The following is a 72,089-nucleotide window of genomic DNA, read 5'->3' on the forward strand; positions in this document are numbered from 1 at the left end:
TTTGTATCCATAAATCTCTAAGTACAACCCCAAAATTTATATCATAACTTACACTTAGGCATCCACATAGAAGTAGACAAATTCGCTTCATTCATTTCTTACTTCATCATATTGAGATTTATTGTAATATTAATTATTGTTTGATGCTGCAAATTGAAATATAAAAAGTATAATGTTAATAACTTGGATTGAGATTTTGCTTCAACCAAACAACAGTAAATAAACCAGAATTTATTTAGATTTATGACCTTATAAATAGAAGTTCTGCAAACATTAACATAAGTATGAAAATAAAGGTTTTAGATAAATCACGAATGAACCATCATGCATAGTTATGAATTCAAGGTCGGGATCCGTGAGAAGAGAGCATATCGATAATAGAGCCTAAAATTTGAATTCAGATTGCCAGTTAACTTCTCTTTATTTGGTAGCATTAGAGTAATATAGCCTAATCATCTTCTATGAATTTCTGATGACACTATTAAAAATTGGAGGTACTTTACCAATAAGTTATATGCCTCTTGATTACCAATAAGTTTATACAACTGAACCCCCATTGAAATTGAAGTGAAACTCACATGAAAGCATACAGTGAGAAGAGGTCATTTCCCTAATGTTTCTATAACTTTAGAATGATTCTATGGTGACCTCTTTCTCGCACCTATAGTTAAAATTTGAAAAGAACGAGCTAAAATCATCAATCCCCAACCTACAAATCTGAGTACTTGAATGTCATATAGGTATTTCTTGACATGCATAAATAACATTTGGTTCGATATACATGCTTAGTTGTAATAATAGAATGTCAAAGCAGATGTTGATTGTCGATGCTATTAATAGAATGTCATTGACTAGATAGTTTAGCAGTGCACTATCAAAGTCTTCACCACCAAGGAATGTGTCCCCATTGGTAGCCTTAACTTGAAGATGGAAAATAACAAAAACAATGAAACAAAGAACATAATAGAAACCAGAGAAACATGTTGAGAACAAACCTTAAATACTCCATTAGAAATTTCCAAGATGGATACATCAAAAGTTCCACCACCCAGATCAAAGACAACAATCAAATTAACCTTCCTTGTTGTTCATTCCATATGAAAATGCAACTATAGTCAGTTCATTGATAATTCTTAGAACTTTAAGGCATGCAATTCTCCCTGCATCCTTTGTGTCATGGCGTTGTGCATCATTGAAATAAGCACCAATAAGCACCAATATGGTGTCATGACTGCCTTTGAGATAGCTTTACCCAGATAAGCCTATGTTGTTTCCTTCATCTTGGTGAGGACAAATGCACCAATATGGTTAGACGAATATTGCTGGCCATTCATCTCCACCCACGCATCTCCACTAGGTGCCTTGAGAATTTATAGGGAACCATCTTTAGTTCTTTTTGAGTATGGGGGACTCATCAAACCTTCTCCCAATCAGTCATTTAGTGCCAAATAAGGTGTTTGTTGGATTCATCACGGCTTGTTGCTTCGTGGGAATACCCACCAAAAGCTCATCCTTCTGATTAAAGGAAACAACAGATGAAGTAGTCCTCGCACCTTCTGCATTCTCAATCACCTTTGGTGTCTGATTCAACCAACCAGGATAGAAACATTAGAAAAGATAGTACCACACAAAGACCCAGACCTAAACAAATCAAAAAGTCTTTGTAAACAATAGGAAGCATAATGTACCTTCCCCTCCATGACAGACACACATGAGTTTGTGTTGCCTAAATCAATCCCAATAACATTAGCACTTGCAGGCTTTGAGCTGCTTACAATCAAACATTTCAAAACTTCCATCGGAAAATATTACTTGAATGCTCTTGCAACATTTAGATACTAAATAGATAAATTGAGAGCTGATATCAAAATATTACCAGAAAACTCTTGCAGTAGTGGCCTATCCTTGAGACAAAGAAGACATGCCATAGGATGTTTTTAGAAAATTTGAAGCATGGATATACAGAAAACAAAAAATAATATACATATACATTGAGCTAAATCCGTACTATCATAAATAGGTTGAAAACCAAATTCATATACTAAAGATTTCATGCTGAAGCAAGATATAATTAATCAAATACCATAAAGATGGACTAGTTTAATCTGTCAGTACAAAACCTTCATCATCTACATCCAGACCATCAACCATGCTTGTAGATAATCAAAAAAAGAAGGAAAAATTCTAATAGTTTTAGATCTATGACAAAATTGGGCACTTGCCGCATGAAAATCCAGTCTTATACACAATAATTAATATGACTATACCAGATAAACAAACACACTGGTACTTTTTTTTGATAGAATGCCAAACAAGATGATTAATCATGCTTTAAAATGTTCAAGGTGAAAGAACCATCTTCTGCAAACATTCATGACGCGTCATAATATGAAATCAACCACCAAAATACTCATCTTAATAGATTTTTTTTGTTGGTAAAATAGACATGTTAGGAAACTCCACCAAACAAAGTCGTATAAATATCTAATTGAGTGAAAAGCAAGCTTATTATAAGATCTAGCAATTGAAGATAAGTAGAGCATAAGACGTAATTAGCCATATGATGAAGTAGCAAGGAAAATAAACTCAATAGAAGTAAAATCCAGAGTTAGCAAAGAGAGAAATTGATTTCATACCCAAAAACACTAACCCATGTGTCACCTCCAGGCTACCATTTAGCACCGCAGGTCCTTGCATCTCAGACCTAGAAAATCCCTAGGCAGCGGTGATAGAAGCACAATCAACGCTCCCGACTCAACCACCCCATCTACAGGCGAGCCGCAGTCCGCGGTCCGCATCTAATTCCCCACTCTTGTTGGCAGGCGAAATCATCCAACTCGAGCCTTCGGGGTTCTTCCCACGTCGGTCGAAAGGACCAGCACCATTCATCTCCGTTGCTCGGGCCGGGAGGAAGCATGAAGAGGATGAATAGGAAGGAGAAGGGGAGAGTGATCCCTTCTGGCCCCAGCTCCTAGCACCGATGGGAGACAATTGTGAGGACGACAGGAGGTCGACCTTGAGTATAAAGTCCGCGCGATCGTCGAGCATGAAGACTTGGAGTGGATGGAGGTCAGAGGCAGTGATGGCGCTATGACGGGGCATAGAGAATTGATCGATGGATCAGCAGTGGGGGGAGATGGGCAAGGCAAGGTGAGGCATGGATAAGCACGTCGGCTTGGTGGAGATCTATGGCAAGGGGAAGCTCATTGTCGCAGATGGGTCGTTGATCCCCTTTCTTACGAAACTTCAAACCCTAGAAAATGGAAAAATGTTGTGTGGAAAAAAAGATTTTAACCGGTTAAAATTTTTTTACTTGGGAGATATCAATTTTATTTTGTGCCTTATTACTCCATTAAATATATAATACAAAGTAAAATGTCAAATAAAATTAGAAGTGAGTTCTTTATTTTTTTAATCTATGAAGTTTAAAATAGTATTTACTACATCGACTTTATTACCGAAGTTAATTATCATATATTACTTCGTAATTAATAATTATCAATGTAAACAGTGGCGAAGTATATCAACAAAATTCACATAGTGTCCCTCCAAACTGGTGTTTAAAATGTATTTACTAATGTTTTATTACTTTCAATATTTATTTTACTTAACTTACTTTGAATCATCTATCTACATATTTTTTGATGAATGCCAAAGGGGGAGAGTTAGAGTTTAAGTTAGAAATCCAAGAAAATCAGAAGAACTTAACCCTAAAAATGATTAAGAGAACAAAACTAACTGTCTTACCTTAGACTTCTCTTAAATCATTTTATATATATTTTTGCATATTTTTCCTAACTTTAATACAGGTTGTCACTTCATCAAAAAAGGAGAGATTGTTGGTGCAATTTGTACTAATGGTCTAACTCAGGTTTTGATGATTGACAAGTGAGTTAAGTTAGGTATTGTTGTGATCTAATTACTTAACCAAGTGTACAAGAGTTAATGGTTTGGAGGACCTGACACTAGGCTAAAATCCAGCTAGGTTCGTGGGATTGGGTAACTGATGCAAAGTCCAGATAGGTCAATAGACCGACCTAATATCTGGCGAGAAGTCCAGTCGAGTCTACGGGACCTAACAACCGGTAGAAGTCCAGTTAGGTCTGCGAACCTGACAATTGGCATAAAGACCTGGTGGGTCAAGAGGCTAGTCAACCGACGACAAATAGGTAAGTGAAGGTAAGTCACTGAGGAGAATGACTCGGTGAGGACTCATCTCGGTTAAGGGACAATAGGTGTTAGTCCAGTGTAGGTCCATTTCGGACCCCTAAACTGAGACATTGACTAGATCCTGATCTCAGGAAGCCAGGGTCTAATTACTATTCAATATTATTATGCTAACACTTGTCTTTCAGGTTATTATTTAGTTTATTGGATAACCCACTTTACAAGGCAAGAAGAGAACAAAAAACCTCGGCTGAACAATATCCAAGGCACCTTCCAGGGGATGGAAGGGGCATTCTGTAGGACCGTTGCGGACAGCTAGAAGGGGAGTTGAATAGCCCTGTAAAATAAAATAAAAACACCCTTCTCGAACTTTTAAAGTAACACTTGTAAATTAAAGTAAGCAGAAAGTAAATCAAAAAACACGAGGCACCGGATTTGACTTGGTTACAACGTAACCAAGGAGGTTGTTAATCCAAGGAATGTCACACTAGTATCTCCTTCGGGCGGAGAAGCCTCCTACAGCAGTGAAAGTGCAAAATAAAGAAGCTAATCTAAAACTGAAGCGTACAAGCGTTGGAAATAAATTGTTCTGAGTTGTGTTAAAGCTTCTGGACCAAGGCTATATTTATAGCCTTAGTCGGGGCGCCCTAAGGGTTCCAGGCGCCCTGGGGGGGATAAAATTTTATCCCCCAATGTTCAAATCGAGTTTTGACTCGATCTGTGAAAAAGTTAACTCCGGGCACCCCGAGCGCCCCGGACCCAAAAGTCAACTCCGGTTGACTTATTCGGTCCGGGTCCTCTGCTCCGGCTCTGGTCGCCTCGGTCTAGGTCTTCAACTCCGGATCCGCTCGCTTGGGTGATCTCGGACATCCGGAAAAGGGCTCACCCGAACCCAACTTCCGGTCTTCTCGAGTGGGCTTCCGCTTCGGCTTCTCATCCCTTGGAATTGCCGCGTGTTTCCTTCTCATCCGTCGGCGTACTCATCCGCAGTCTTCGTCCCTCGGACGCACCACGCGCTGTCCTTCTCGCTAGTTGTGTCTCTTGCTCCTCGAGCAGTCTTCCGCTCCGGCTTTCATCCCTCGGAACCACCGCACGCTTCCTTCTCATCTGCCGGTGTACTCTTCCGCAGCGCCTCGTCCCTCGGACGCACCGCGTGCCGTCCTTCTCGCTAGCTGCATCTTCCACTCGACTACCTATGCTGCTAAGCTCCTGTACACTTAAACACAAGGTTAGAAACACGCAAGACCTAACTTAACTTGTTGATCACACCAAAATAACCTTGGGGTTCCAACAATCTCCTCCTTTTTGGTGTGAGCAACCCAAGTTAAGCTAGGGTAAAAATTGACATAAAATAAACTTAACTAAATTTGCAATTAAGTGCAAAAATAAAACAAGTTAAATTTTGGTCTACCTTACCTCCCCCTAGACTTATACTTTTCCTTCTCCCCCTTTGATCACATAAAAAAATGGGATTGAAAAAAATCTAAGGGTAAAAATGTAGAAAATTTTGAGATCTTTAAAAAAATTTTGCAATATTAAACAGCCTTTGAAGAAAAATTTTTAAGTAAAATTTTAAGAAAATTTTCTAAGTGAAATTATAAGAAAAAAAATTCTAACTTAGACAGCTTTTGTAAAAAAACTTAAGCAGAATTTTTCAATTTCAGAATAACTTTTAACTTAGGCAAAAAAATCTCTTCTGAATTTTTTTTTAAGTGTAAAGGAGAATTTTTCTAAGAGAAAAATACTCAAAAAAAATTTCTAAAAAAAATATTTTTGAAAACAAATTTAAGTCTTTGCAAAAAAAAATTATTTTTGAAAAAAAAAATCCTAACTTAAGATTTTTCTAAGTATAAAAATATTTTGAAAAAAATGTTTGAAAAACTTTAAAAGTATTAACTAATTCTAATTTTAATGTTTTGACCGAAAGTTAATAAAACATTTATTTCAATATTTTGGCGTCTAGGTCGTGGCGAGGCGCTAGACCTTCTTGGTTATTGGAGTAACAACCATTTCCTTAGATAAAGCCTTATAGAGAAATTCACTGTTTAATTTTCTCACTGAAAGCATTAATTTCGTTTAAGATTTAGACTAAGCAAGATTTAGGAACTCAATATAGGTTCCAGCCTACTGGATTAACTAAATATTTCTTAGGTACATATTTTCTTGAAATATTCCTAATTTTTCCCTGGTGATATCTATAATACCAATTTAAAATTTTAAATTTTCTAAAATTAGATGGGCATGCATAGTTCTTCAAATTATCTACTTGAATTTTCAGATCTTTATTTTCTGATTTCAATTTCTTATTTCCTAATTTTGATTTGTCTAATTCTTCTAAGGGACAAGATTTAGCCAAAATTATTCTTAAGTTTTTAATCTCCTTTTCTAATTTACAACAGTCTTTTGTTAATAGTTTAACAAACTTAAAGAGTTTATCAGGAGGAAGTGATCGTACCTCACTTACCTTGTCGATCTCGTTGTCCGTTTCTCCCCCTGAACTGCTGCTTTCTTCCAACATGGCTCCCCCTTCATCGATGCTCTCGATGCTTATTTCAGAAGAGCTTGACTCGCAGTCGTCATCTTGATGATTTGCCATTAGAGCAAGTCCGGAGAATGCCTCAACTTCTGACTCCGACGACGTATCATCCCACGTTGTCTTTAGGGTGTTTCGCTTTTGGATAGACTTCTTACCCTTCTCCTTGTCCTTATTCTTCAGCTTGGGACAGTTGTCCTTGACGTGCCCTTTTTCATCGCAGTGGTAGCAGCGGATCGTCCTTGCCTTTCTACCCTATGGATGGTTAGTTTTTCTAGAATTACATAACTTCTTAAATCACCTTACCATCATTACCATTTCCTCGTTGTCGAGAGAAGACTCCGACTCAGGTTCGTCTCTCGATGCTTTGAGGGCGACGTTGTTCTGGGCTCCTTCATTCCTGCACATCTTGACTCATGCACTTCAAATGTAGAAAAGAATTCTTCTAACGAAATCTTTTCTAAATCTTTAGAAATGTAAAATGCATCTACTAATGATGCACATTTGGTATTTCTAGGAAAGGAATTTAAAGCGTACCTTAGTGAATCTCGGTTACTTACCTTTTCTCCGAGATTTGAGAGTCTGGTGATGATCTCCTTGATTCTTGAGTGCAGGTGCGCAACTGTCTCATCTTCCCTAAATCGCATGCTGGTGAGCTGATTGTGAAGTAGATCTCTTCTGGCGAGCTTGGCTTCGGACGTCCCTTCGTGTAGATCAAGGAACTTCTTCCAAAGTCCCTTTGCCGAGTCATAGTTCCCAATCCTGTTGACTTCTTGAGGTGGAAGAACGCTTAGAAGATGGTATTATGCTTTGTCGTTCGCCACGAAGTTAGCCTGCTCCTTTTTCGTCCAATTGGATTTCTCCTTACCTTCCAGTGCCGTAAAACCAAATTCCATTGTAAGCATTAATTCAAAATCGGTGGTAAATAATACATGCATCAGCTTTTTCCAAGAGGCGAAATCCCCTTCGAATTTCGGTGGGTGGATGCTTGGTCTGGCCATCTCGTTGCTTCGTTCGGCGGTTAGTCCTCCTGAAGTGCCTCGGCTTTGATACCACTTGTAGGACCGTTGCGGCCGGCTAGAAGGGGGGTTGAATAGCCCTGTAAAACAAAACAAAAATACCCTTCTAGAACTCTTAAACTAACACTTGTAAATTAAAATAATCAGAAAGTAAATCAGAAAACACGAGGCACCGGATTTGACTTGGTTACAACCAAGGAGGTTGTTAATCCAAGGAATATCGCACTAGTATCTCCTTCGGGCGGAGAAGCCTCTTACAGCAGTGAAAGCGCAAAATAAAGAAGCTAATCTAAAACTGAAGCGTACAAGCATTGGAAATGAATTGCTCTGAGTTGTGTTAAAGCTTCTGGACAAGGCTATATTTATAGCCTTTGTCGGGGCGCCCTGAGGGTTCCAGGTGCCTTGGGGGGGGGGGGGATAAAATTTTATCCCCCAATGTTCAGATCGAGTTTTGACTCGATCTGTGAAAAAGTCAACTCCGGGCGCCCCGGTACGTTCCGGGCACCCCAGAGGGGTCCGAGCGCCGCAGTACATTCCGGGCACCCCGGACCCAAAAGTCAACTCCAGTTAACTTATTCGGTCCGGGTCCTCTGCTCCGGCTCTGGTCGCCTCGATCCGGGTCTTCAACTCCGGATCCGCTCGCTTGGGTGATCTCGGACATCCGGAAAAGGGCTCACCCGAACCTAACTTCTGGTCTTCTCAAGTGGGCTTCCGCTCCGGCTTCTCGTCCCTCGGAATTGCCGCATGTTTCCTTCTCGTCCGCCAGTTTACTCATCCGCAGTCTTCGTCCCTCGGACGCATCGCGTGCCATTCTTCTCGCTAGCTGCGTCTCTTGCTCCTCGAGCAGTCTTCCGCTCCGGCTTTCGTCCCTCGGAACCACCGCACACTTCCTTCTCGTCCTCCGGTGTACTCTTCCGCAGCGCCTCGTCCCTCGGACGCACCGTGTGTCATCCTTCTCACTAGCTGTGTTTCCACTCGACTACCTGTGCTCCTAAGCTCCTGCATACTTAGACACAAGGTTAGAAACACACAGGACCTAACTTAACTTGTTGATCACACCAAAACAACCTTGGGGTTCCAACACATTCAAGCGCTGAAGGCGCCTTGGTACTATTTATAGAAGGTGTCTTCAGTGCATGGAAGGCGCCTTCTGTAGGATAAAGTTTAGAATTCATCAAAGATAAGGACCGGGGTGTTCAGGATTAGAATTATCACATTGGAGGCACTTTCAAGGCCTATAAAGGCACCTTCTATACTCAATAAAGGGAGTGCTTGCCCAAGCCATCAAATAATACACTCATATGAACATCCGTGCTTCCTATCGGACTTCCAAACTCTCCAGCTTCCTACTACGACTCTGCTGCGACGTTTCTACACTCATCTACTACTAAGAAGTCACCCAAACACCAAGCTCAAGTCAACCATATATATTGAAAGAGTGTTTGGTAATCTTTTCATTTATGTACTTAATTACTGCAAAAGGACAACTACAGTGTGTTACACTTGTTCCGAATTCTTTTGTACTTGATTTCTCCGGAAGAGGTATTTTAGTGGATTACCCATCGATAGATTCGCGAGACCTGGGTATTGGAGTATGAGTCACCAAAGTCTCCGAACCAAGTAAAACTGAATGTGTGCTCTTTTACTTGCTTTTCTATTTCACTTTCTTACTTAGTTTTCCGCTGCGCACTTTGTTTTCAAAATCTAAAAGAATAAGTTTTTTAAAATCACGTGATTCACCCCTCCCCCCTTTCACGTTCGACTCGATCCAATAGAATCAAATACAACTACATTTGTTTATTGACCACCTTTTGCCTTTTTTCCATTGATCATTTATATGACCTTTAAAGCATACAAATATTTTCAACACAACTTCATTTGTCATTTTTGATAACCATCATTTTGTATTGATATTTTGATTCATATAAGCATGTCATTTGATCTTCTCATGTGTTAATTCCACATTTATATCATATTTCATGAATTACATTCATCTGTGGACTTAATTACAAATTATCTTATATTTACAATATTTGATGCTAATATTCGAATATGATCTTTTAGGCATCAAAGGGGCATTGTCTTGATCATATCAGACCAAATTTGGGATCAAATCGAAGGCTAATTAAGGAGATCAAGCTTTGGAGCCATCTGAACCGTTCATCAAGATCAATAGCAATCTTAACTATCTATTGAATATCTAGTCCATCCGAGCTAGGAAAATATAGATCAGGTCCCTTGATGAAGATTTGAGCCTTTGGATCAGATTTAGATCAAATCTCTCAGTTGGATCAGATGCGAAAGAATCATAGCCGTCCATCATAGATTTCAGATATGATTTAAATGGGAAATGTGAATTGCTACAGGACGCACGCCAAGAAACAAGGGAACGATCTACTTCAGCGATCTCGATTCCGATCTTCCATCGCCGGCGAGCAAACGAGGTCAAGGACGACCCTTCCTCCGAATGAAATCCATCCATCAGCAACCAGCAACGCCACGTCATCTTTTTATTTCAGATCTGACTATAATTGTTGTCACGACTTTGTGTGAGGAAGAAGAAGTAGAGAAGGTGGAAAATCTGGTGGTTTCAGCCGATTCCTTTGTCTTCTGGCCGGTGATCTTCCATTCCTGAAGCTCCACATCCATTTGAATGATCAGAAGTGTTTGTTTCTGCCTTCCCTCTGATCTTGCTCCATTTCCAGCCGAGTTTATCTCCTCTGTTACCTTCATCACTGAGTTCTTTCTCCGATACACATCAGATCCAAGCTAGGGTTTCCTAGTTTGATTAGTGAGAATCTTTTGGATGCTAGCTTCCTCATTTTTGTTTGAATTATCATTTTGTTGTAGTTTATTATGGCATAGTTGATTCGAATTCCCGTGCTATTATTTTGGAACCTTTGATTAATACCACTGTTCTTGATTCTTGATGTCTACACAATTTAGATTTGCTTAGTCGTTGCATTAGGTTATTCTTGTTTGCCATTTCTTTCAATGCAGTAGTTTAGATTAGTTAGCTTCTTTGTTTGTTAATTTCCATGAGTTGAATTTGCAAATGCAGCATAGCTTTAGGTCCTTACTTCTTCTCTTTGTTCAAAAGTCAATTCTGAAATCCCCAATTTATACAGAAAACCCCAAGCCAACAATAATTAATCCTAAGACTATAATTTTACCGTTTACATTAGTTAGGAGACGACCCGAGACATCTCTATGCTACATTAGTGTAAAATGAATTTGGTCACTTAATTCTTTTAATACCCATTTCGCAACAAAATTAGGGTGTATTAAAATTGGCGCCGTTGACGGGGAATGTAACGGTGTTTGATACCTTAGGATTGTTTCTTTTTCTTTTTACATAAAAATTTGAAAAAAATTGTTTCAATTGCTTTCATGTTCATATATCCATGTGTTTGATATTATATGCTCATGTGTCTTCTGATTTTATTTGCTAATGTTTCAGTGTAAGTGTAGGAAACTTCTTTAACCATGGATCCATATTATCAGTACTATCAGCCTCAGACTTGGTTCTATCAGCCTGAACATCAGTACTACCCACCTATGGATCAATCAAATTTTAGGTCTGAGGTTGCACATAGTCAGTTTACTGACTCATATCCAGCATATCGAAGCCCACAGGGAGTTCAGAATGATTATATAGCTATGCAAAAAAGGATTCACGGTATTCAACAATTCAAGGAGGAGACATTGAGTGAATATTGGAAGAGATTCAAGGAAATTTACTCTAGTTGCCTTCAACATCAAATCAGTGATCAGTTGCTTGTCCTACATTTTTATGATGAGTTATCGTCGTTTGATTTGTACATGGTGGATAAAGCTAGTGGGGGGCCCTTGATTGACAAAACTCCTGATGAAGCTGTGAAACTTTTGAAAACCATGGCAGCCAATCCTCAGCAATTTAGAAATGGACAACCGGTTACCTTAAGAGTTGATGAGACCATTCCTACGAATATTGAGGTGCTTAAGAAGAGGGATTGTAGTGTCTTTGACATACCTGATCTTGATTTTATTACTTCACATGACTCCTCTAGTATTTCTTGTTATGATTCTGTAATTGTAAGAATTTCTGACTCTACTGATACTGTTGTTGTAGATGTTACTGATAATGCAGGTACTGATGTGGATGATGATGTAAGTGTAGGGGATTGCACAGTGGAAGCAATACCCCAAGAATCACCTGAACTAGATGTGGATGATGAAAGTGTAGGGGCTTGTACCATGGAGGCAAGGACCCAAGAATCACTATCTGTGGTTGTACATTCACCTGAGCTAGAACCAGAGCCTGAGCTATTACTTGATGATGAGGAGGTCACAGTCACCATTCTAGAACCTCCAGGTACCTTTCAACATGACAATGTCAGTATTTCTTGTGATTTATTAGAAAATTTCATAGAGGTACTGTTAATTGACTTTATTGGGTGTGATGCATTTCTTGACACATGCTTTATAGGGACTAATATTGTTACATCTTTTTCTTACCTTATATGCATGCGAGGGATGTCTACCTTCCATCTTTATAGGCTACCGGAGTGGATACTTAAATTAAATCGTCTTCAACCGTCGGGGCAAATTTTCAAGGAGCATATGGTGGGAGGAGAGGTCTTGACCTCAATGCACAATATTCCACTTCCAAAGTGGATTTTGCACCTTAACCGACTCCAACCACGGGGAAGAACCATTCCAATGTCAACGCGGATTTTAATTCTAAATCGTTTGCAACCAGTTGGAATAAAGGGGAGTTCATTCCTTATTTTTCTTTTTGCTTTATACATTTTTTTGCTTTACATACTTTACATTTGCATTTTGCTTAATACTTTGTACTTTGTTTAGTATACATAGCATCTCATTTTGAATAGAATTCTCCATGAAATTGTTCTAGTAATACTTTTTAAATGGTAAAAGTTCTTTAAGTTTGACCATCAATTTTAGGTCATCTTACATGATTGAAGTCTCTATTTGTATGATATTGGTTAGTGTGGTGGTGGATTTTATTTTGATTTATTGAGCTTGATTGCAATAAAATGCCTAGTGAGGACCACCATAAGCATAAACTCTATTATTTTCTTTGTGTGTCATGCACTCATAGCAATTGAACTCTAGAACTTGCTTAGTTTCTTTTCAAAATCACAATAGCATATGTATGCGTAGAAATAAAGGATATTTGCCATTCTTGTTCTCTCACAATTTCCAATCCCTTTCTCCACAATTTTCTTGAAACATTCTCATCTAACATTCTAATCCTTGATCATTTATTGCCACTCTTTTATTGAGAGTTTTGGTTGAATACATGATGAGTTAGATTAACTTGGATGGATGCGAAGTTTTAAGTGTGGGGGAAGGGTTGCAATGTTGGAGGTTGAAGGATGTTGGAATTTCAGCCAAAAATAGTGTTAGAGGTAGATGCTAGCATTTGGTATGCTAATTAACAATTCCTAAGGCAGAAACAAGGAAGCTGGAATAGTAAAAGGATGAAATGTGAATTTGTATCAAGTTAGTATCAAAATCTATGGAAGAACTTCAAAATGGTTATGAACTCAATTGAAACTCTTAAATTTCAGTAACAAATGGTGTCCTTGTGCTTCTATGTCTTATATAAATGGAATAGACAGATTCATCAAAATCTGTTGCTGAAAAGTATAAACAGTGAGCTGTATATGCTGAAATGGAATCTGGAAAATTGAGTTGCAAAGGCTGTTGTTGGAGTTCACTGGTGTGTTAAACTTTGAAATGTAAGAAAATAGAGTTCTGATACTAACCTGGAACCTGGAGTCTGGATTCTGGAAAACACCCTGCTGGAATCATATTTATGGAGCTGAATGCAATATATTTGTAATTTTATGAGAGTTTATTCTAGATTGAAACAAATGCAAGGGACTACTATTATCGTTTGAATACTTGTTCAGTCAGCAGTATGCTATTCAGTAGCAATATTTTGATACCTGACAATTATGTTTGAACCCTGAAAACTGATTGCTTAAAGGATAGAAAGAATTGCTGAATTGCTGGAATTCATGGCCATTAGTGAAGAAGATCATTGAAGTTGAATCTGAAGTGTAGGAATTATCTTTAAGAATCTAAAGGTTGATACCATGAACTTTCGGCAGCTGCAAGCCTTTGATTTCTTGCTGAATATGAATTTAGAATCTCTGAAATTTTGAGATTTATATGGAACAAGTGAAGTGGTGGAGACTCCGCTATGAACACAATTAAACAGAACCATGTTTAGTGCCGAGGCCATGAGCTATACTTGGACAACGACAACTTGAATTTAACCCTTGTTAATTCAGTGCTCAGTGAGAATTTTAGTTAGTAGAGTTCTCAATATCAGTAATGAGATTAACTTTTCTTTCCAACGAAGCATACAAGATAATCAAAAGGAATTAATAGCTTCATTTCTAGAAATTAGAAGACTAAGAACTGAATTATGGAACCTGTTAAAATGTGCAACAGAGAATTCTACAGCAACAAGAAGCCTGGAAATTTTGTATCACTGCCAATGTGTGTTGATTATTTTCAGTAGCAATTGAAATTCAATTTCTTACTCATTCTATGCTAAATGGAAATATTTGATGAACTGAAATCTTGATTACACAAGTTGGAATTACCTCAACTCGCAGTTTCTGAAACCTAAATCCATGGAGTTATAATTGTTAGGCTGAAAAGTGTGAACTGTGATAATGAGTTAAGTTGTTTTGTACCAATGCTTGTAAATCAAATTTCTAGAAGCATGTTTGTTGAATCTGAATTCTGAATCTGAAGCAACAAAAGTTTAGAAATTGATTTCTTCAACATTTGAATTACAGAGAGGAAACTAATGTATCAGCAACATCAAAATCTGATGATGTGTTTCTGATTAGCAATGTTTTGAATTAAAGCTCCAATCACTCTAATGCTAAATGAGACCACTGTTTGAGCTGGAATTTTCTTACTTCAAGATGGAATTGACTCAACTCTTGAATCCTGAAACTTAAGTCCTAAGTTCAGAATGTAAAGGCTGATAAGAATTGAATTTTATATTGAATTGGAATTGTTGAAGTTAGAATTCATGGTGTAGAGCTTGCATTTCCAATGATGCAAAACCTGGAATTATCCAACTGCATTTCAGTTTTGAATTAGAAATGACACAGCAGGACTACTGATCGTTATATGTTATTACTGATTAAGTAGTGAAATGTCAGTTGAGTGCTAAGTATATGTGATAATAGTACCCAATTGTGAGACTTAGTAGTTGTTGCTGAATTCCATAAGTTCTTGGTTTCTGAAGTCTGTCCAAACAACTGAAATCTGCTGCTAAATTAGAAATCAGAAGCTAAAATTCAAATATGAAATCCTTAATTCTGGAAATGCTGAATTTCAAGCATATGGTGTAGAATCTTCAATGGGAAAGTGAACCAATAAGGAATCTAAAAGGAACAAAGTGTTGAATCCGAAATCTGAATCCACCTAGTAAATTGGAAAGCATGATATGTTTCATTGTCCGAGACAGACAATATTTTAAGTGTGGGGGAGGGAACTCTTCTCCATGAAGTGATTTGGGATTATTTTAGCTTCCAAATGCTAAAATTGAAGCGTGAAAAAAAAAATAGCAATGAAGAGTATCAAATAGAGAGGATAGTGTGCCAAGATTTTATGGTAGTGATCAAAATGAAAAAGCGTTTGGCTCGATCTTTTATTTTGGCATCGAAAAATGGCGTTCTTTATTCCCCATGATAAATTCTTTGATACATATCAAATTAGTCAACTCATCAAGTGTATTCCATCAATACTCTCATTTCTTCATTGGTTCCTTTTCTTTTGCATATTTCATTCATTTCACTTAGTTTCTTCTTGATACCATTTCAAGTCTTAATAAATCCTTTTGATTCATGTATGCTATGTTTTATAGTGGTGGAGAATTAGAAAATAAGCAAGCTTATGGTAGTGAAATGTTGTGAGTGACATTGAGTGAGCTCCACTTATACACATATTTGAGTGTGAGAGTTAGAATAGGTAAGTACCTTGTGAGATTGCATCTTACTTAGTTTTTCAATTGGATTGAAACCACCATACCTACTGATTATTGTTTGGATTGAATTCATGATTGTTTGTGATCTTTAAGTGGTCTTAATTAATTACCTTTTACTATCTTCTAGGTATTGCTAGAAAAATATTAGGGAGATGAATTCTAGTTGTTTCTTTGTTTTGGTTGCTTGCTCGAGACGTGCAAGAATAAGTGTGGGGGAATTTGATAACCATTATTTTGTATTAATATTTTGATTCATATAAGCATGTCATTTGATCTTCTCATGTGTTAATTCCACATTTATATCATATTTCATGAATTGCATTCATTTGTGGACTTAATTACAAATTATCTTATATTTACAGTATTTGATGCTAATATTCGAATATGATCTTTTAGGCATCAAAAGGGCATTGACTTGATCAGATCAGACCAAATTTGGGATCAAACCGAAGGCTAATTAAGGAGATCAAGCTCTAAAGCCATCTGAATCGTTCATCAAGATCAATAGCAATCTTAACTATCTATTGAATATCTAGTCCATCCGAGCTAGGAAAAGATAGATCAGGTCCCTTGATGAAAATTTGAGCCAACATCAACCTTGGTGCTGGTTTGTAGCCAACATCAACCTTGGTGCTGGTTTGTAGCCAACACCACCGTATAAACCAACACCAAGACAGTGTTGGGTGATGGTTTTTAAATACAAGAAACATCAAGGTGATGTTGGTGGTGCTAGCACCACCTTGGTGCTAGTATGTAAAAAAACTAGCACCAAGGTGCCAACACTCCCTTGTTAATGATTTTTACAATCCAGTACCACCTTGGTATTGATTTCTACAAATTAGCACTACATTGGTGTTGATTTTTCATCACCAAGGTGCCAACACCACAACACTACCTTGGTGCTAGTTTTCCATCACCGACCATGGCAGTGTTGGATGTTGGTTTTTAAATACGAGTAATACTTAGATACTGATTTTTAAAAATCAGCACCACCTTGATGTTAAAAAAGTGAAAAAAAAATCATAAGAGCCTTCTTATTTTTTAAATCATCACGTTTCTTTTTTTTTTTTATCAAAGAAACATTCCATTTTATCCCACCAGTCCTCTTATAAAATAACACAATTGTCTTCAACTATATTGTTCAATATTATTATCTTCTGTTATACACAGTAAATCCTTGATCGATTGAGTAGTTAAATAAATAAGATAAGTTCGAGTTATAGTAACTATAATTTTATAACTGCTAGAATGTGAATGTTATTAAACATGATAAATTTGAGTTATAGTAACTATAAATCATAGCTATTATAATTTGAATATTGTTGAACAAAATAAATTTGAGTTATAGTAATTTTGATTTCATAGTCGCTATAATATGAAGTCCATCTGAACGACTTAGAATTTAAATTTAAAATTAGATTCTTAAAAATTTAACATTGATCTCTCTATATATATTTTTTACATGTCTTGTGTATATCTAAAATTTTTTTATGTTTAAGTCTATAGTCCAATTCTTAAATTTTAAAGATAAAATTTTATTAGCATAGAAACTTAAAAATAAAAAAATAAAAAAATTGTTCGAGGCATTTAGATCATTCGGAATGCCTGGAATATGTCAGAGGCGCCTACACCTAGAGCTCATGCAGATATGCATGATAAAATCTGCATACAATAATAACTAGTGGATGCGATTTTTTTTTTTAAAAAAAATGTCTTACGATTCGATTAAAAAGTAATTGGAGGTAAGGGTTTTAAAATAATAATACTAGTATAAAAGAGAAGAAGTGGCCATTAGGGTAGAGAGAATTTTGATTAAATAGGAGTGCTTGACGAGGCTAGGGAGGCTGGTCCGGACCCACGTGGTCCGGTTTACGTCGATGGACCAAATAGACCGCTGTGAGACAAACAAAACCCGACAAGCCCACGCGTCCAATCACGGCTTCGCATTATGACGCCGCGCTCACATGCAGCACGTCGCCAAAATTTCGCATTTGTCGTTTTTAATAAAAATAAAAAAAAAACTTATTTACTGCACTGTTTCAAAATCTCGACATCGATCACATTTATTGAGTCATAATTACGTAAGCAATCCCTGCTATGGGGGTGAAATATCTTCAAATTTTCAGAGAAAATTAAGGAGAGTTTGGATTCAAAAGTCCCGTATAAAGATTTAAAGGAGATCATAAATTAAAATTATATAAAATATTTTCAATAGTATGAGTTTTTAAAGTAGCGTATAAGAGGAAGGTAATGAGAATCGAGGATATTGGTCTAAAATAGATAATATTATATTATTATAAAGATATTTGAAATCTTTCGATCATAATAATTGATATCAGAGTGATGATTCAAATCAGATACAATATGAGATGATCTTGAACGAAGTTGATGTAGGTTCGAAGCAAGTCAAGTTAACCAGATGTTCATGAAGAGGCCTGGGAATGGGTAAGGATGACAGGATACTTGTAGAAAGGTCCGGAACAGGTGAAGAATGATTGGATGCAGATGCTCGCAGGGGAGCATGGAGTAGGTCAGAATGACTGAATGTTTACGGAGAATGTCCGGAATAGGTCAGAGTGATTGGATGTTCTCGTGGAAGCGCTAATTATGTTAGAATGATCGGATGTTTACGGTGAGACCTGGACCATAAGAGTAATGTGGTCCTTCGTTTGAGGGGAGGATGATTGAGATTCAATCAAAGCCTCGTATTAAAAAGATTGGAACAAATCATACATTTAAAAGGATGTAAGATATCTCTATTGACATGAGATTTTTTGAAGAGAATATAAGAATAAAGCTATGATGACTTAAGTCCAAAATGGACAATTTGCACAATGAATTAAGGTGGTGGTTTGGAGTTTAATTAATTAACGTGATGATTTTGTTTTTCTTTCAGAAATGGAACGCTCGATGTTGACCGGTAGGTCATGAAAGTCTAGAACGGCGAGGTCGTTGAGATCTGAGAAGCCATCGATTTAGTTTTCGATATCTGCAACACAAAACTTTAAACTGATTAACCTCTCCCCAGTTAACAGCGAGAGCAGAGAGTACATCGACCTACAGTCGATTGACAAGAATGAGGCGAAGCTTTTACCAGTGCAGCAACACGAACAAGGCCCCTAAATTTCATTATTATGCCTATGACAAACGATTCGGAGTTGTACTAAGCCCCAGGTGAGTGCAGACTTGCAGCAAAGGGAAAACACAAGCCACCCACAAAGCCAAGTGAACATACGCACTCTACAGAGTGTTTACTGGCTCACTCACATACGAACGATGACTCGAAGGTGGTGCAGCTGTAGAATCTCTGTCTCTGGACCCAATGGCGTAGCCAGAGACTTTAAATATCCTGGGCTAAATTACGACAATAATAAAATATACATGTATACTAAACATTTAACAAACACATAATATTTATATCCCAATATCTTTTTACATAGTTCAAATTTCATACAAAATACTTCATCTACTTAAGCTGTGCTCGACGAGATTTTAGTGTATAAAACTCATCTATTACTGATTCCAAGTCTATTTTCTCAGACAATTGTCGTTCTATGTAGAGAATCATGCAATCAGAAAGTAAATCATCATCCATCTTGTTGCGACGTGCCGTTTTGAGAAATTTCATGGATGAAAAGGCTCTCTCTGCAGTTGCAGTTGATACAGGAAGAGTTAAGACAAGACGAATCAATCTCTGAATCATAACATAACTCTCAGCCTTTTTAGTCACAATCATTTCTCTATATAATGCAGAAAGAGTAGAAATTTGTTGAAACTCATGATCACAAACTATGTCAAGTTGATAGTGTTCCAATTCAACTCTCAAAGCATGAATTTCTTGTTGACTAAAATCAGCCGGATAAAATTTTGATGCAAGCTTGCAAATATCGCCCATATTAAATTTTTTAAATGAATCAGTAGGATCCAAAGCTGAACAAAGAGCAAGAAGTTCCATTGTTGCCTCACTGAATCTACAATTTAGTTCCATCACTTGAAAATCTATTGCAGCATTAAAAATATCATAGTGATAGTGATGCTCAACTGTAACATGATCCCGTTGTTGACAATAACGATTAACTTTATAACCACAGCTCATATCAGGCATCTCAATATTATGTCGTTCACAAAAAACCTTTACTTTCACAAAAAATTCATCCCAACCATCTTCTCTAAATTTTAGAAGGATGACTTTTGTGGTTGAGACAAATTTTAAAGCATTCACAATGTCTTGTGATTTATTTTGTAGAGCTTGACAAAGAATGTCAGTGGTTTCTAAGATCTTTTCCATCAAAAACAACACAAATACAAACTCAAAACTCGTAATCATGTTGCATAAACCACAAGCTTCACCACGTATTGTACCATTTGGCCCATTTTCACTGAGATTTCCAAGGATCTTACAAGTTGCTGCATACATGTCTATCAAGTTCCTAACAGAATCATAATGAGAGCTCCAACGAGTAGCACCAGGTCTATGCAATGTACCAATTTGATTAGCTCCTGTACCAGATTCACACTCACCAATAGCCAACATATATGCAATCTCTTCTTGTTGAGCAGATTGTAAATCACTAAGACGTTTAGGAGACGAGGTGACAAAGTTTACAATGGAAGTCAAATAAGAAAAGAATTGCCAAATAGAAGGCACATCCTTAGCAGCTGCAACCAATGTTAACTGTAAACGATGAGCAAAACAATGTACATAATAGGCATATGGACAGTCTCTAAGAAATAATGCTTGAAGTCCATTCCATTCACCACGCATATTACTTGCACCATCATACCCTTGTCCTCTCATGTTGTGGATTTGAATATTGTGTTGAACAAAGATGTCAGAAATTGATTTCTTAAGGTTTGCTGATGTTGTGTCCTCAACACTCACAATCTCAAAGAAACGTTCCACCAAAAATCCAGAATTATTAACAAATCTGAAAATAAGAGACATTTGCTCTTTTTTAGATTCATCTTGAGCTTCATCAACAAGAATACAAAACTTGGCATCTCCCAATTCATCTCGAATCATTGTTCTCACTTTATTAGCAAGAATATGCAATATTTCCTTTTGAATTTGCGGAGAAGTGTATTTAGCATTTTGTGGGGCATTATGTAACACAACTTTTGCAATTTCATCATTTAAATGTGCTTGAAATTTCAACAATTCAATAAAATTTCCACGATTTAAGGAATTCTCTGATTCATCATGACCTCTAAAAGAACATCCTTGAGTTGCAAGCCATAATAAACCTTCAATTGTTGCCTTTAGGCGTAACCTATTCTTTATAATTTCTTCCGTAGATTGAGCATTCAACACTTTGTCAATATTTTGCTTTGGTTTCATCAAATCCTGAACACATTTCACACATCTATTATGTGATGAAGACAATGAACCAACATGAATAAGAAATGCACATTTTTCTCCATCATTAACTCTCTTCCAACTGTTAAACCCTTCAGAAACAAGTGCAGAACGAGCCATTGGATTACTTGTATTCTCAAAAAGAAAGCATGGAAAACAATATGCTTTGTCCTTTGAAGGTGAATATTCTAGCCAAGGAAATTGTTTGAACCAAACATATTGAAATCGCCGATTTTGCTTTCCAATTTTTGTTCTTGGATACTCATTAAGTTTGGGTTGATAAGGACCTGCTTTGATATATGCTCTTCTAATCTCATCCCGCTCATTAACAAAGTATTCACAAATCAATTTTCGTAATCCTGGATCTCGTTCAATAGAAGAAATATCAAATTCTTCTTCTCTTTGTTCTATTGGCCTAGATACAAAATGAGGCTGTAAATCGGAAGTAGAGGATCCAACTGTTGATCTAAGAGGTATATCACATTGCAATTGATTATCAGATTCATACTGATCATCTCTTTTCCTAAAAAATGACAATAATGTTTTTGGCTTTTTATTTGAAGGTTGTTGGTGTTCCATTTATAACCTAAGGAAAAAAAATAACTATAAATTAATTATTTATAACTTAAGAACAAAAAAATAACTACCAATCAATTATAACAAACTCAATCATATTATTCATTTTATGATAAACTCAAACACAATAATAAATCAATTTATAATATCACAACTTTCCCTAGTATTAGAATCATAATTTTCAGATAATTTAAAATTTTAAATAATTTTAAAAAAATCACAACTACAAATCTAAAATTACCTGTGAGGCTATGATTTGTCACTTTAAGATAAAGAGAAGTCCACTGCCTACCCGTAAAATCCGGTGCTATGCTAAAACTTGAAATGCCTGAAATCAAAAATAAAAATAAAGGACTTAAAAAGGGAACAAATGTGAGAATTTAGAAGTAAACTTAGGACCTTTTACTCTTTTTTTTCAACCACAACAATCACAAATAATAATGAGTATCACATTTAGATTGACAGAATGTTTAAATTTCTCAAAAATTTAACCTAGGTTGGAAAAAACTTTCCTAAAAAAAATTAGGGCAAATTAAAGCAACTATGATTCTATGAAGAACAATCTCTACTGTTATTCTGGTAAATCCATCATACATGACGATCCCCAGATCGTCAAGACTAAACTCACACAAAACATTCTAAGAGCCACGAAATTCCCATAAGGGTGAAGCAACTAGCAAGGAAGACGAAGCAATGGCGTAGTCAGTACTGGGCAATTGAACAATGACAAGGAATAAAACATATGTATGAGCAATTGAACCAGTATCAGAACAATGACAAGGGATGCCACAAGGAAAGAAACATAAACTTCAAAAATGCTTTTGAACTAAAATCCCATCAAAGCTGGAAAATAAATAAAAATTAAAATCAAGAACATGATAAAGATACTTTTGTAGATGTTCTTACTTCTTGAGTCAAATCAGTTGCTGTTTTTTTTTTTTTTCATTTTTGAAACATACTTGGGACCTTTTCGTATTTTGTAACTCCTCCAAGTCCAGTAAGACGAATAAAAATCAAATGCAAAACAATATAATTGCACAGATGGCAGAATGAAATATGCCAAAGAAAAAATATATGACAGCAGAAGTATTGAGACGAAGGAACCAAATTACCAAAGAATTCACAAATCATTAAAAAAAAAAAAGAAGTGGAAATTGCTGTTATAGAACAGGAGAGCATTTGAGATTTGGAGATCTGGAGAGGTTGGATTTTGAGTCTTTGACGAAGGACGAAGAAGATGTAGATGGAGATTAGTAGATTACCACTTAGCAGTGCAGCAGTGCTTGAAAAGGTATTGCAAGAGGAAGAGGCTGAGCGAGGACTGAGGAGAATCGGCGCCTCGGCAGCTCAAGATTTGCAAGAGGCTAAGCGAGGAGAACCGACGGCTGAAGAGTGAAGAAGGAGATGATGTGCTGACGGCTGAAGATTGAAGAAGGACAGAAGGTGGCAACGATTACTGCCTCGATGTGTTCGTCGTGCTAGAGGAGGAGGGCGGCGAAAAATTGCTAGGTTACCACTGTGCAGTGGGCTCGATGTGTTTACTGCACTGGGCGGTGAAAAAAAAAACCCAGGAATTAGGGAGTTAGGTGTTAAAAATTGCTGGGCTGCACTGGGCTTCGTCTGGACCTCCTGTTCCTTTCTCAACCTCACATTTGTTGTACTGTTTCCACAGCAAAAATATGTTTTTTTTTTTCTCACGTGGCGAGTTTTGCAATAGGTCTTTAAATCGAAACCACAAAGCTCTGCTTCATGTCTGCGGTTGAGGTTGTGGTTGGTTCGTGTTGTTGTGGAGGGGAAGATATGGCTCTGGAGGCGGTGGTTTTCCCTCAAGGTAATTTCTTGGGTTGTGGTTGGGGAGGCGGCGCGGCTTGGGTGAGTGACTTCGGAGAGCTACTGGAGGCGGAGGAGGAGACTGGCGGCGGCGGTGGCGGAGGGGATGGCATTGTGAATGCCTCTTGCTCTTCCTTGGTGCAGAATCACGTGCAGGAACGGGATGTGAACTGCTTGCCGTCGCAGACGCCGACACCGGAGGCAGCAGGGGGGCGAAGGAAGAGGCAGCGAACTAGGAGCGTGAAGAACAAGGAGGAGGTGGAGAGCCAGAGGATGACTCACATTGCGGTGGAGCGCAACCGCCGGCGGCAGATGAATGAGTACCTCTCCTCGCTGCGCTCCCTCATGCCTGCTAACTACGCGCAAAGGGTAATTTACTCGTGAATCGTTCAAATTTGCTCGTGAAGTTGGGATTTTGACGACGAAATCGAGATGATCAGGGCGATCAAGCTTCCATCGTGGCCGGCGCGATCAATTACGTGAAGGAGTTGGAGCAGCTGCTGCAGTCGCTGGAAATCCAGAAGCGGTTGAAGCAGCGAGCGGATGCGGCCGGCATCGCCACCGCCTTCGATGGCTTCTTCAGCTTCCCGCAGTACTCGACTTACGACGCGAAGGAGGTAGAGACCGGAGCAGGATCGGCGAACATCGAGGTGACGGTGGCGGAGACCCACGCGAGCCTGAAGGTGCTCTCCCGGCGGCGGCCAAGGCAGCTGCTCCAACTGGTGATCGGCCTCCAGAACCTGCGTCTCCTGCCGCTGCACCTCAACGTTACCTCCGTCCACCACATGGCCATGTACACCTTCAGCCTCAAGGTTCGTCACCACAACTAACACACTCCATCCGCTTGATTCGTGCAACAATTCATCAACTTAATGTCGATCTGCTCTTCCTGCCAATGTGGCGAAGGTGGAAGACGACTGCCCGTACACATCAGCGGACGAGATCGCAGCGGCGGTGCGTCAAATACTGGCCACGACTCAACAGGAGGCAAATCTTTAGACCGCTTCGTACTGCGTGAGATGGAATCCTGCTCTTGCAGCTCGAGAAGAGCAGTTCAATTGTCAGAAGAGTTGTTCTGCTGTAGTTCATGAACATTAATATAGCAATAAATGGAAACATTTTTCGAATTCTTGCATCAAAATTTCTGCCTCAAGCATTAAGAAATAAAAAGACGAACTAGTGAAAACAAACAATTAAAAGGAAGTAGAATTTTTTCCTTTTCCCTAGTTTGATGGAGATCACTCTTGAAAGTACCAGATGCAATGATAGCAAAAGGTAAGGGAAAAATATAACAAGACATTTTTATCATGAGATTCTTTAAAGCAAGGTGGAGTACAAGTAAATCATAATTTTGCTGAGTACTACTAACCAGAAAGGATCAGCAGGAGGAACCAATTTGGAGATTGATTTGGCTGGGGATGGATGTTTGAGCTGACCATGTTGGGCAAAATGGCCGCTGATTACTTGTTCACGTGTTGGCGATCTGCTCTCTGTCTGATTCTGTACTCCTGCAATTCCACATATCAAGATTTTAATAGTACTGTTGCAAATCTAGTTTGCACTGTGCAAGGAATAAAACTGTCTTGCTCATAGTGCCAGGCTTGTATCAATGTCGGATTGGCATTTTTCCTGCTTTCTGGTGTGTGATTAGAAATCAAAATCTAGTGCTTCATTTGACATAACAGATCAATGATTTTGAAATTGTTCCTGTGATTGTGTGGCTGATCCCACATGCTATAAATATGAACTGAAATTGATGGCCAACAAGTTCAGGAGATTAATCATAATGAACAAGCAAAAGAATAACTGCATATGGAGTTTCACTGCTTCAGATCAAAGATTTTGTTGGTGATGGATTAGTTCGTCGGCAAAGTGGGCATAGACAAAGCACACTTGCAGAGGACCAGCTAAAGCACCAGGAATATTTCTGTTTATAGATTAAAAATACTTCCACAAGAACACAAACAACACATAATGGAATAATTTAGACTTGGAAACTCGTGGAAACTTGGAAGTAACTGATGAATACATTTCAAAGATAAGTCTTTCGAGCACCAACTTCAAAATTAGAGTTTTGTTTTTTGATTGACGGTGTGCCGTTCCCAGAAGTGAAGAAAACTGCATCAAACCCACAAAGGTAAACAACTAAATTACAGACACAAAAGTGTATTGTATTAGAAGTCGGCAAAACTAATTGCAGAATTACAGAGCTAAATAAGAAATCTGAAGTTCAAAACCAAAGAAAGCACCAGAAGCCTTCATGAATTGTCGGCTAAGATAATTCAATACAGAAACACACTGAAATATTCCACACACACACACACACACTAAAAAAAAAAAAAATCAAAATCAAGAGTTACCACACAGGAATCCACTAGTTACCACTTACCAAATGATGAACCTAAATGCTAATTTTTAAACAGCAGAACTAAACTTTAGTTGTTATAAACATTCTGTAGATAACATGGCCTGTTTGAACAATAGAAAACCAAGAGGTACAGAATTGTTTCAATTAAACTGCTGAGAGAAAGAAAGTCAAGTTTGATTGAGATATATGACAAACTCAAACACGGTAATGGACCCAGTATGTTGTTGAAGCTGATTAAGACTCATAATTTTGGAGATTCTTCAATCAAACACTCAAGTTGTACCGACAAGAATTGGTTCCTACTATTAATAATTGGCCTTGTTATTATTCTATAAATGGGTTGCTTGTGAGAAATTTGCCTAACTGAATCTAACAAAGTTTTTAACTAGTTTAGTTGCCATTTATTTACTGAAGGGTTCTCGGATGATACAAGTGTTTTATTATGAGGAGGGACAAACACCCTCGCAGGGATAATAATAAAAGAACTGTTCTAGGAGTGTTCCAAGAGCAAAAGGTCTAAACACCACACAAGCATGAGATGAATGATGCATCAACAATACAGACTATGAAGAAGATTAACAAATATATTTTGCAAGTTATAGAAGTTATCACAGAACAAGAGCTAAATTAGAGATATCCAAGTCACAAAAATAATAATAATAATAATAATAATAATCAAACAACTACCTGCCACTAGTCATTATCATATTTGATGGTACTTCCCAGTAAACCAAATACAATTTGGTTTGGTTTGTCTTGGCTTGACAAGTCTACAATTCACAAAGAAAAAGGTAAAAATGCAAGACATGGGATGCGCTAGTTCATGTTTGAGCATCATAGGTTTGATCATCAATCTAACCAACCTTGTATATCACGAAATGGTTAAATCATGAAATAAAGATATCTACAGCTGAAAAGAAATCTCCATGAAAACAGAACAATTGACAAGATTCAGAATTTAAGTTTCATTATGTAACATATGACACAACATGCTATAATGCAACACTGTTGTTATAGTTTAAGGACAGCACCATGAAGAACATTATATGGATCATACATAGAAAGCTTAGTAATGAAATTTGCTCTTCCATGAAAATAATCAAGACACGCTACTCAATATCAAAGAAAAGAGAAGTTGAAACCTGTAAACTGTGACAAACTGAATCAAGGCATGAAGTTCTTGATGACTATATGCTATAGAATCCTGCTTCTCTTACATGAGCTTGAATAACAGAGATTCAGAATTAAGTACACAAGCAGCAAAACCAGGCCATTAAAGTTATCTCATTACTTTGCACCATGTAAATCCTGTATAAACTTTGAATATATCCATATATTTACAATTATGGGCACTCGAAAAACAAGCAAAGCTCAATTTACCACACCTTGCCATCCATTATTTCTTCTGCAAAATCACCCTAAGACTCTATGTTCCATTTCTTAATCATACTGGATGGAGCTTAGATGATAAGGCTCTTGTTCTACTTCTATGTTTCCACTCTTCACGTTGGTAATGGTATATGGCATCTCTCTCTCTCTCCTGACTTGCTGAGAATTCCTGTATCTAAAATTGCCCATGAACGAGTGTGACAAGATCGTCGAATCATAGGATCATCACAGTGGGAGAAGTAAGCTCCTGGCTCGGCCATGTCGTCCATGTTTTGACGAGAAGAATCTATCACTAGTACTCGACAGAAATCCTCCTGATTCTTTCTGCAACGAGGTAGTTCCATTTGAAGTGTTGCCTTGCTTTCTCCAGGTTCTAATAACCAACGCCGCCCTCAGGTTGGCGTCCTTCGTGCTCTCTTCCAACTTTAATCTGTTCGGCCAAGGAGCACAAGGGAAAGAACTCATAGAAAATGACCGTCGAATAGGTTGAAACCCTTGCCCTCTGATATCGCTAGGCATTTCAATCTCTGAGTCTGGAAATCGGTTGGTCATGTTTCGGTCTCCAGGAACAGCTCCAAGTTCCGATCTTTCAAGCATCGGTTCCACTTCCAAGGCGACCTGATCAGTCTCCGATGCCCGGCCATCTAGCTGATTGTGATCCACCAGGCCAGAGGGGACTGAACTGGATTCCGCTTGATCCGTGATCGAACCAAGGGAGGAAAAAGAAGAAGCACTTGCCCCATGAACGCCATCACTGGTCGTTGAGACTAGGGCCACGACGGGCGCACGGCAGAGAGGGCAATTGACATGGGATCGGAGCCAAGTATCAACACAACCCATGTGGAAGGCGTGGTCACACTTAGGGAGGAGGCGTAGAAGCTCCCCGTCTTGGAACTCAGAGAGACATACAGCGCAGTTGGAGCGGAGCGCGCCCAATACGCCCTCGTCCGCCTTGTAGGCCCACGTCGCGATCGCCCCGATGGTGGACTCGTCGAGACCAGCGGTCCGGATGTACCAGATGTGGTGGTCAACCTCGCCGCCATCATCCTCGGCAGCGGGCTCGGGGTCCGCATCGGGGGCGGCGGCCGTCCGGCCTCCGCGACGCCGGCGATGGAGGATGTAGAGTGCGAGGAAGATGAAGAGAGAAGCCGCCGCGAAGAGGGTGGCAGCGACGATAGGGAGGGTGGGGATGAGAGACGAGTGAGTACCGATCCTTACGGCGGCCGGCGGGGGAGGAGTCGGCGGTAACGGCGGGAACGGTGGCGACGGCAGCAGCGGTGGGGGGGAGCATGGGCCGGAGTAGCAAGGCCAGAGGACGCGATCAGCGCCAGACGCCATCCGAAATCACATCCGGTAAGAAGAAATTTCACTCACGATTATTTTTTTTTAAAAAAAAAATCCCTTGCAAATAAAATTGAAGAAGAACAAAAAAATAGAGAGTCAACCACGTTAAAGGAGGCATCGACTAATCAATTTATTTTGCACGAAGATGCGATCGCATGTATCTGAACTCCTGGAAAATAAAGACACAATTCTACCAAATCCTTTAACCAGTCAATGGATTGTTTTGACTGACATACTGCTGCGACGTTATCCTATAAAATTTACTTTCTTTTATATAATTTTTATGGTTGTTGGGAAGGAGGTGATGAGTAGACTAAGGCTTCTTGCTTAAGCTTGTGTTGTCATCGTGATTATATTTAAAGTGATAAAAGTCCCAAAACGTCCTCAAGAGTTTAGCTCTTCCATGAAAATTTTGTTAAGCTCCAGTATCAATCAGCAACTCCCACTGCACTTTTTTCTTCCTATAATTCCGTATCCATCTGACTAATCCTGAAAAATGGCCGACATCCTATAAAAAGTTTCACAATAAATTGAGGACTGATGGAGCCTTGTGAAACAACCCTACATCTTACACATCATATTCAACCTACGTTGATGTTAAGTAGAAGACTCATCGCATAATATATCCTAAGACTTTTGATACTCAAAAAACAAAAGTGAAATTGTGTGACATATGAACCTCAACACATAGCAAATACAGTAAATTGAAGTTGATGAACTTCTACCAAAAAGATAAGCAACCAACAAATAGACTGTCATCCTTAATTACATAACAAATTAGAGAACAATTTTATAACATACTCTCAGGATTTTCGGACAGTGTCCTATGCTTCCATCTCATCTCCTCAACTATTCCACCCTCATGTCCTCTATCATATCCTTGGTGACATCTCCCTCGCCTGTATCATCTACAAACTGAACAAGTATATTCCACTAATAAATATAAGAAATAGATGGTAAAGCAAGAATGAAAATAGGAAATATGAAGCTTAAACTTACTTACCTATTAAAGAAACAAGGAAAAGAACTATGCATAACTTAGCAAGAGATAAACATGGCGCAAGTGTGACAACCATCTTTAGAGCACATTCATTTGGTTCATATTCATAAACTTTAGAGATACCTCTTAGTAGAACTTATAATCATATAGCCGAAGCTAATATTCATTGCATCATCATTCATGTTTGGAAGGGTCCTCCCCGGAGCTTATCCCGAGACACCTAACCTGTACCGTCACCACATATGCACATCATTATTTAGTTGTCCATATTGAGTAAATATGGCTCCATCATAACATACATCACATAATTCTTGAACTATCTTTCATAAAGTGAACTACTTAGGATTACTAGCAATGCATATGCAATACATGTATCACAAGAAAATTAGTGAAAAACAACTTAAATCACAGAAATTCCTACTCTCCTGAATCTGTCCCAAGAATTTTAGTACACCAAGAAGCAACCACAGTTTTTTTAAAAAAAAAAACCCCAAAACCTATAGGAAGAAGCTAAGCAACATTAAAACACACATTGCAATTTTTACCAAAATCGTTGCAGGAAATCAAAACCATTAAGAAGAAGAAATGTGTCATTGAAACAAATTACAATCTACCTAGTTTGTTATTATAAATCAATACCCTTACGAAGAAGAAATGCTACATCAGAAACCCCTTGAAATCTTCCCCAGATCTGCCACAAAAAAATGAAACCAATAGGATGAAGCAATGCATCATTGAAAACCCAATCACTATCGAAGCATTGAATTCCAAATTTGTCCAGCAAGCATAAACCGACACAAAGAACATACGCATCCTATCACAGTCATTGATTCCCATCCATCCAGCAAAACCGAAGTCGTCTCATGGAGCAAGGTCACACACATTCAAGGTATCACCTTCATTCTGCCTAGAACAAGCTCTCACAAGGAGAAAAACGCAACACATCAAAGCAACACTCCCATGCCAAAACCGAAAACCCATAGCACCCATGAGAAGAATGAACCCAAACAAGCACGTATAAAATCCCCAAGCCACATCCTTTAAATTGTGGCTACTTGCAGGAAATCAACACCACAACAAACCGGAACTTCCACTTCCCAAATCCAAGCAGAAATCGAGAAAAGAGGACAACCCTCACAAGGGCAGTGCAAGGAAGAATAAATGAACCAAATACTACACCCGAATCTGTTCTAATAGCACGTAATCATAACAAGAAAATCATGCCATCATTAAAAGCCAATCGATCTCTCTCAAATCGAAAACAAAAGAAGGTAAAATAATAATAAAAAAAAAAGATTGTACTGAGCTAAGACATCTAATTTGTTTGCAAACCTATCGGAAAAGCACTCATTCCATACATACTAAAGGAATCTACTTCCCTCTCCCTTTTCTTGGTGCCAATGTCAGGTGCGCAGGAGGAATTGTCGGCGGACTCTTGGCTACTTTGGCAAAGGAACGGATTTATGAGTTAATTTCTTAATTAACGTCTTTTTATTATTATTATTATTATTATTATTATTATTATTAACCTGACCCGTGAGACCTTAAAACTCTCCCCTTCTTAAAAGAATTTCATATTTGAAATTTGACTTACCAAATAACTCGGGGGTAATTACAGTTACACATACTAGTTCAGTCTCCCAAGTAGCTTCCTCCATAAGCTGATGTCTCCATAAGACCTTCACCATTTTAATCTCCCTATTCCTCAACCTTAGAACTTGTTGATCAAGGATTTGAATCGGCGTTTCCTTGTAAGATAGATTTGAAGCCCACTGCACAGCCTTATGACAAATCACATGAGAATGATCAAAAATATACTTTCTAAGTATGAAAATATGTAATACGTTATGAACTCCTGATAAATTTGGTGGTAAGGCAACTCGATATGATCTAGTTCCAATCTGGTCCAAAATCTCAAAAGCTCCAACATATCTTGGGCTGAATTTTCCCTTCTTTCCGAATCTCAGTATCACATTCATCGATTATACCTTGAGGAAAGCATGGTCTCCCACTTCAAACTCCAAATTTCTTCACCATCGATCGGCATACCTCTTCTGGAGACTCTGTGCTGCCTGCATTCTGTCTTGTATATTGGCCTCCAGGTTCACTAAGTGAGTCACAATGTTTGGGCCCAACACCGCCCTTTCTCCTACCTCGTCCTAATGTAATGGAGTTCTGCACCTCCTTTCATGCAATGCTTCATATAGAGCCATACTTATAGTAGTTTGATAGCTGTTGTTATAAGTAAACTCCACTAGGCAATTTGGACTCCCAACTCCCTCGGAAATCGATTGCACAAGCCCGAAGTATATCCTTAAAGATTTGATTGACTCGTTCTGATTAACCATCCGTCTGGGCTTGAATGCAATACTAAAGGCAAGCTTCGTACCTAATCCACAGAGTAGGCTTTCTCAAAATTCAGAAGTTTATTTTGGATCTCTGTTTGACACGATTCGCGCTGGAATTCCATGTGTCGGGCAATCTCTCGTATATACATTTTAGCATATTGTGTCATAGTGAAGGTGGTCTTAATTGGCAAGAAATGGGCCGATTTGGTCAGTCTATCCACAATAACCCAAATAGCATTAATCCCTTGGTGAGATTGACAATCCTATTACAAAATCCATAGTGATATCTTCCCACTTCTATGTGGGAATTAGAAGTGGTTCCAGTAGTTCGGTCAACATCTGATGCTCCGTCTTCACCTGCTGACAAGTAAGGCACTCATGCACCCATTTAATTATGTCCTTCTTCATGCCTGATCACCAATACATTAGCTGCAAATCCTTATACATTTTCGTATTCCCGAGGTGGATGAAGTACAGAGCAGTATGTGCCTCAACCATGATGTCTTCCTTGAGTGAGCTAGCCTTAGACACCCATATGCGACCCTTGTAACGCACTACTCCATCGACAGTCGTATATATAGCATGACCCTTAGCTTCATCTCTGCTTTTCCATTCCGTCAGCTGTGGATCTGTTGCTTGTTCCGTCCGGATACGATTAAGTAGGTTTGATGTCATTGTCACTATTGACAAACTAATGTGCTCATTAGGTCATAACACTTTCAGACTCATCCGCTGAAATTCTGTTATCAACTGGCGTTGAGTTGTCAACTGAGTTAGCGTCGCGGTCTTGAGACTCAGGGCATCAACCACTACATTAACTTACCCAAATGGTAATTAATATCGTAGTCATAGTCTTTAACCAACTCTAGACATCGCCTCTGCCTCATATTTAATTCCTTCTCATGAAGTAGTATTTTAAGCTTTTTTGGTCCGTGAAGATTTGGCAACACTCACCATACAAGTAATGCCTCCAAAGTTTTAACGCAAAGACGACTGCTAATTCAGATCATGCGTGGGATAGTTTTTCTTATGTACCTTTAGCTGATGAGAAGCATAGACGATCAAGTTATCATTCTGCATAAATATAGACCCAAAACCATTCTTGGACACATCTGTGTATACCACAAACGACCCAGTACCACTTGGAATTACAAGCATCAACATTGTCATCAATCTTTCTTTCAGCTCCTCAAAACCCCTCTCACACTGGTCCGCCCATTCATACTTTACTCCTTTCTTGATCAGCGAGGTCAGTGGTAAGGCAATCTGTGAAAATTTCTATATAAATCTCTGATAGTAGCCTGCTACTCCTAAGAAACTCCGGATTTCAGTAGCTTACCTTGGAGTCGCCCAATTCCGAAATGCCTCTACTTTAACTAGGTCCACCTCTAACCTTTTTCCAAGATAATGTGCCCCAACAATGTAATTTGCCCCATCTAGAAATCACATTTACTGAACTTTGCATATAGACGTTATCCCTCAGAGTCTATAGCACCGTAGTCAAGTGCTGGGGATGCTCTTCGCGACTACGGGAGTAGACTAATATGTCATCAATGAAGACGATGACAAATTGGTCCAAAAACGGCGGGAAGATTCGGTTCATCAGATCCATAAAAGCTATTGGGGCATTAGTGAGCCCAAACGGCATAACTAGAAACTCGTAGTGGCCACAACGAGTTCAGAATGCAGTTTTATGAACGCCCTCCTCTTTCACCTTCACTTAATGGTGTAATTAGAACTCAAGTCAATTTTCGAGAATACCGCTGTACCTTGTAGTTGATCAAACACGTCATTAATCATGAGAAAGGGGTATTTATTCTTAATTGTAACTCAATTTAGCTCTCGGTAATCAATGCACAGGTGCATTGTCCCATCCTTCTTGTGAACAAACAACACTAGCGCTCCCATGGTGACACACTCAATCAGATGATATTGACTAGAATCTGTTACACCCCTTACTCAACATACGTTGAGCCTTACATTCTGTAATGATGTGAGGGAGATTCGGTTTGTGGTCACATTGAAAATGAAAGATTCATCATTTGGCAGTTTCAACTCGACTATTCGTCGTTTGCAATCAATGATAACCTCATGTTGCGTCAATGAATATATTCCTAAAATCACATCAAAGTTGGCCATTTCCAGAACAATAAGTTTAGCATGCACAATACGGTTTTACATAGCATCCTACAATTCTTTATCATACTATTGCTGTGCATTTCCTCTCCCAAGGGTAAGGAAACATTATATCCTGTGATCATTCTATCAGGTGCAATGCCCAGCTTTGTGACATATTCCATAGATATAAAAGAATGAGTAACTCCGAAATCTATTCATGCATAGGCAGATAGGTCGGCAACAAGGATCATACCTGTAATGACGGCAGAATCCAAATCCACTTGCTCCTGAGTTATAGCAAATACCGTTCCTTTGGTTTATTCCTTAAGTTGAGGACAACCTTTAGCAAAGTGTCCTAGCTTCTTACACATGTAACAAACATTCGAATCCATCAAACACTGGCTAGAATGCTCTTTCCCACACTTGGAACACGGAGCCTTGTCGTCGACCTTGGGAGTAGTGCTGTCAACTGGTCATGATCCTTGGGATCGTTATCGTGGCTAAGTCTAGTTTTGCTGCTACTTGCCTTGGAACTAAGTGGGAAAAGGCTTCTTTCTACTCAGCCCTTGTTGTTTTCTTCCTTGGTAACTTGCGCTCTTGTTCTACGCTTCCTTTATCACCTCATTCCTGTCCCTCTTTGACATCAAGGCTTGATCCATTTCATCTCTGAGGGTGGTAACCTGACTCAGCTTGACATCATGTCGGATTGTAGCTCTTAACCCTTCGATAAAGTATTTCAGCTCCTCCGATGGTTATCCTACGATCATGGTCACGAAGTATCGTTTTCTCTTGAACTTCTTGATGTATTCGGCAACTGTCAAGTCTCCTTGACGAAGCTCTAAGAATTATCTTGTCAGTCGAGTTCTACTGCCAGTGGTGAAATACTTCCCATATGATACTTTTTTAAAACCAACCGAAGTCAAAGTAGCCAAGTCCACCGTAGAATGTGCACCTCCCACTAAATACAAGCGTCATCACATAGTATGAATATTGCACACCTAACCTTGTCTGCATTGGTGAGCTGCATAAAGTCACAGATCGTCTCCAATGATGAGATCCATCCTTCAGCAACAATTGGATCAGTAGTACCTTTGAACTTTGTCGGACCCAGCTCTCTGAACTGTCTATACACCGGGTTAGCACTGGCAATGGGACGACTGAGTGCATTTTGGTTTTCCCTAGCTCTCAACAGTTGCTGGATCTGTTCCCCATGAATTCAACTCTGTTCTTGCATGAGTGTTGTAAGTCCAGCCAAAAACTGATTGTTCTGTCCACTAACATCACCATTGTTTCTTCGGGCAGCCATACTCCTATAAGTCCAAATATATACATCACTACCTCATGTATGCACATAAACATAGCTAAATTTAGGACTATAACTTAAAAAGGTAAATCTAAATCTTACAGACTTGAAGGTGGAAGTATCCAAGTCCTCAATGAGAATTCATGCATACACTGTCCTTTAGGAACGACTGCTCTAATACCAACTCAAACAACCCTATATCCTACACATGATGAGATATTCAACACATGATGATCTCAAGTGGAAGACTCATCGCATAGCTCCTAAGACTTTTGATACAGGGAAAAAAATAAAAGTGAAGTTGCATGACATATGAACCTCAACACATATCAAACACAATAAATTGAAGTTGATGAACTACTACCAAAAAGATAAGTAACCAACAAATAGATTCCAATCCTTAATTACATAACAAACCAGAGAATAATTTCATAACATGCTCTCAGGATCTTCGGACAGTGTGCTATGCTTCCATTTCGTCTCCTCAGCTGTTCCGCCCCCATGTCCTCTATCATATCCTTGGTGGCATCTCCCTCACCTGTATCATTTACAACGTGAGTCTACAAACTCAGCAAGTATATTCTATTAGTAGATATAAGAAATAGATGGTAAGGCAAGAATGAAACTAAGAAACATGAAGCTTAAACTTACCCATTATGGAAACAAGGAATAGAACTATGCATAACTTAGCAAAAGATAAACATGTCGCAAGTATAGCAGCTGTCTTTAGTGCACATTCATTTGGTTCATATTCATAAAGTTTAGAGGTACCTCTTAGTAGAACTTATAATCATATAGCTGAAGCCTGTAGGATCGAAAAGAATTTAGATATCTCCACAATAGCATGATATTGTCCACTTTGGGCCTAAGCCCTCATGGTTTTGCTCTTGGGCTCTACCCAAAAGGCCTCATTCCAATGGAGATATCTTTTCTCTTATAAACTCATGATCTTTCCCATGTGTTTCCAATATGGGACTATGTTTGCAACCTTGCAACCCCAACAATCCCCCCCTCAAACAAAGGACCATAGGCTTCCCACGTCTGATCCTCGACCCACTAGGTCTTCCTGCCCCTCGGTCCACCCGACCTACTAGGACTTCCTTGTTTAGCCGCAACTAGGACTTCCTGCCTGGTGCACCCACCAAGTCTTCCTGCCCCTCGGTCCACCCGACCTACTAGGACTTCCTTGCCTAGCCGCAACTAGGACTTCCTGCCTGGTGTCTGGTCCTCTTGATCCGAACATAGGAGCCCCCACTTTCTTTGTTTGAGGTCAATATTGTACCCACATGGTTCAATCAGACCATAGCTCTTGTGCACAGTCGGCGGTTAAACCTTCTGGCAGTCAGGGCTCTGATACCAATTGTAGGATCGAAAAGAATTTAGATATCTCCACAATAGCATGATATTGTCCACTTTAGGCCTAAGCCCTCATGGTTTTGCTCTTGGGCTCTACCCAAAAGGCCTCATTCCAATGGAGATATCTTTTCTCTTATAAACCCATGATCTTTCCCATGTGTTTCCAATATGGGACTATGTTTGCAACCTTGCAACCCCAACAAAGCCAACATTCGTTGCATCATCATTCATGCTTGGAATAGCCCTCCCTCGAACTCATCCCGGGTCACCCAACCCGTACCGTCACCACACATACACATCATTATCTAATTATCTGTATTGAGTAAACATGGTTCCATCATAACATACATCACATAATTCTTGAATCATCTTTCATAAAGTGAACTACTTAGGACTACTAACAATGCATATACAATCCATGTATCACAAGAAAATTAGTAGAAGAACAACAACTTAAACCACAGAAATTCCAACTCTCTCAATTCTGTCCTAATAATTTCAGTACACCAAGAAGCAACCACACTTTTTTTTTAAAAAAAACGGAAACCTATAGGAAGAAGCTAGAAAACATCAAAAACACATTGCAATTTCACCAAAATGGTTGTAGGAAATCAAAACCATTAAGAAGAAATGCGTCATCGAAACAAATTGCAATCTACCAAGTCTGTTACCATAAATGAATACCCTTACGAAGAAGAAATGCTACATTGGAAACCCCTTGAAATCTTCCCTAGATCTTCTGCAAAAAAAAATAAAAAAAATGAAACCAACAGGTGAAGAATGCATCATTGAAAACACAATCACTATCAAAGCATTGAATTCCAAATCTGTCTGGCAAGCAGAAACCAACACAAAGAACATACACATCTCATCACAGTCATCGATTCCCATCCATCTAGCAAAATCGAAGCTGTCTCATCGAGCAAGGTCACACACATCAAACTATCACCTTCATTCTGCCCAGAACCGAGCCCTCACAAGGAGAAAAACATAACACATCAAAGCAACACTCCCATGCCAAAATTGAAAACCCATAGCACCCATGAGAAGAATGAACCCAAACAAGCACGTACAAAGTCCCCAAGTCCCATCCTCTAAATCGCGGCTACTTGTAGGAAATCAACACCACAACAAATCAAAACTTCTATTGGTGCGGTTAGCACTAATGGTCTAACCCAGGTTTTGATGAATGACAAAATATGTCAAGTTAGTTTTATTGTTGATCTAACACTCTGACAGAGTGTGCAGGAGAAGTCTAGACAGGTCGACAGACTGACCGAATGTCTGGCACGAAGTCCAGCTAGGTTGACGGGTCGACCGGACAACTAGACCGAAGTCCAAACGGGTCGACGGGCTGACCGGACGTTTGGCACGAAGTCCAGCCAGGTCGACGGGCTGACCGGATAGCTGGCGCGAAGTCTAGAAGGGTCGAAGGGCTGACCTGATGTCTAGCAGGTAAGTAAAGGTAAGTCACTGGAGGGGAGTGACTGTGAGGACGCGTTCCCGGGAAGGGAGTTAGGCGCCAATCTGACTTAGAACCATTTCGGAACTCTAAGTCGAGATCCTGACTATATTTCGGTCTCGGAGAGACTGAATCTAATTAATACTCTTTCTGTTAAACTATGAACTGTGCTAATAATCTATTTTGCAGGATATATATTTGCCTCGGACTAACGTTTTCTTGCAGGTAGGAAACAGCTGGAAAACAGGGTCCGGGCGCTCGGAGGCAAAAAGTTATCCCCAACGTCGCTGTGCCACGTGGAGTTCGCTGGTTGGCTCGGCTATGTCACTCCAGGGCGCCCCGAACCTCCTTTATAAGGAGGGTCAAGGTTGGAGTCAGAACAACAACTGAAAACCTGCTCTCCTGAGCTCTTGCAACGTTGCGAAAGCCATCCGATAAAGCTCTGTTCTTTTTCTTCTTATTGTTTATTGTCGGTATTTTCTTTCTAGCATTTCTGTACTTAATTTTTGTAACCAATATTCGAATGGCTAGTGGATTGCCCATCGAAAGCACCCTTATGTGTGAGCCTTGGAGTAGGAGTCGTCAAAGGCTCTGAACCAAGTAAATTGATCTTGTTAGCATTGTTTTTACTTTTTCACTGTGTTTACTCGACGAAATTTTAAATCGATATTCACCCCCCCCCCCTCTATCGACTTTCACGATCCAACAAGTGGTATCAGAGTAGGTATCACTCTGATTTGGTGCAACCACCAATCAGACAAGGGGTGAAGCTATTTTTTTCTCTACTTTCCTTGTCGGTTTTCAATTTTTCGCATTACTCCAAACTGGTATTATTACCTTTTTGGGAATTTTATCGTTGCATTTTATCTGAATTGGTGCAACACCAATTCAACTTTTTATATTATTTCCTACCGCATTGCTAATCCAAGACCAAGTCTTGGGACCTCTCTTGTCTATTTGTTTGATTGTGTGCAGATTAAAATGTCTCAGATTGAAGGCTTCAGCACGGTATGCCCTCCTCTATTCAACGGGGATGATTTACCGTACTGGAAGAAAAGGATGAAAGTCTACCTGAAGACGGACTTCGACCAATGGTTCAGCGCCACAAAAGCCTACATAGCACCAATTGACAACTCAGGAAATCTACTTGATCCGGAACAGTGGACTTCAGACATAAAGAAGAAAGCATCGACGGAGAACAAGGCAATCAACACGCTACAATGCGAACTGACAAGGGAAGAGCTTAACCGGGTAGGACCGCACTAGAACACGAAAGAACTTTGGGACAAGTTGATCGAGCTGCACGAAGGAACCAGCGACGCTAAGGTAACGAAACGAGATTTGCTATTAAATAGAACTTTTAATATAAAAATGCAGGAAGGAGAAACGGCGAGTCGGCTTCACGCGAGGATCAAGGACATCCTCAACGGGCTCCACGCGATAGGCCACCAGATGGAAAACTGAGATATGATAAGATACGCGTTAAACGCTTTTCCACGTAACTCTCTGTGGGCATCCATTGTGGATGCCTACAAAATTTCAAAAAATCTGTCTAAATTAAAACTTGACGAACTATTTTGTGAATTAGAGTTACATGAGCAGACTAGCACTAGATCCGAGAAAGGTATTGCTCTGCTTGCAGGTTCCTCCAAGGAAAGAACAAAGAACAAGCTTGAACCCAAAGACGAATCTGACCAGGATTCTGAAGACGAAGAGTACCTAGTGAACCTGGTAAGGAAAATGTTCACCAGGAGGAAGAAGAGCTTCAGCAAGAAGGACCTGTAGAAGATCAACACTCCAACCGAACCAAGAAATGTGACGTGCTTCGGATGCAACAAGAAGGGGCACTACAAGAACGAGTGCCCGAGATCGAAGAACGACAAAACGAAGACGACCAAAAAAGCTCTCAAAGCGACGTGGGACAACTCATCTTCGGAAGAATCGGAGGACGAAGATCAGAAGAACCAGAGTTACCTCGCGCTGATGGCCCACGAAGCATAGTCGAAGGACGAATTAGAAGACGGGTTCGAACTCGAATCAAGCCACGAGTCCGTGCTCGTTTTCAAAGGTCCAGAAGAGGTATACCTAAATTTAAATAGAAAGTTTTTTAAAATTATTTCTTGTTTAATATTAAATTAGTTAAATCAGAAAACAAAAACAAATTGCTCCTTGAGGAGAATCAAAACCTCAAGGACCAAATTACAAAAAATAATCCAACTCAAGATCTAACACTTGAGGAGGAGAATTTATCACTAAAATTAGAAATTAATAAATTAAAAGAAATGTTAGAAAAATTTACAACAAGATCTAAAAATTTAGATTTAATCTTAAATAACCCAAAAGCAATTTACAACAAAATCGGACTTGGCTATAAGTCAAGTTCAAATAAAACATTTAAATCATTAATAACCTAATATAAACCAACAAGTAAAGCTTGAGTTCCGAAAGCGTACTTAACCACGTAAGTAGGACTTAACCAATACTACATACCTAAAGAAAAAATATACTATATAAAATCAGATAATTCAAATCAAAAATCTAAATACAAATCTAAATCAACAAATTCAAAAACTAAATATTTTAAAACCCATCAAAATTTAGAATATCATGAAGTTAAATATAACTATAAAAGAAATAGACATAAACCAAGAAATAAAAATCAAAGATAAAGGTCAATAATCTAAGGGGAGGCTCCAGAATAGCTGACACCTCCAAAACTAACATACCCGGAAGGGTAACCCAAACTAATCTACCCGGCAGGGTACTTAGGACTAATTAGAAAGGGGTTCAAGTTTAACTTGAACTATGGTACTGGTGAAGTTTTGGATGATAGTACGTCAGGGAAGCTTAGTCTATGCATGTCTAGGAAGATATGGCTTCGACCTGGTGCATTTGACTAAGTGGAACTGACCGAAGCTACCCTTTATGGATCCTAACTAGTTAGACCAAGGTTTTGTACTAAGTCCAGTGGATAGGACTATTTGGAAAACCTCGAAGGCATGGTTACTCTAATGATGTCCAAGTGACTCACCATAGCTCAGAAGTTTATCCAGAGAATGTCTATTTGTTGGACCCAAAGCTAAACCTGAATCTAACACAAAGTTAAACCAAAACATAAAATTGAACCTAATTCATCTCATAAAATTATAGGATTCCCTGATTGAAAACGTAGATAGGGTGAGGTGACTAAGGACTCAATTAAAATAAAATTCAAATATTAATTAAAATAAAATTAAAATATTAAATTCAATTAAAATAAAATTAAAATATTAAATTCAATTAAAATTAAATTAAAATATCAAATTCAATTAAAATTAAATTTAAATATTTAATTAAAATAAAATAAAATTAAAATATTAAATTCAATTAAAATAAAAATAAAAATATTAAATTCAATTAAAATTAAAATTAAAATTAAGATTAAAATTAAACTTAAAAATTTATTTTAATTTATTTTTTTTTAACTTAAAAATTTATTTTAAAAGTAAACTTAATTTTTTAAAACTTAAAAATTTATTTTAAAATTAAACTTAATTTTTTTTTAAACTTAAAAATTTATTTTAAAATTAAACTTATTTTTTTTTAAAACTTAAAAATTTATTTTAAAATTAAACTTAATTTTATTTTAAAATTAAACATAATTTGTTTAACTTAAAAATTTATTTTAAAATTAAACTTAATTTTTTTAACTTAAAAATTTATTTTTAAACTTAATGTTTTAAACTTAAAAATTTATTTTAATTTATTTTTTTTTTAACTAAAAAATTTATTTTAAAATTAAACTTAATTTTTAAAAAACCTAAAAGTTTATTTTAAAATTAAACTTAATTTTTTAAAACTTAAAAATTTATTTTAAAATTAATTCTTTTAAAACTTTAAAATTTATTTTTAAATTAAACTTAATTTTTTTAAAAACTTAAAAAGTTGTTTTAAATTTAAACTTAATTTAAAAAAAAAAAAAACTTAAAAATTTATTTTAAAATTAAACTTAATTTTTTAAAAAAAGCTTAAAAAATTTATTTTAAAATTAAACTTAATTTTTATAAAAAAATTAAAAATTTATTTTAAAATTAAACTTAATTTTTAAAAAACTTAAAAATTTATTTTAAAATTAAACTCAATTTTTTTAAAAACTTAAAAATTTATTTTAAAATTAAACTTAATTTTTTTAACTTAAAAATTTATTTTAAAATTAAACTTAATTTTTTTTAAACTTAAAAATTTATTTTAAATTAAACTTAATTTTTTCAAACTTAAAAATTTATTTTAAAATTAAACTTAATTTTTTTAAAAAACTTAAAAATTTATTTTAAAATTAAACTTAATTTTAAAAAAAAAACTTAAAAATTTATTTTAAATTAAACCTAATATTTTTAACTTAAAAATTTATTAAACTTAAATTCTGTTTGCTTGAAAATTAACTTAAATTCTTACATAAAATGACCAACCTTGAATATGATCTTAAAAGAATAAAATTAGACTAACTTTAATTTCTACCTATTGTAGGAAACTAGGTGAATTTTGGACAGTGGTTGCTCCAAACATATGACTGGAGATCACACCAAGTTCACCCAACTTACTTACAAAAGTTTAGGAACAATTTCCTTTGGAAATAATGAGAAACTCAAGGTAATTAGTATAGGTAATATTGAGCTAAAAACTGACTTTATCATTACAAATGTACTATTGGTGGAAAGCTTTAAGTATAATCTCCTTAGCAGTCAATTGTGTGACACTGGCTATAAGGTTAGATTTTTATCCTCAGAATGCACAATCAAGCACCTAGGAAACCCCACAATAAGTCTAAAAGGGTTCAGGAAAGACAACATCTATGCAATCAACTTAACCACCTCTTCAATTAAGTGTTACTTAACACAAAAAGAAGAAACTTGGTTATGGCATAGAAGAATGTCACACACAAATTTCAGAAATATAAGTAGACTAAATGGATTAGTTAGAAGACTACCAAAATTAGCTAACTTAGACTCAACCATATGTAATGCTTGTCAACAAAGTAAACAAACAAAATCTACTCATAAACCAACTAATCAATCACAAACTAACTCAATATTATAACTTCTACACCTAGATCTATTTGACTCCCATGGAGTCAAATCAATAAATGGAAGTTTATATTGTCTAGTAATAATAGATGACTATTCTAGGTTCGCTTGGGTCAAATTCTTAAAAAATAAAGATGAAAATTTTGAAATATTTACAAACTTTTGTAAACAAGTTGAAAATGGAAAAGACCTTAAAATCAAAAGAATTAGAAATGACAATGGGGGAGAATTTAAAAATCATAACTTTAATAAATTTTATCTTGAAAACGGCTATCATAACGAATTCTCGTGTCTTAAAACTCCTCAACAAAATGGGGTTGTAGAAAGAAAAAATAGAACATTACTTGAAGCCTCTAGAACGATGTTAAATGAATACAATCTTCCCAAATATTTCTGGACAGAAGCTGTGAGTACAACCTGCTATGTGCAAAATAGGACAACATTAAATAAAACACATAATAAAACATGTTTTGAACTCTATTATAATAAACAACCCAATATAAAATACTTTAAAGTATTTGGGTGTCCAACCTTCATTTAAATACAAGAGAACACTTAGAAAAATTCACATCTAAAGTAGAAAATGAAATTTTTATAGGATACTCTCTAAATAGTAGAGATTACAGAGTTTATAATAAGGTTACCTTAGGAATTGAAGAAACTACTAATGTAAAGTTTGAAGAATCCAAACAAAACCAAGAACAAACCCAACTTCAACCAATTGAATGTGTTCAAGAAAATACTAATTCTGAAGGAACCAATCAATTTCTAAATCACGAAGAGGAAGAAGAACCTCAAGAGAGTCAACCTCCGAGAACTATTAGAGTCAACCCAAATCATCCAACTAGTCAAATAATTGATGATCCATAACTAAGGGTTCAAACTAGGTCATCCTTTAGAAATTTAAGTCAAATTTCATTAATTTCAAAAATTGAACATAAAACAGTGGTTGAATCATTACTTGACCCAGATTGGGTAATTGCTATGCAAGAAGAACTAGCTCAATTTGAAAGAAATAAAGTTTGGGATTTAGTGCCACCACCCAAGAATAAAAAGATAATAGAAACAAAATAGGTATTTAGAAATAAATTAAGTGAAACCGGGGAAATCACAAGAAATAAAGCTAGACTAGTTGCTAAAGGGTTCAGTCAAGTAGGACTTGACTATGATGAAACTTATGCCTCAGTGGCTAGACTAGAGTCCATTAGAATGTTACTTAGTTATGCAACCCACAAAGGGTTTAGACTGTATCAAATAGACGTTAAGTCAACCTTCCTAAATGGAATGATAAAAGAAGAAGTTTATGTAGGACAACCACCTGAGTTTGAAAATCTAGAATACCCTGATTATGTCTTTAAATTAAAGAAGGCTTTATATGGACTTAAGCAAGCCTCTAGGGCATGGTATGAAAGACTAACTTCTTACCTAATTTCTAAAGGATTCAACCAAGGTCAAATTGACCCAACCTTATTCGATAAGTTAATACAAAAGGATATTTTCATAGCCCAAATCTATGTAGATGATATCATCTTTGGGTCAACAAATTCAGAATTTTTAGATGAATTCACAAGTCTAATGGAACAAGAATTTGAAATGAGTTTAGTAGGAAAACTAACTTATTTTTTAGGATTACAAATCAAACAAACAAATGAAGGAAACTATATTTATAAAAAAAAATACACTAAAGAATTACTTAAAAAATTCAGAATGAAAAATGCTAAAGAAATAAAAACACCTATGGCTGTGAACACAATCCTAGACAATGACCCAAATGAAAAATCGGTTGACTTAAAATATTATAGGAGTGTCATAGGTAGCCTATTGTACTTAACTACAAGTCGAGCCGATATTTTATTTGCAGTTAGTATGTGTGCTAGATACCAAACCTGCGCTAAGGAATCACATTTAACTCAGGTTAAAAAAATCTTTAGATACCTTAAAGGAACAATAAATGTAGGTATTTGGTATCCTAGAACTAATAATTTTGAATTAATAGGGTATTCTGACTCAGATTATGCTGGGTGCAAATTAGACCGCAAAAGTACAAGTGGTGGTTGTCAACTTCTAGGTCCATCATGTAACGACCCAATTTTCCCTATTTCAAGTTCTAAAAGTCCATAAAAATATTTGGAAATACCTTTAAAATATTCTAGAGATTTTTAGAGTATTTTTACGTAATTTTTGGAGTTCGTTTGGTATTTTTACCAAGAGAAAGAAGTTTTAAAAAAAAAAAGAAGAAATATGTTGAAGCCAGATTTTGAACCCACAACCTCGACCCGAGCTGAACCTCAGCCGAAACCAGCCCAACCAGCTGAGCTACACGATTTTTGTTAACCTTATATGGAGCGAAATATATATATGCAGTAGCTGGAACGTTTGAAATAAATTGGAGAAAAAGGGGCGCGGTTGAGAATCGAAGCACAGATCTCTGGCTTCGAGCAAAGCCCAACGAACCAACTGGGCTAGCGATCGTTGCTAATTAAATAGGCAGCGGCAAATATATAAGCTATAGTTGGAACAGTAAAATAAATTGGAAATAAAAGGGGCGCGGCTGAGAATCGAAGCCCAGACCTGTGGCTTCGAGCAAAACTCAACGGACCAACTGCGCCAGCGGTCTTTGCTGATCAGATATGCAGCGACAAGTATATAAGGTAAAGTTAGAATGAAAATAACCTAAGGTATAAGATTTAAATCTGATTTCGAAAAACCTAAAATTTTCTCTCAAAATTCTTTTCCTCTTCTCCTTGCGTGCGACGGCGCCGCTTCTGCCGAGCGAAGGAAATACGAAGCTTTAGCTTCGTCTCCGGCGGCCGGCGAGTTTTTTTCCCGGTGAGATCTTCACAATCGCGAGTCCCCTTCATCGAGGAGAAGGTGTTGCCGCAAGGGATCACGGGAATCTTCACCTATCCGAAACCCTAGCACCTCTCTTTCTCGGTTGTAAGTCCAAGAATCGTCGGTGAGTTGCTTCTCACCTGCAGTAGGAGTAGTTCCGCGACATCGATCTTCTTTTCCTTTTGATTTCGGAATTCGATTTCATTCCTTATCATCCACAGCATGTCTTTTGTTTCGGATTTATGTTAGTTATTGTGTTGAATTCGGAGCATGTTTCATGAAGCTCTTATTTTTCTTGCTTGCTGCTATGAACCCTAAAGAAAGAAAGGGAAGGGTTAGTTCGGTTCAAGCAGGTGGAGTAGTTTTCCTTCCAAGCCTTGTAATTAGTATTGAATATTTAGAACTATGAAGCTGATGCAAAATTGTATATCCATGTGGATAGGCTAGTTGGAACTCTTGACCATGACAGGGATGCCTTTCTAATATACTAACCTTCCATCATCTTGATATCATTGATCTTCTGATCTTATTCAACTATAGAATGGATATTACTGATCATGATGAGGAATTAACAACAATTTCTATAACAGATAAAAGAAATATTGAAAATATTACATTGTTTGATTAATATATATACTAAACTTGGTCACTGATTGTACCAATAACTAATTTAGTTGATTCTGGATTTGTTCTTCCTAAACTATGGATTAAGATGACTGATAAGTTAGATGTAATTTCCTTTGCTGCCATACCAAACTTTACATAGGTTTAAAACTTCAGCAGATTCTAGTTTCGGTCTTTTGTTGTTTTAGGCAGTAAGCATGAAGAACAGATTCGAATCTAGGTTATCAATGATAATTCTCTTTTGCTTGTTAATTTCCCTTTTTGCTGCCTTAGCTTGGGTTAATTTCCCTTTTTGCTGCCGTGAGTTTGATTAAGAAGAGGAGAAGGGATTTAAATGGATTTAGCATGTGTTTAGTATATCACGTGTTAGTTTTGAAGAAATGTAACAAGTTTTACATAAGCTTTTGAATTCCAGCAGGTTTTAGTTTGAATTGTGCTATTTAGTGGGCACGAACAGCCCTAAATCCAGGAACATAGTATTAGCTTTCTTGCTATTTAATAAACATGATCAGCCCTGTTTAGTAGCATTGAAAATTTAGTTTTCTTGTTTATTTTATAAGCACGAGCAGTTTTTTTTTAATTGCTGTAATGTGAGCATGTGCAGATTTTTATAAGTGTAGTATGCAGATTTTAATAAGCAGATTTTCATAAGTACTGCTTGCAGATTTTGATAAGTATTGCATGCGGAACCTCAATCTTAGAACAGATTTTTATTAAGCTTAATATGCAGAATTTTATTAAGCATTAGTGTGCAGATTTTTATTAAGCATTAGTGTGCAGATTTTATTAATCATTAGTGTGCAGATTTTTATTAAGTATTAGTGCAGATTTCTGTTGAGCATTAATATTGCAGAATTTTATTAGCATAGTATGCAGATTTTTGGTTTAAGCATTTCAAAGTTAGAATTTGCTTAAACATTTCAGTTTCTTTTAAAAGAAGTATTCTTTTAGAAGTATTAACAAGTATAAGAAAGCTAAAGAAAAGAAAGAAAAGGCCAAGGCCTTAAGTAGATCCTAAAGGCGAGACTTTAGGGATTTTGGCACACAAGGTGCTTAAATAAATGGCAATGCATTTTATTATAAGAAGTATTTAAAGATAAAAAGTATTTTACTTTTAAAGGGCATGTACCGGACACAAGGTCCAAGGGATGGGCTCCAAGTTGCCCCTAGGCACAAGGCCTAGAAGTATCTTAGTAGTTTCGGGATTAGCTACCTCGATTCTTACTAAGAATGCGCGCAAAGTGGTACAATGCCGGGCCCAAGAGAAGTTGATTATTATTTTGAAGTATTAAAGTATAAGTTTTGAAACAAATGAAACAAGCTTCAAATATGTTTAGAATTAGAAAGTTTAGTTCTTGATGTTTGAAGCATTCAGTAGTAGTTTTATTTGTTTCTTGCTACTAGATTATTCAGCATGTTTAGTTTTATTTGCTTTCAGCATGCTGTTATAGTTTTAGTCTTATGAGCATGTTTAGTTTTACATGTTTAGAAGTTTTACATGTTTAGTAGTTTTACATGTTTAGAAGTTTTACATGTTTAGAAGTTTTACATGTTTAGTAGTTTTACATGTTTAGAAGTTTTACATGTTTAGTAGTTTTACATGTTTAGTAGTTTTACATGTTTAGAAGTTTTACATGTTTAGTAGCTTTACATGTTTAGTAGCTTTACATGTTTAGTATGCTTCTTTTATAGTTTCATTCTTATGAGCATGATTAGCTATACATGTTTAGTATTTCAGTTAGCATGATTCCTTTGCTATATATGAGCATGAGTAGTTTTATATGTTAGTATTCAGTTTCAGCATGTTTTTATTTATATACATGCATATCGAGTTTTTGTGAGTAGATAGCGCTCACTAAGCTTTATGCTTATAGACTGCACTTCCTCCTACTGCAGATAAAGGAAAGGAAAAGATTTAGCAAGGAAGGCGACAAGGTGGTGGTGATGAAGGTGTGTGATGGCTGGACTATGGGGAGATCAAGTGTTTGCTAAGGAATTATTAAGACATTTCTGTTTAGAGTTCTTTAGTTTTCTTTTAATGCTATTATGAGTCAATATTGTATTTAAGTTTATTCCGCGTTTGTAGTTGGGTTCTATTGATGGAGTGATATTGATGTTTGCTATTGATAGGGTAGTTTCTTTCTTTTATTTGTGATATTATACTGCGTGGTTGTGAAGATATATGTTCCAGCCGCCTGTGGCTGAGTATATTATGCTTGTATTATGGGAAATGGTCACCGGTATAGGGGAGACGCTGCCGAAATTTTTCGGTAGGGTTTTCCTAGAGATTTTTAATAAACCGGTTAAGTAGAGTAGTAGATAAGTAACGGTCACTCTTAGAGACTAGTAGTAGTAGTAAGAAGGGTGGTCGTTACACATCACTTGTTAGCTGGTTTAGTAGAAAGCAACACTGTGTTGCACTATCTACAACTGAGTCAGAATATATAGCCGTAGGAGAATACATTGCACAATTACTATAGATGATACACACTTTAAAAGATTTTAACTTAAACCTTACAAATGTAAAAGTGTTAATTGACAATATTAGTTCAATTAATTTAACAAAAAAATCCAGTGCATCATTCCAGAACCAAACACATTGAAATTAGGCATCACTTTATCAGGGATCATGTCATTAAAGGAGACATTGAACTCAAGTACATTGAGTCAAAGTTTAATTTAGCTGACATATTTACTAAACCCCTCCCTGAAAGTGAATTTAACAATCTACGTAGAAAATTAGGGATGTGCCTAATATATTAGGAATTTTAAAATTGTTTTCAAAAATAGGTATTTTCAAATTCTAAGGTAAAATACTTTTATGTTTTCAAAAATTCCTATTTTTAGAATTTCAAAAATGTTTTAGCCTTAGACTAGAATAATTCCTTAGAAATCATGTTCCCCTAGGCCTAGTATCTGAGCATCTCACCAACATCCTAGGATTCCCTTGTTTGTGATTGTCAAACATAGAAAGGGATGAGATGAATAGGCAGATTACCTCGACTTAAGATACTTATGTCAGTGCATCAATATAAGTCTGGGCGTTAAATACCAAATAGATATTAATCAAATTAAGTCAATCAGTATAGTCAAACACTAACTGATGCTTAGACTTAACTTGACTAACCAAATAAAAGTTGTTATCCTATGAATAGTCAGTAAGTAGCCAACCGGTTAGACAGATTTAACAATGTCAGGTTCAGGGGGAGCAATAATTACTTTCATAATTTTTATTAAAAATATTTTTGAAATTAGGGTTTCGAAAATACTCTTCTTAAAATATAACATGTTACATTTTTTTTTTGAAAATTGTATGTTATAAACTTGGTTTGAAAACTGGTTTTGAAAATTGAATTTTACAAACCTAGTTTTGAAATTATAATTGTTCAAACTTAATGTTGAATACTAATTTAAGAAAATAAAAACTCAATTTTACAAACTAGATTTCACAAACTTAACTTTGAAGAATTAGGTTTTGAACATTGAATTTTACCTGGCTTTTGAAAATTTTACTTTTATAAAATTTTCTTTATAGAATTTATGTTTGAAAAATATTTCAAGTTCAAGTCCATTTTGAAAATTTTGGAACATATAAACTTATGTTTGGAACGTTGGATTCTTCTTAAACTTATCTTTCGAAAATTAATCTGCAAGATATGTTACTAAATTAGTTATCTTTCTAACTAAGTCATGTTTCAAAACTTAGCCATTTTGAAAAGTTATTAACTCCCCTGAATCAATCTGATTTGTATTTGCATTCTTTTTGAATGTTTTTGTATTTATGATTATTTGATCCATGTTTCTGTTTGATGAATGCCAAAGGGGAAAGGTTAGGTGGTTAAGTTAACTAAAACAAATTGAAAATAAAAAACTAACTTAAAAACATGTTAATGCTTGTTTTACTTGCGTTTTACACTAACTTAATCAAGTTGTCATTCCATCAAAAAAGGGGAGATTGTTGGTACGGTTAGCACTAACGGTCTAACCTAGGTTTTGATGAATGATAAAATAGGTTAAGTTAGTTTTGTTGTTGATCTAACACTCTGACCGAGTGTGTAGGAGAAGTCCAGACAGGTCGACGAGCTGACCGGATGTCTGGCACGAAGTCCAGCTAGGTCAACAGGCCGATCGGATAGCTGGCACAATGTCCAAATGGATCGACGGGCTGATCGGACGTTTGGCACGAAGTCCAACCAGGTCAACGGGCTGACCGGATAGCTGGCGCGAAGTCCAGACAGGTCGAAGGGCTGACCTGACATCTGGCAGGTAAGTAAAGTTAAGTCACTGGAGGGGAGTGACTATGAGGACGCGTTCCCGAGAAGGGAACTTAGGCGCCGATCGGACTTAGAACCATTTCGGAACTCTAAGTCGAGATCCTGACTAGATTTCGGTCTCGGAGAGACGAAATCTAATTAATACTCTTTCTGTTAAACTGTGAACTGTGCTAATAATCTATTTTGCAGGATATATATTTGTCTCGGACTAACGTTTTCTTGCAGGTAGGAAACCGCTGGAAAATAGGGTCCGGGCGCCCGGAGGCAAAAAGTTATCCCCAACGTCGCTGTGCCACGTGGAGTTCGCTGGTTGGCTCGGCTACGTCACTCCAGGGCGCCCCGAACCTCTTTTATAAGGAGGGTCAAGGCTGGAGTCAGAACAACAACTGAAAACCTGCTCTCCTGCGCTCCTGCGACGTTGCGAAAGCCATCCGACAAAGCTCTGTTCTTTTTCTTCTTATTGTTTATTGTCGGTATTTTCTTTCTAACATTTCTGTACTTAATTTTTGTAATCAATATTTGAATTGCTAGTGGATTGTCCTTCGAAAGCACCCTTACGTGTGGGTCTTGGAGTAGGAGTCGTCAAAGGCTCCGAACCAAGTAAATTGACCTTGTTAGCATTGTTTTTACTTTTCTGCTGTGCTTACTCGATGAAATTTTAAATCGATATTCACCCCCCCCCCTCTATCAACTTTCACGATCCAACAACTTCCACTTCCCAAATTCAAGCAGAAATCGAGAAAAGAGGACAACCCTTACAATGGCAGTGCAAGGAAGAACAAATGAACCAAATACCACACCTAAATCTATTCTAATAGCATGTAATCGCAACAAGATAACCATGTCATCATTAAAAGCCAATCGATCTCTCTCAAATCCAAAACAAAAGAAGGTAAAACAAAAAAAAGACTCTATGTTGAGCTAACACATCTGTTGACGGGTGACTCATATTTGGATGAAGGCCAATGCGATGGATGCTATGGGAAAAAAAATTGTTAAGATATTTCATAATAAAATTTTGTTACTATTTTATATAACAGAATTTTATTACAATTTTTCATTACAAAATCTTGTTATGATTTTACCGGGTCTGGGTTTATACACTATTTATAGGGATCATTATAAATCTATTGTACAATAATCACACGAATCATGTAATGCAATTCTCTTGTGTAGAGAGAATTTTAATAAAACTTCGGTCGTTTTTATGGAGTAGGCACGCCGCTGAACCATGGTAACTCTTCTTCTTTCTCTTCCTCTTCTCTTTCCTCGTGTTTGCTTTCCTTTTGTGCGTCTTTATCTTTTTTCTCCGTGCCATCTCTTTCTCTCTTCGTTTTCTTCGGCTTTGGAGGTTGAGAGGTGTTGCCCTCTTCTTTGCGCAACAATTGGTATTAGAACTACAAGTTTAGGTAGATTTCTTTAACATGTCGGGGATGATTTCTGCAAAGTTTGATATGGTGAAGTTTGACAGAATCGGGAACTTCAGATTATGGCAGAGAAGGGTCAAGGATTTGTTGGTGCAACAAACCATGATGAAGGCGCTAGGAGAAAGGAAACCGGAAAGCATGGAGAGATCAAATTAGGAAAAACTTCAGGTGAAAGCAGTGGCAACAATTAGGCTTTATCTTACGGATGATATCATGTACTATGTCATGGTTGAGGAGTTATCGGTGGTAGTTTGGTAAAAGTTGGAAAGCCGGTACATGTCAAAGTCATTGACAAACAAATTGTATTTTAAGCAGAAATTATTCGGCCTAAAGATGACAGAAGGAACCGATCTAAGCCAGCATATCAATGTATTCAATCAGATTGTGAGCGATCTGAAGTGGGTTGATGTGAAGATCAAAGACGAAGACAAGGCGTTAATATTGCTGAATTTTCTACCTTCATCTCCTACGTATGAGAATTTGGTTACTACTTTGATGTGAGATAAGGAAACTCTTAAACTGGAGGAGATCATAGGTGCATTGCTAGGTTTTCACCAAAGGAAAAAACAAGCAATGAAATTTTTCAGGGAGAAGGAGTTGTGGTAAATAGCAACCAAGAGAGTGGTCAGAGCAAATCTCAACATGGATCAGGTAATAACAACAAGTCTCGTTCTAAGTCGAGAAGGAAGAAGGTGATCACGTGCTACAAGTGTGGAGGCAAAGGTCATATCAAGAAAGATTATCTAGAAATAAAGAAATATGTTGCAGAGAACAAACGTAGTTCGGCCAAGTCTGTAAACATAGTTGAAGAAGAAAATTAAGAAAGTGGTGATGGAGATATGCTATCAGTTATGTTGAGTTTGGAGTAGCTGACGAATGCATAGATTTTAGATTCTGCATGTTCATATCATATAACTCTAAACAAGGATGGTTTGACACTTATAGGGTAGTGAATTCTGGTTCAGTGTTGATGAAAAATGACGCATCATGTAGAGTTATCGACATATGAAATGTCAAAATCAAGATGTTTGATGGTGTGATCAGAACCTTATGTGATGTTAGATATATACCAGAGCTAAGGAAGAACTTGATTTCACTAGGTGCACTGGATGGTATTGATTGCAATTACAAATCAGTGAGCGAGGTGATGAAGGTTAGCAAGGGAGATCTGATAGTAATAAAAGGACAAAAGGTAGCAGGAAACATCTACAAATTGATAGGGACTACAGTTGTAGGTGGAGTCTAAATCAGATAGTATAGTCTTGTGGTATATGCGAGTAAGACATATGTGTTGGTGCAACCTTAGGTCAAGGTTGACCTGGGTGACCCGACTCGAGTTTGTTGGTGCAACCTTAGGTCAAGGTTGACCTGGTTGACCCGACTCGAGTTGACGTGACTCGAGTTGTATTTTGATGTTTGACTTGGGAAGATTGTCGGTGCAACCTTAGGTCAAGGTTGACCTAGTTGTGTTGCATGTTGATGTTTGACACTCGTGAGAGAGTTCTATTCTTGATGTGGGACAAGAATAGATGTTTGGGAGATTATTGGTGCAACCGTAGGTCAAGGTTGACCTGGTTGACCTGATTTGGGAAAAGTCCAAGTATGAAGACTTGGCACGGAAAAGTCCAAGCAGGGAGCTTGGCACTGGAAAAGTCCAAGCAGGGAGCTTGGCACTGGAAAAGTCCAAGTATGGAGACTTGGCACTTGAAAAGTCCAAGCAGGGAGCTTGGCACGTGAAAAGTCCAAGTATGGAGACTTGGCACGGGGAAAGTCCAAACAGGGAGTTTGGCACGGGAAAAGTCCTGGTGAGTGAAGCCAGGCAGTCGGGAAATCCTGGTGAGTGAATCCAGGTGAAAATCCTAGTGAGTGAAGCTAGGTGAAGGTGAAAGTCCTGGTGAGTGAAGCCAGGCATTCGGGAAAATCCTGGTGAGTGAAGCCAGGTGAAAATCCTAGTGAGTGAAGCTAGGTGAAGGAAAGTCCTAACTGGGATGTTAGGCAGTGTGGAAAGTCCTGGTGAGTGAAGCCAGGCAGTGGGAAAGTCCTGGTGAGTGAAGCCAGGCAGTGAGAAAGTCCTAACTGGGATGTTAGGCAGTGTGGAAATCCTGGTGAGTGAAGCCAGGTGAAAGTCCTGGTGAGTGAAGCCAGGCAAGGGAAAATCCAGATGGATCAGGGATGATCGGACTTCTGGTGTTGGAAAGTCCAAGTAGGTCAAAGGGATTGACCGGATACTTGGCAGGGAGTTCTAGCAGGTCAAGGGAGTGACCAGATGCTAGGGATGAAGTACCAATAGGTCAAGGTTGACCGGATATTGGTTTGGAAGTCTTGGGAATTGGTTTGGGCAAAAACCAAGCTCTGGATCGGTCACCAGACCGATCCAGTGATACCTTGTTTTCTCTGATCGGTCTGATGACCGATCAGATACCGAACAGAAGCTCTCTGTTCGGTTACTGATCGGTCTGGCGAGTTTTATCTCCTTGAATGTTTTTTTTATTCCTCTTTTCTTTGAACATTGCACGAACTCGTGGCCTCGTGACTTTGATCGTCCGTAATTAGTCTATCCAGCCGACCGATCCCTTTTGTGCATAGTGTCGTCATGATTCTATGAACCTCCGATCGGTCCCGGGGATGTCTTGAACAATAGTATCGAACGATCATTATATTTTGAATACTTAGGCTTTTGAGTAACCAACGCCTGCCCTCTCCAACCGCCGAGCGTATGCCTTCCTGGCTCTATTGGAGTCGCCGTCGGTCGGGCCTCCGGCGATCATGCCTATCTCTCCTCGGGAAATGTTGTTCCTATTTTCTTCTTTCACCAAATCCTGCTGGTGTTCTAGCTGCTGGATCTGAGAAGCTGCTGCTTCATCAAGGTTCCAGTCGACAACAAGAGGCAAGCAAGTGTTTTACAATTTCTATTGTTCTTGTTTGTTATCTCTATTGTTGTACTCCTTTGTTTGCTGTTGCAAAAGATTATGGTGAGGTTTCTCCACCCACAAGGAGTATATTATTAGCCGGTTCTCCGGGGACTCATCCACCGACGGATTGAGAGGCTTCGTCCACCTTACGGACACGCCGAGGAGTAGGAGTATCATCTCCGAACCTCGTTACATCGACGCGTTGAGGTTTGATCTTCTTGTTTTCGTTTCCTTGTTTGTTTTTCCGCTGCGCTAATGAATTGTAGGAAGAAACGCGATCGATTTGGGGTGGCTATTCACACCCCCCTCTCTAGCCGAGTACGAAGGATCCTAACAAGTGGTATCAGAGCAAGGTCGCTCTTCATCGGATCAACACCCGTGGGAGCAAAGCTAGAGAATGGATCTCTATGGAGAAGACATCACCATTCCACCCTTCTACGAATGCGGCGACTTCGCGTATTGGAAGGTAAGGATGAAGTACTTTCTTATGACTAACATAATGAATTGGTTTTGTGTACAAGAAGGTTTTACTCCTCCGGTGGATAAGGAAGGAAAACCTCTTGAGAAGAAGGAGTGGACCAAAGAACAAATTCACAAATCCGAAATCAACGAAAAGGTAACGAGAATAATTGAATTTTCATTGCCTACTAACATCTTGTGTAAGATAGATTACAACAATGCCAAGGAATTATGGGATAACTTGGCCAAGTTCCATGAGGGAAGCTCAAATTCAAGCCATGAAGAGGAGCTAAGTGAGCCAAGTAGCTCACATCATGGAGGAGAAGATTTAGAAGTTGAGGGCCACTCAACATCTAAAGAAGAAGAGGAGGAGAGTTCCTCTTCAAGATCGGAGCAAGAAGAAGAAGCTTCTACCTCCGGAAGGGATGAAGATGAGAGCGTTCATCCATCCTCAACCCTAGGTAACTCAAGCATTTTAATTTCTAGCAAATTACACATAATGTGCTTCGAGTGTAGGGAATTTGGACATTACAAGAGTAAGTGTCCAAAGAGGGTAAGAAAGACTCCACCGGCGCCAAAGGTCAAGGAAGCCGGAGTCCCGAAACGCAAGGGCAAGGAGCACATCGTGTGCTTCCAATGCAAGCAAAGGGGACACTATAGGAGTCATTGTCCGAGGGGGAGGCAACCTCACAAGGGCAAGAGACCGGGCACATCGATAGGGGGAGCTAAGGCAAACCCTAAGGTAACCTCTAAGGTTCATTTTTGCAACTCTAATAAAATGCATGCTAGGAATTTTATTGCACTTGTCGATAATAACAAGCATGATAACCTTAGGAATCAATACATGTGCTTAGGTGCCAAACATGTGAGCCTAGATAAGGATAACACTAGGAAAGCCAACCCTAGAATTACCTCATCTAAGGTTAAGGAGAACCTAGGTAGGAATCCCAAATCAACTAGACACATGCCTAGGAATGCCTCAAAGAAAAATGACAAATCAAAAATTGAGGTATTAGAGAAGGAGAATCAAGTCTTGAGGTCAAGACTTGATACTTTGGAAAAGGCTCTTAAAAACATGGAGAAGTCATCTCTAGGGTTTAAGAGTCAAAAACCCAAGTCCAAGGACAAGAAAGGTTTGGGTCACAAACCTAAGTCCCAAATGGTGAAGCCCACTTACCACAATGTTCCATTTGATTATGGAACAAAACCTAGGGCTAGGAAGACCATTACCAAGGTCACAAGGGGAGTCACCCCTATAGTTGACCTTGATGAGACCCAAATGACCAAGGCTTTAAAGCCTAAGAGGGTCATTAGGAGGGTTGCTAGGGAAGTTATCCCTAGTGAATATTTAGTGAACCCAATGAGCTCAAATAGGTATTGGGTTCCTAGGAGCATCTTCTCTACCCCATAAATGGGTTAGAGAGTGTCAACTCCAATAAGAAGGGTAGTTAACCCAACTTTGAGGAAATTGACACTCAAGGAGCATTTTCAAGGTTTTGAGAACTTTTGAAAATGAAATGGAATTATCATTTACTCCTTTGAAGAGCTAAATGTGCCTAATGGTGGAAATATCATTTTTAATCTTAAGTGGCACAATTTGAGGAAAACCTAGAGAAATACCATAATTGGGATTTTGGTTTTCTCTTAGGGATATATGGGCAATCTAGGGTTAGATTTTAAGTTAGCTAAGGCTAAGGATACTTAGATAGGGATTTAGGTATTTTATTTGTGCTAACTTGCCATGATTGGTTGCCATATGCCATGCCATGACATCATATTTATTTTATTATCATTTGAAATGTCATGATAATGCTTAGGTTATCTATATGTCATGTGTTAGTTTCGTTTCAAACTTTATGCCATGACATCATGACATTGGCACATGTTTTCATTGATGATACCATTTTATGCCATGTCATCATCTCTTGCACTAGTAATCAATTGAATTGATTTAAGGATGGAAAACACACTTTGATATTGAGATCAAATTTGTGTTTAGAAAATGCATGAGACCTTAGTCTAAGATACCTAAACTCATATCTCACATCAAAATTGACTTGGATGTGTGTTGATACACTTTAAATGTGTGTGAGATATTAGGATCATGAGTTAGGATCAAGGTGCATAGTTCTTGTACCTAGATGACCCTAATTCAAGAAATTAAGGATCATAGGGAAAGCTTGTGTACAAGTCATGTACATCTAGCCCTAAGATTATGGTCCTAAATTCAAATGGTTTTAAAAGCGTTTTAAAATTGATTTGAAAAACCTTGATGAAGCTTTTCTAGTGATAGCATTCATCATTGAACATTGTGATACAAAGTTGAGTTAACTTTGAACTATTTCAAAGTTTTTGAATTTTGTATCAAGATTTGAAAATGGAAGTTATTCTCATAGAAAACTATTTTTCCATGATAGTATATGTTATGAGGAATGTATCCTCAAAATTTCACAATTTTTCGAAATTTTCTGTGATTTTCTAGAGGTTTCTGAATTTCGGAAGGAAAGTCAGAAACAGAAATCAGAGGTTGTGGACCGATCAGAAGGGAGTCCTGATCGGTCCGGTGACCGATCAGGGCGTGCCAACTTGCCTGATTTCAGTCTGTTGTCTGAAAGTTCAGCTAGAAGTTGGGTTTTATGAATTTCTAAAGGTTTGGAACTCACAAAGACATTGTTGGTGCAATGGTCAAGGGGGAGTTGACCTTTAGGGGGAGTTTTACCTAATTGTCAAGAGGAGTTGACTTTTAGGGGGAGTTTGTACTCCTTAAGACTTTTGAGGATTAGTGATATGGGATTATCACTAAATTGATTGTTGAGTTTAGTATCAAGGGGGAAATTAAGAGTTTCAATGAAAGGTATGGGACTTTCATTAGGAAGAAATTCTTGACCTTGATACTCTCCTTTTTTTTTTTGATGTGTGTCAAAAAGGGGAGAGTGTTCATTGGAGAATTATTGGAGAACCCAAGTTAGGTTATCGGGTTAACCTAAGCTAGGGAAAGAATGTCAAGGAATGTTCAAGGAAGAACATTGGAATTCTTTTTGATGTATGTCAAAAAGGGGGAGAATTATTGGAGAACCCAAGTTAGGTTATCGGGTTAACCTAAGGGGAGAATGTCCAGAGAATGTTCAAGGAAAGAACATTGGACATTGAAAGATGATTGAAAACCTAAGTTAGGTTATCGGGTTAACCTAACTTGATTATGATTTTGTCAAACATCAAAAAGGGGGAGATTGTTGGTGCAACCTTAGGTCAAGGTTGACCTGGTTGACCCGACTCGAGTTGACGTGACTCGAGTTGTATTTTGATGTTTGACTTGGGAAGATTGTCGGTGCAACCTTAGGTCAAGGTTGACCTAGTTGTGTTGCATGTTGATGTTTGACACTCGTGAGAGAGTTCTATTCTTGATGTGGGACAAGAATAGATGTTTGGGAGATTATTGGTGCAACCGTAGGTCAAGGTTGACTGGTTGACTGATTCGGAAAAGTCCAAGTATGAAGACTTGGCACGGAAAAGTCAAGCAGGGAGCTTGGCAAGAGTCCAAGCAGGGAGCTTGGCAAGGAAAAGTCCAAGTATGGAGACTTGGCTGGAAAAGTCCAAGCAGGAGCTTGGCGTGAAAAGTCCAAGTATGAAGACTTGGCAGGGAAAGTCCAAACAGGAGTTTGGCACGGGAAAAGTCCCGTGAGTGAAGCCAGGCGGGAAATCCTGGTGAGTGAATCCGGTGAAAATCCTAGTGAGTGAAGCTAGGTGAAGGTGAAAGTCCGGTGAGTGAAGCCGGGCATTTGGGAAAATCAGTGAGTGAAGCCGGTGAAAATCTAGTGAGTGAAGCTAGGTGAATGGGAAAGTCCTAACTGGGATGTTAGGCGGTGTGGAAAGTCCCGGTGAGTGAAGCGGCGGTGGGAAAGTCACGGTGAGTGAAGCCAGAAGTGAGAAAGTCCTAAGCGGGATGTTGGCGGTGTGGAAATCGTGAGTGAAGCGGTGAAAGTCCAGTGAGTGAAGCGCAAGGGAAAATCCGGATGGATCGGGGATGATCGGACTTCGGTGTTGGAAAGTCCAAGTAGGTCGAAGGGATTGACCGGATACTTGGCGAGGACTAGCAGGTCAAGGAGTGACCGGATGCTAGGGATGAAGTACCAATAGGTCAAGGTTGACCGGATATTGGTTGAAGTCTTGGGAATTGGTTTGGACAAAAAGCTGGATCGGTCACCGACCGATCCTGATCTATGTTTTCTCGATCGGTCGATGACCGATCGAATCAAGCTCTGTTGATTCTTGTCGATACGCGTGACCGATCGCTTAACAGAGGCGAAAAGGCGGCTGATCGGTCCACGCATCGATCGAGCCATGTCTGACGGCCTGGGACCGATCGAGACGATGTCGCGGAAGCACGGCCAGAGTTAGGATCGGTGCGTGGACCGATCCAGGTTCCGATCGGTCCACGATCGATCGAGTACGCACTGAGGTTTCAGATCGACCGATCGGTCCGGGACCCGACAGTCTGATCGGTCCGTAGCCGATCGAGTTCTAACCGTTGACGCAACGGCTAGTTTCTTCACCGCTTCTCCTTCGCATAAAAGGGCCGAGGGCTTCTACAGGCGCGGACTTCCTTTCTTCTTGAGCTTCGCTCTTCACTGAGCAGCTGGTGTGCTCTTGAGCTTCTTGAGCTCTCATCAAGCTCGCGTGAGTTTCCGCCGGTGTTCTAGGCCTTTGGATCCGAGAAGCCGCTTCATCAAGGTTCCAGTCGACAACAAGAGGCAAGCAAGTGTTTTACAATTTCTATTGTTCTTGTTTGTTGTCTCTATTGTTGTACTCCTTTGTTTGCTGTTGCAAAAGATTGTGGTGAGGTTTCTCCACCCACAAGGAGTATATTATTAGCCGGTTCTCCGGGGACTCATCCACCGACGGATTGAGAGGCTTCGTCCACCTTATGGACACGCCGAGGAGTAGGAGTATCATCTCCGAACCTCGTTACATCGACGCGTTGAGGTTTGATCTTCTTGTTTTCGTTTCCTTGTTTGTTTTTCCGCTGCGCTAACGAATTGTAGGAAGAAACGCGATCGATTTGGGGCGGCTATTCACACCCCCCTCTCTAGCCGAGTACGAAGGATCCTAACAGAGTCGACCTGACTCGAGATATATTTTGATGTTTGACAAGAATGGAGAAGTTATATTTTGATATTTGACAAGAATAGGAACTTGGGGGATTGTGGGTGCAACCTTTGGTCAAGGTTGACCTGGTTGACCCGACTTGAGTTGACCTGATTACGGAAAATTCCAAGTATGGAGACTTGGCACGGAAAGGTCCAAGCAGGGAGCTTGGCACGGGAAAAGTCCAAGTATGGAGACTTGGCACGGAAAAGTCCAAGCAGGGAGCTGGGCACGGGAAAAGTCCAAGTATGGAGGCTTGGCATGGGAGGTCGGAGAGGGCTCGGTAGCTCGTTCTCTGGACTGGATAGAGTCGGAGAGGGCTCGGTAGCTCGTTCTCCGGACTAGGTCAGAGAGGGCTCGGTAGCTCGTTCTCTGGACTGGATAGAGTTGGAGAGGGCTCGGTAGCTCGTTCTCCGGACTAGGTCAGAGAGGGCTCGATAGCTCGTTCTCTGGACTGGATGGAGTCGGAGAGGGCTCGGTAGCTCGTTCTCCGGACTAGGTCAGAGAGGGCTCGATAGCTCGTTCTCTGGACTGGATGGAGTCGGAGAGGGCTCGGTAGCTCGTTCTCCGGACTAGGTCAGAGAGGGCTCGGTAGCTCGTTCTCTAGACCGGATGAAGTTGGACAGGGCTCGGTAGCTCGTTCTCCGGACTAGGTCAGAGAGGGCTTGGTAGCTCGTTCTCTGGACCGGACGTGGAAGTTGGAGAGGGCTCGGTAGCTCGTTCTCCGGACTAGGTCAGAGAGGGCTCGGTAACTCGTTCTCTAGATCAGGAAGGCTTTAGGGTTTAAGGCTGGGAAATTGGATCGGTCTGCTGACCGATCCAGTGATACTATGGGTATTTGGATCGGTCTGCTGACCGATCCAGTGATACTATGGGTCATCTGATCGGTCTGGTGACCGATCAGTAACCAAACAGATTGGGAGAAGGAATAGGAGGGATCGGTCGGTGGACCGATCCACCTATGGCCTAATCGGTCCACAGACTGATCAGGGCTCTGCAACCAACTCTCTGTGAGAGTTGGGATCAGTCTGGGGACCGATCAGCCTAGGGCCTGATCGGTCCCCTGACCGATCAAATCCATCCTGGATCGATCAGGGTGGAGCCTGATCGGTCCAGGCCTAGCCGTTGAGTCACAACGGCTAGATTTCTGTGTCTGCTTTGTCTTCTTCGTAGGTTCAGGTTATAAATCGAGTTTGAAGGCCTCTACAAAAAAAAATGAGAAGTGGACTTCTTCTTGCTCCTGCGATATGAGCTTTGTTGAGCTCTCCACTGCTGAAGCTTCGTGTGAGCTTCCCTCGGCTGGACTCCAACTGATCAGTTGCTGCTGTTGTTGGCATCCGTGAAGTGGTTGCTTCATCACCAGTCGACAAGAAGGCAAGCAAACTAGTGTTTTTACATTCATATTGCTCTTGGCTTCTTGCTTTATCTTTGTACTCCGATCTTGCTGTTGCAAGAGAGATTGTGGCGAGGTTTCTCCACCTAGAAGGAGTTTTTATTAGCCGGTTTTTCCGGGGTCTCATCCACCGATGGATTTATAGGATTCGTCCACCTTACGGACACGCCGAGGAGTAGGAGTATTATCTCCGAACCTCGTTATATCGTCGCGTTTGAGGAAGAAACGTGAATTTGGGGTCGGCTATTCACACCCCCCTCTCTAGCCGCGTCCGAAGGTCCTAACAAGTGGTATCAGAGCAAGGTCGCTCTTCGTCGGATTAACACCCGGGGGAGCACGAGCTAGAGAATGGATCAACTTGGAGAAGACGTCACGATTCCACCCTTCTACGATCGCGACGACTTCGCATATTGGAAGGTAAGAATGAAGTATTTTCTTATGACTAACCTAGTAAATTGGAATTGTGTACAAGTAGGTTTTATTCCTCCGGTGGATAAAGAAGGAGAACCTCTCGAGAAGAGAAGTGGACGAAGGAACAAATCTACCAAACCATAATCAACGACGAGGTAACGAAAATCTTTGAATTTTCATTACCTAATGATATCTTGTGTAAGATAGGTGGATACAACAATGCCAAGGAATTGTGGAACAACTTGGCTAAGTTCCATGAGGAGAGCTCCAATTCAAGTCATGAAGAGGAGTCAAGTGAGCCAAGTAGCTCACATCATGGAGGTATGGAATTAGAAGTTGAGGGCTACTCAACATCTAAGGAAGAAGAGGAGGAGAGTTCTTCTTCAAGACTGGAGCAAGAAGAAGAAGCCTCTACCTCCGGAAGGGATGAAGGAGAGAGCTTATATCCATCCTCAACCCTAGGTAACTCAAGCAACTTAATTTCAAGTAAATTACATATAATGTGCTTTGAGTGTAGGGAATATGGGCATTACAAAAGTAAATGTCCAAAGAGGATTAGGAAGACTCCACCGGCACCAAAAGTCAAGGAAGTCGGAGTCCCGATACGCAAGGGCAAGGAGCACGTGGTGTGCTTCCAATGCAAGCAAAGGGGACATTATAGGAGTCAATGTCCAAGGGGGAGGCAACCTCACAAGGACAAGAGACCAAGCACATCTATAGGGGGAGCTAAGGCAAACCCTAAGGTATCCTTTAAGGCACATTCTTGCAATTCTAATAAGACACATGCTAGTAGTTTTATTGCAATTGTCAATAGTGATAAGCATGATAACTATAGAAACCGATACATGTGCTTAGGTGCCAAACATGTTAGCCTAGATAAGGACGATGCTAGAAATGCCAACCCTAGAGTTAACTCATCTAAGGTTAAGGAAAACCTAGATAGGAATCTCAAAACAACTAGACATATGCCTAAGAATACATCAAAGAAAAATGAAAAATTAAAGCTTGAGGTATTAAAGAAGGAAAATCAAGTCTTGAGGTCAAGACTTGACACTTTAGAAAAGGCTCTTAAGAATTTGGAGAAGTCAACTCTAGGGTCTAAGGGTCAAAAATCAAAGCCCGAGGACATGAGAGGTTTGGGTCACAAACCTAAGTCTCAAGTGGTCAAGCCCGCTTACCATAATGTTCCATTCGATTATGGAACAAGACCTAGGGCTAAGAAGACCATCACCAAGGTCACAAGGGGAGTCACCCCTAGAGTTGATCTTGATGAGTCCCAAATGACCAAGGCCTTAAAGCCTAGGAGGGTTGCTAGGGAAGTCATCCCTAGTGAATATTTAGTGAATCCAATGAGCTCAAATAGGTATTGGGTTCCTAGGAGCGTGATCCCTTCACGCTAGATGGTTTAGGGTGTGCCAACCTTAATTGGATAGGTAGTTAACCTACTCATGGCAAAAGGTGGCATTTTAGGAATTTTCAAGGTGTAATCAAGCCTTGAAAATGAAATTAAAAATTATTCCTAAGGTGATTAGGATGTGCCAACCCCATTTGAGGAGTTTTCTAGGGTCAATCTAATTGGCATATAGTGATCTAAAAATCTTTAGTATATGATTTTAGGTCTATTACACTTAGAAATATAGAATTTATGGTAAAATGATCAAAATTATCAAAAATGACAACTAAGGCTAGAATTAGGTATTTTCTATACCTTTATATGTTATTTGTCATACATTGTTTGTCATATGCCATGTCATGACATCATCTTTATTTTATTATCATTTGAAATGTCATGATAATGCTTAGGTTAGTTATATGTCATGCCTTATTTAAGTTTCATACTTGATGACATGACATCATGACATTGGCACATGTTTCCACTTATGATATTATTTTATGTCATGTCATCATCTCTTGCATTTATGATCAATTAATTTGATTTAAGGATAGAAACACAATTTGATATGGAGATCAAATTGTTGTTTAGAAAATGCATGAGAACTTAGCTTAAGATGACCTAAACCCATATCTCACATCAAAATTGACTTGGATGTGTTTGATACACCTTACATGTGCGTGAGATATTAGGATTATGAGTTAGGATCAAGGTGCATAGTTCTTGTACCTAGATGAGCCTAATTCGAATTTGAGGATCATAGGGAAAATTTGTGTACAAGTCATGTACATTTAGCCCTAAGATTGTGGTCCTAAATTGAATGGTTTAAGATCATTTCAAAATTGATTTAAAAAACCTTGATGAAGCTTTTCTAGTGATAACATTCATCATTGAGCAAGTTGATACAAAGATGGATTAACCTTGAGCTATTTCAAAGTCTTTCGAACTTTGTATCAAGATTAAAAAATGGGAGTTATTTTCATAGAAAATTATTTTTCCATGATAATATATGTGATGAGGAATGTATCCTCAAAATTTTACAATTTTTGGAATTTTCTGTAATGTTTTAGGGGGTTTCTGAATTTCGGGAGAAAAATCAGAAATTCTTATTAGAGAATTGTGGACCGATCAGAGAAGATTCTGATCGGTCCAGGGAAGTCTGGATCGGTCACTGGACCGATCCAGGGCAGTGTGGATCGGTCTGGTGACCGATCCAGTGGAGTCCTGATCGGTCTGGTGACCGATCCAGTGGAGTCCTGATCGGTCTGGTGACCGATCAGAGCGTGACAAAATGTTGATTTTCGACTGTTGTTTGAAATTTCAGCTATGGAAGTTGGTGCTTTAGATTTCTAAAGGGTTGAAACTCTCCAAGATATTGTTGGTGCAATGGTCAAGGAGGAGTTGACCTTTAGGGGGAGTTTTACCTAATGGTCAAGGGGGAGTTGACTTTTATGGGGAATTTTTGCTCGTCAAGTTTTTTTTTAATAAGTGATTATCACTAAGTTGATTGTTGATTTTAGTATCAAGGGGGAAATTAAGGGTTTCAATGAAAGGTATGAGACTTTCATTAGGAAGAAACTCTTGACCTTGATTCACTCCTTTTGATGTGTGTCAAAAAGGGGGAGAATGTCCAGAGAATGTTCAAGGAAGAACATTGGAGTTTGGGGAGAATGTTCAGAGAATGTTCAAGGAAGAACATTGGAGAACTATTGGAAAACCTAAGTTAGGTTATCGGGTTAACCTAACTTGATTATGGTTTTTGTCAAACATCAAAAAGGGAGAGATTGTTGGTGCAACCTTAGGTCAAGGTTGACCTGGGTGACCCGACTCGAGTTGACCTGACTCGAGGTATATTTTGATGTTTGACAAGAATGGAGAAGTTATATTTTGATGTTTGACAAGAATAGGAACTTGGGAGATTGTGGGTGCAACCTTTGGTCAAGGTTGACCTGGTTGACCCGACTTGAGTTGACCTGATTACGGAAAAGTCCAAGTATGGAGACTTGGCACGGAAAGGTCCAAGCAGGGAGCTTGGCACGGGAAAAGTCCAAGTATGGAGACTGTAGGACCGTTAGATTCGATAGAGGGGGGTGAATATCGATTCGAAAAACAAGAGTATAAGCGCAGCGGAAAAGTAAAATAGACACAGTTGTTTTACTTCGTTCAGAGCCTGTGACGACTCCTACTCGAATGCCCGTGGTCCTTGACCACTTTCGTTGGGCAATCACTAGCAATTCGAAATAATGATTACAAAAGAACCGTACAGTGAATGCTAATGAAAACTAAAAACAAAATACCGACAAGAAGGGAAAAGAATGGAGCGTAGTGTCGGAGCTTTGTTGGCGTCGCACTGAACGTTGAGCAGCAAGACCAGCAGTAGAAGAATTCTCAGCTTAATTGATTAATCCTGAAGCTCCTGTCTGGGGCTTCTTTTATGTTCGGCGCCTGGATCCCTTCCGGGCGCCTGGAATGTGACGTAGCTGCACAAACCATGATGCTCCACGTGGCGACGACTCGGCTGGATAGAATTCGCCTTCCGGGCGCCCGGACCACCTTGTTCCAGAAAACTCCTTTTTCCTGCAAAACAAAGTTAGTCCGAGGCAAATGTATATCCTGTAACACAGATTGTCAGCACAGTTAAAGTTCAACAGATAAATAAAAAGAGTATGACTTAGATTCCGTCTTTCCGAGACCGGAATCTAGTCACGATCTCGACTTAGATATCCGAAATGGATCTAAGCCGGATCGACGCCTAATGTTCCCTTCCCGGGAACGCGTCCTCACAGTCACTCCCTTCCAATGACTTACCTTACTTACCTGCCAGACGTCCGGTCAGCCCGTCGACCCGTCTGGACTTCTCGCCAAGCGTCCGGTCAGCCCGTCGACCCGCTTGGACTTCTCGCCAGCTATCCGGTCAGCCCGTCGACCTAGCTGGACTTCTCGCCAAGCGTCCGGTCAGCCCGTCGACTCGCTTGGACTTCTCGCCAGCTATCCGGTCAGCCCGTCGACCTAGCTGGACTTCGTGCCAGACATCCAGTCAGCTCGTCGACCTGTCTGGACTTTTCCTGCACACTTGATCAAAGTGTCAGACAACAACAAAACTAACTTAACCTATTTGTCATTCATCAAAACTTGGGTTAGACCGTTAGTGCTACCCGCACCAACAGAGACTTGGCACGGAAAAGTCCAAGCAGGGAGCTGCGCACGGGAAAAGTCCAAGTATGAAAGTTTGGCATGGGAGGTCGGAGAGGGCTCGGTAGCTCGTTCTCTGGACTGGATAGAGTCAGAGAGGGCTCGGTAGCTCGTTCTCCGGACTAGGTCAGAGAGGGTTCGGTAGCTCGTTCTCTGGAATGGATAGAGTCGGAGAGGGCTCGGTAGCTCGTTCTCCGGACTAGGTCAGAGAGGGCTCGGTAGCTCGTTCTCTGGACTGGATGGAGTCGGAGAGGGCTCGGTAGCTCGTTCTCCGGACTAGGTCTGGAGAGGGCTCGATAGCTCGTTCTCCGGACTAGGTCAGAGAGGGCTCGGTAGCTCGTTCTCTGGACTGGACGTGGAAGTCGGAGAGGGCTCGGTAGCTCGTTCTCCGGACTAGGTCAGAGAGGGCTCGGTAGCTCGTTCTCTAGATCAGGAAGGCTTTAGGGTTTAAGGCTGGGAAATTGGATCGGTCTGCTGACCGATCTAGTGATACTATAGGTATTTGGATCTGTCTGCTGACCGATCCAGTGATACACTGATTCTCACTGTGGGTCATCTGATCGGTCTGGTGACTGATCAGTAACCAAACAGATTGGGAGAAGGAATAGGAGGGATCGGTCGGTGGACCGATCCACCTATGGCCTGATCGGTCCACAGACCGATCAGGGCTCTGCAACCAACTCTCTGTGAGAGTTGGGATCAGTCTGGGGACCGATCAGCCTAGGGCCTGATCGGTCCCCTGACCGATCAGATCCATCCTGGATCGATCAGGGTGGAGCCTGATCGGTCCAGGCCTAGCCGTTGAGTCACAACGGCTAGATTTCTGTGTCTTCTTTGTCTTCTTCGCAGGTTCAGGTTATAAATCGAGGTTGAAGGCCTCTACAAAAAAAAATGAGAAGTGGACTTCTTCTTGCTCCTGCGATCTGAGCTTTGTTGAGCTCTCCACTGCTGAAGCTTCGTGTGAGCTTCCCTCGGCTGGACTCCAACTGATCAGTTGCTGCTGTTGTTGGCATCTGTGAAGTGGTTGCTTCATCACCAGTCGACGAGAAGGCAAGCAAACTAGTGTTTTTACATTCATATTGTTCTTGGCTTCTTGCTTTATCTTTGTACTCTGATCTTGCTGTTGCAAGAGAGATTGTGGCGAGGTTTCTCCACCCAGAAGGAGTTTTTATTAGCCGGTTTTTCCGGGGTCTCATCCACCGACGGATTGATAGGATTCGTCCACCTTACGGACACGCCGAGGAGTAGGAGTATCATCTCCGAACCTCATTATATCGTCTCATTTGAGGAAGAAACATGAATTTGGGGTCGGCTATTCACACCCCCCCTTCTCTAGCCGCGTCCGAAGGTCCTAACAATATGGGTGAACGTGGGATGCTAGAACTTCACAAGAGAAATTTTTTGAAGAGTGTCAAGACACGCAAGCTTGAATTATGCAAATTCTGTGTTCTTGGGAAACAGAGCAAAGCGCAATTCAAGACGCAACAAATAAGACAGAGGGGATTTTAGATTACATACATACGGATCTCTGGGGCCAGCCAGTGTAGCATCACGTGGAGGGCACTTATATTTTGTAAGTTTTACTAATGATTTTTCATGAAATGTCTGTGTATACTTTATGCGTCACAAGTCGAAAACTTTTGTAAAGTTTAAACTGTGGAAAACTGAAGTGGAGAACCAGACTAGAAGGAAAATCAAATGTCTTAGGTCAGACAATGGAACTAAGTACACAGATTCAAAGTTTCAGAAATTTTGTGAGCAACATGGGATAATGTGATATTTCTCGATTCACAGGACATCTCAGCAGAACGGGGTAACGGAAAGGTTGAACAGGACAATCATTGAGAAGGTAAGATTTCTCAGACTGAATACAGGGCTTGTAAAGAATTTCTGGACGAAAGCGGTTAACATGCATGTTATCTCATTAATAGATCACAAGGGCAACACTAGAAGGCAAAGTATCAGAGGAAGTATGGGCAGAGAATCAAATAGAATACTCTCATCTTCGAGTTTTTGGATGTCTGATAACCATGATTTTGTTACATTATTTTAATTCATAATGCATGTTTTTAATGGTTTGTTCATAGCTTAATCTCACATTTACATCATATTTCATAATTGCATGTGATCTTGTACTTAATTATAAATTAGCAAATTATCGTGGTATTTGATGCTAATATTTGATTATTATTTTGTAGGCATCAAAAGGGTCATTGACCCAATCAAATCAGACCACACTTGAGCTCAAATCTAGGGCTAAACGAAGCGATCAAGCTCTAGAATAGTCATAGCCGTTCATTGAAGATCTGAGAGATCTGGGTCATCCGTCAAGGATCTGGTCCATCCGACCTAATGAGGAGTAGATCTGAGCCAGTGATGAAGATCCAGCGACTTTGATCCAGATCTGAGTTCATCCAGCCGTTGATTGATCCCAGAAGCATGTGGACCGTCTGATCAGAGAGGGAGATGTTTAAAACCTGAGAAGTTACAGTGTCTTCGTTGAGCTCGGCGTTCGCGATTTTCTACTATTTCTGCGTCTTCTTCATCAGTGACGTCGACGCTTCCATTCCACATTAGAGCCAAGAGTCAATCTCCTTCGTCGCCGGCGAGCTTTATATGATCCGGCCACCATCAATTCAAGGAGCAGAGCAACGATTTAAGGGCGTTCTCCGGTCGTTGTCTTGTGTCTGCGAGCTTCATCCAGGTGAGGATTTAGGGGTGTTCTCCGATCTGAGCTGCTGCCATTCTCTCTGGAGGATTTAGGAGCGTTCTCCGATTTTCCAGAGAGTCGTTCATCTTCATTCTCACCTCGCGTCTCCGGAATTGCAAGATGTGCTCTGTTTCTTTGGTGGCTGGTGATTTCAGGTGAATCCGAGCAAACAAGGGCGTTCTCTATAGCTTTGGACTTCTTCTGAATGTGCTGGGGATTTAGAGGGATACTGGTGATTACCACAAGGGCGTTCCCTGAGGCAGATCTGTGTTTCGGCAGAAAGGAGGAGTTTGTTTCGGGTTTGAAATGTGGAATGCTTTAGGGTTTAGATTTCTTTGTTTTACTTTGAATTGTTCCTCATCCGGCTCAGATCTGAAGATCTGATTCAATTTCCTTACTCTTTCTTCTTTGTTTCGGATTTCTGCAATTTCAATTTTGATCTTCTATTTGTAATTTTGATTTTGTTAAATTTCTGCAATCAAAACCCATGTTTAACTACTTCAGATGTTTGCAATTTAGTTTTAGTTTTGAATTATAAGTTTTGATTTACACTAGTTTGTTTAGTTTTGGTGATTTAGTTAGCTAATTCTTGTTCTCTGCATTGGATCAATTGTAGATGTGATCAAGTGTAATTTGTGAATGCTTAACTGGAGGAATTGTTTGTTTACCTCTATTCAATATTTTTGTGAATGAGCTTTAGAGTATAATTGTTGGATTAGATTGCAATTGAGGATTGAATGCTAATTCGGTTTCTAAAAGTAGTTGAGTTGAGTTTAATTACTACTGTAATTGTAGTTAAAGAAATTGATTCATTGACATGCACACACATTCGATTGGAACTACTTCTAGAATTCACACACATTTCACTAGTTACCCTTGGAAAAAAATACGACACGGGACTCCTTACTACGACACGTGTCTTAATTTTAGTGAGTTTCCAATCTTTATTAATTTGATGCGCCTCGTGACATGCAAAATGACCGACACCAATGTCCAGCCTATATGTACATATCTAGTGAGGAAAGATCAAAGCTGGATGCGAATTCAAAACAATGCATTTTTTTGGGGCATCAGAAAGGAGTTAAAAGCTTCAAGCTTTGGGATCCTAAGACAAACAAGGTGGTGATCAGTAAAGATGTGATGTTTGTCGAGAAAACTATGCTATAACATACTCAGGAAGAAGGAAAGGAAACACCACAAAATAACATGGAGAAAGATGTTATGTAGGTGGAGCTAGAGACTCATGACTCCGATGATTCTAGCTCAAAGTACACGAAGCATCGCACTATAGCGGGTGGTAGAACGAAACGAGTCGTAAAACCACCCACCATATACGGATTCGAAGACTTGGTATCTTATGCGCTTATCACTAGTAGCAGAGACCCTACATCTTTTTAGGTGGCAATACACAGCTTTGAGAATGATAGGTGGACCGGTGCTATGGCAGAGGAGATGAAGTCATTACATAAGAACCAAACGTGGGATCTAGTGGAACTTCTTGAAGGAAAGAAAACTATAGGGTGCAAGTGAATATTCAAGAAGAAAGAAGTAATGTCAGAGGGAGAAGAAGTGATGTTCAAGGCTCGGTTGGTAGCAAAGGGATATTCACAGAGAAAGATGATTGACTATAAAGAAATTTTCTCTCAAGTGATAAGACATATATCAATTAGAGCGGTGTTGGCTTTGGTGACACATCACGATTTGTAAATGGAGCAAATGGACGTGAAGATGACATTTCTTCATAGAAATTGAGAGGAGCATATTTTTATATCACAACCTGAGGGATTTAGTTAGCCAAGACAAGAGCAGTTAGTTTATAAGTTGAAGAAATCACTCTATCGATTGAAATAATCTCCTAGTCAATGGTACAAACGTTTTGATTCATACATGATTCAAAACAAATATAAGAAATATGACATGCTCATTGTTACGAAGAAAATGAAAGAGGTTGACAATTGAAGAGACTACTGAGCAAGGAATTTGACATGAAAGATTTGGGAGAGGCCAAGAAGATTCTTGGGATGAAGATTCACAGGGATAGAGTTGCAAGGAGATTATGATT

General features: G+C 39.0%; 4 protein-coding genes and 1 long non-coding RNA gene across 6 annotated transcripts; 1 reads left to right on the forward strand and 4 right to left on the reverse strand.

Annotated features, from left to right (window-relative positions):
- Nucleotides 1-983: 983 nt before the first annotated feature.
- On the reverse strand, nucleotides 984-4,582 carry LOC121996997 (heat shock 70 kDa protein, mitochondrial-like). Of its 2 annotated transcripts, XR_006116201.1 has the most exons (3): nucleotides 1,877-4,582; nucleotides 1,689-1,767; nucleotides 984-1,581 (listed from the first exon to the last, which is right to left on the reverse strand). XR_006116201.1 is itself a non-coding variant. In XM_042551201.1 (2 exons), exons 1-2 carry the CDS (start codon nucleotides 1,797-1,799, stop codon nucleotides 1,435-1,437), a joined length of 258 nt encoding a protein of 85 aa, XP_042407135.1. In that variant the 5' UTR covers nucleotides 1,800-1,899; the 3' UTR covers nucleotides 984-1,434. The 2 variants fall into 2 exon arrangements, 1 of the variants encoding a protein (XP_042407135.1); XM_042551201.1 differs by having other exon boundaries at nucleotides 1,689-1,899.
- A 14,626-nt stretch (nucleotides 4,583-19,208) lies between these two features.
- LOC121995065 (zinc finger MYM-type protein 1-like) lies at nucleotides 19,209-20,765 on the reverse strand. The gene has a single exon (XM_042548905.1). It carries the CDS (start codon nucleotides 20,763-20,765, stop codon nucleotides 19,209-19,211), a length of 1,557 nt encoding a protein of 518 aa, XP_042404839.1.
- A 261-nt stretch (nucleotides 20,766-21,026) lies between these two features.
- Nucleotides 21,027-23,224, reverse strand: LOC121996998. Its single transcript, XR_006116202.1, has 3 exons — nucleotides 22,937-23,224; nucleotides 21,916-22,002; nucleotides 21,027-21,684 (listed from the first exon to the last, which is right to left on the reverse strand). It is a non-coding gene; the product is annotated as an uncharacterized LOC121996998 (long non-coding RNA).
- Nucleotides 23,225-23,315: 91 nt separating this feature from the next.
- On the forward strand, nucleotides 23,316-24,625 carry LOC121996996 (transcription factor bHLH94-like). Its single transcript, XM_042551200.1, has 3 exons — nucleotides 23,316-23,873; nucleotides 23,945-24,316; nucleotides 24,411-24,625. The coding sequence occupies exons 1-3, from the start codon at nucleotides 23,424-23,426 to the stop codon at nucleotides 24,501-24,503; spliced, it is 915 nt and encodes a 304-aa protein (XP_042407134.1). The 5' UTR covers nucleotides 23,316-23,423; the 3' UTR covers nucleotides 24,504-24,625.
- A 2,526-nt stretch (nucleotides 24,626-27,151) lies between these two features.
- Nucleotides 27,152-28,767, reverse strand: LOC121996994 (RING-H2 finger protein ATL54-like). Its single transcript, XM_042551199.1, has one exon. It carries the CDS (start codon nucleotides 28,597-28,599, stop codon nucleotides 27,487-27,489), a length of 1,113 nt encoding a protein of 370 aa, XP_042407133.1. The 5' UTR covers nucleotides 28,600-28,767; the 3' UTR covers nucleotides 27,152-27,486.
- Nucleotides 28,768-72,089: the final 43,322 nt, after the last annotated feature.

The sequence above is a fragment of the Zingiber officinale genome, chromosome 6A, assembly GCF_018446385.1.
Source record: "Zingiber officinale cultivar Zhangliang chromosome 6A, Zo_v1.1, whole genome shotgun sequence".
Classification (NCBI taxonomy): domain Eukaryota; kingdom Viridiplantae; phylum Streptophyta; class Magnoliopsida; order Zingiberales; family Zingiberaceae; genus Zingiber; species Zingiber officinale.

Bases quoted from the DNA above. Each gene is read 5' to 3' on its own strand.
- LOC121996996 (XM_042551200.1), top strand. From the start codon at position 23,424: ATGTCTGCGGTTGAGGTTGTGGTTGGTTCGTGTTGTTGTGGAGGGGAA. The intron at 23,874-23,944 runs GTAATTTACTCG...CGAGATGATCAG, and splicing joins CTGCTAACTACGCGCAAAGG to GGCGATCAAGCTTCCATCGT. The intron at 24,317-24,410 runs GTTCGTCACCAC...AATGTGGCGAAG, and splicing joins TGTACACCTTCAGCCTCAAG to GTGGAAGACGACTGCCCGTA.
- LOC121996994 (XM_042551199.1), bottom strand. From the start codon at position 28,599: ATGGCGTCTGGCGCTGATCGCGTCCTCTGGCCTTGCTACTCCGGCCCA.
- LOC121995065 (XM_042548905.1), bottom strand. From the start codon at position 20,765: ATGATTCGAGATGAATTGGGAGATGCCAAGTTTTGTATTCTTGTTGAT.
- LOC121996997 (XM_042551201.1), bottom strand. From the start codon at position 1,799: ATGGAAGTTTTGAAATGTTTGATTGTAAGCAGCTCAAAGCCTGCAAGT. The intron at 1,582-1,688 runs GTACATTATGCT...TGGTTGAATCAG, and splicing joins TGTCTGTCATGGAGGGGAAG to ACACCAAAGGTGATTGAGAA.